The sequence below is a fragment of the Orbicella faveolata genome, unplaced genomic scaffold (assembly GCF_042242905.1).
Source record: "Orbicella faveolata isolate gen_17 unplaced genomic scaffold, um_ofav_v1 contig_25, whole genome shotgun sequence".
Classification (NCBI taxonomy): domain Eukaryota; kingdom Metazoa; phylum Cnidaria; class Anthozoa; order Scleractinia; family Merulinidae; genus Orbicella; species Orbicella faveolata.
In genome coordinates, this window is record NW_028301553.1 from 22,797,881 (window position 1) to 22,869,969 (window position 72,089).

The 72,089-nt window shown below is 39.6% G+C and overlaps 3 protein-coding genes and 2 long non-coding RNA genes across 5 annotated transcripts in view; 4 read left to right on the top strand and 1 right to left on the bottom strand.

Moving 5' to 3' along the window:
• LOC149109507 (uncharacterized) overlaps window positions 1-2,639 on the top strand; it is a 7,509-nt gene extending 4,870 nt beyond the window's left edge. Inside the window, exon 2 of the long non-coding RNA XR_016208691.1 lies at window positions 2,604-2,639. This is a non-coding gene — a long non-coding RNA (uncharacterized LOC149109507). The remainder of the gene's footprint in view (window positions 1-2,603) is intronic.
• Window positions 2,640-12,116: 9,477 nt separating this feature from the next.
• LOC149109509 (uncharacterized) lies at window positions 12,117-12,975 on the top strand. Its single transcript, XM_089294415.1, has 2 exons — window positions 12,117-12,677; window positions 12,753-12,975. The coding sequence occupies exons 1-2, from the start codon at window positions 12,239-12,241 to the stop codon at window positions 12,788-12,790; spliced, it is 477 nt and encodes a 158-aa protein (XP_089150541.1). The 5' UTR covers window positions 12,117-12,238; the 3' UTR covers window positions 12,791-12,975.
• A 4,189-nt stretch (window positions 12,976-17,164) lies between these two features.
• LOC149109510 (uncharacterized) lies at window positions 17,165-20,517 on the bottom strand. The gene is made up of 2 exons (XR_016208663.1): window positions 19,832-20,517; window positions 17,165-19,237 (listed from the first exon to the last, which is right to left on the bottom strand). It is a non-coding gene; the product is annotated as an uncharacterized LOC149109510 (long non-coding RNA).
• A 12,342-nt stretch (window positions 20,518-32,859) lies between these two features.
• LOC149109511 (cell adhesion molecule CEACAM5-like) lies at window positions 32,860-37,036 on the top strand. The gene is made up of 3 exons (XM_089293728.1): window positions 32,860-32,941; window positions 34,080-34,358; window positions 36,768-37,036. The coding sequence occupies exons 1-3, from the start codon at window positions 32,860-32,862 to the stop codon at window positions 37,034-37,036; spliced, it is 630 nt and encodes a 209-aa protein (XP_089149854.1).
• A 7,763-nt stretch (window positions 37,037-44,799) lies between these two features.
• Window positions 44,800-55,554, top strand: LOC149109512 (proto-oncogene tyrosine-protein kinase receptor Ret-like). Its single transcript, XM_089294456.1, has 10 exons — window positions 44,800-44,841; window positions 45,463-45,763; window positions 46,258-46,368; window positions 46,700-46,890; window positions 47,145-47,267; window positions 47,842-47,912; window positions 48,265-48,305; window positions 48,856-48,952; window positions 53,184-53,283; window positions 55,453-55,554. The coding sequence occupies exons 2-10, from the start codon at window positions 45,538-45,540 to the stop codon at window positions 55,519-55,521; spliced, it is 1,029 nt and encodes a 342-aa protein (XP_089150582.1). The 5' UTR covers window positions 44,800-44,841; window positions 45,463-45,537; the 3' UTR covers window positions 55,522-55,554.
• The last annotated feature ends 16,535 nt before the right edge of the window (window positions 55,555-72,089 follow it).

Here is a 72,089-nt window from a genome sequence, read left to right on the forward strand (position 1 = left end):
TCATTTTCAGCTTGTGATGCAGTAGGTTTTGTTCTCTGAATGTTCGAAGGGACATCAACCTTGGAAGCATCTTTAGAGGTTTCTTGTCTAATTTCTTTTTCCACAAACGTTTGTTGTGGGATCTCAGGCTGATTTCCTTTTTCTTTAGGAAACCATGACTATCCTTACCCGTATCTTCAGCTGTACTTAGATCTACTTAGACTTTTATTTCAGGTGTAAACAATGGCTGAGACCTCCTTGATGATCTAAGCGTAGATATCAAACACTTAGCTCCAAGCAAGCACTAACACCAAACATTGTCCGCAATGCAAGCAATGAGTGGATTGAGCGTGAGGGACTGTGCAGTAATTACCTGGAAGGGGAGGGAGGGGGGTGGTGGTGCTGTTAAATGGGTGAAATATGCCCAAAGACTAAGTCATACCCCCTCTCATTAAGCAAAAATTAATTTCCACCCCCCCCCCCCCCCCATCACATACATACATACATACATACATACATACATCACTTTATTTACCCTCGGATTTCAGAGTGTCTTATGCAGCTAATATCTCCGAGCATTCAACCACACCGGGAACTACGTCCCCTACTCTTTTCTTTTACGTCCCACAGAATTAATTAGGAAGAGTTGTGAGACGGGGCCTACGGTTTATCGTCCTTATCCGAGAAGACTAGAAAGTCTAACCATTTGCAGATGTCATTACAAAGGCAGCACTTTCTCCTCAATTATTTAAAGACCCTGAGTGTTGGTCCGGCCGGGGTTTGAACCTGCGACCTCTCGCACGCTAGTCCGGTGCTCTACCACTGAGCTAACCGGTCGGCGGTTTAATATAATGGCTTAACATAATGATAATATTAAAGCTAACCCTCCCTCCTTTAAAAAAGTCTCCTCCCATTGATTCCCTCATACCTCCTCCGGTACAAACATCACTTCAAATGACTCTTCGATGTATGACGAAGAGTCATTTGAAGAGTCACCAGAATAACTGAACTCTGAGTTTGGGAGAATCCTCATCTTCTACAGCATCTCTGGCACTAAAGTTCCCGCGTGCCTGAGTGAGAACTCGATCGATCAACTCAGCCTTGCTAACACTTATCTTAAAACCTTTTTGCTTTAGATACATTTTCAGCTGCTTTTTGGTAAGCTCTTTTACATCTTTTTCAATTGTCCAAGAAATAAACGGAAGAGTGTTCCTTTCTCTTACTCTTTTTTTGGCTTTTGCATCGAGGAAGTCAAAGTGCTGTACATAACTTGTACATGCTGTCTCGTCCACGTTGTACTGGGAACATACCTCTTGCAAAGACCTTTCTTCAAAAGAGCTCAATTTAATCATACTGTGTTTTACTTACCATACTTAAAATTTGTATTGCTATTAAAATTTCAACAGTTGGGTTTTTCATTCTGCTAAATTATGATGCCATGAGTGCTAACACTGGCATCTTTCTTTTTTATTGAATAACATTATAGTGCTGCTTTGGCAACTTTTTGTTAAAGTTTCCTGTTTTATTAAATCCCAGTGCAAATAAAGCAGTACTGTTTTAACATATATAACAGCGGCATTCCTTTCCTACTGCATGACAGATAGGAAAACAGCAGTTCATAGATCAGAACACCTTAGAGTTAATAAACTTGTCAGTTTTACTCCAATGCTAGTATTTATATTTGAACTCTAATAACTCTTCCTCTACTTTTCCACTTTGCAAAAAGGAATGAAAAAGTAACGCCCCTCCCCCCCTGTATATATTAAATTTTACATCCAGCCACCTTCTCTCTCTTTGTCATTTTCTCCTATGCCCCCACCCTAATTTTCCAACCCCCATCCAGTTAATTATTGCACAGTCCCTTATACCCCGAATTGAAAATAAACTCTCTACTGTCTTGTATTTCTCAAAGGCACACTGTGAAAATAAGTATTAACCAAATCTCTCGGCATTTCTGTTATGCGAGAGAATTTACGTCCGTTTGCCCCAAAACCTCCAAAAGTGATGTTTTTGGTGTTTTGGCTCATATGGAAACAAAATTTCAAATAGTGTTATTATATAGCTCTGTCTCTGAAGGACTGGGAACTACCAAATTCACGAATTTGATTGGCTGAAATCGATATTGAAAGCGGTCTAGATCTTGCCATCTAGACCGGCATCTAGACCGGTAATGTTTTGCAGCAACCTTGCAAACTAAAATGCAAAATCATTGTCGATTTTCTTCTAACAATACTTATATGTGGGAGTGCCAAAAAGCCTGATGAGAAAAAAAAGTAAAGGGGACGAGCAAACTTTGGCAAAATTAAATTCAGCTCGTCGTCGTTCGCAAGGAAAATGTCAGTTGGTACAAGCCAGTTACATTAAACGAATTAAATTGTTTTTGTTTGCCATATAATAAACATCTTTTTAATCGAGCTTAGTCGGTCTGTATAGGAGAATCTTGACCTCGTCGTGTATACAGACCTCACTGCGTTCGGTCTGTACTCACGACCTCGGTCAAGATTCCCCCATACAGACCTCCTGCTCGGTAAATATAATAGGAGCTAATTGTTAACTAATTAAATAATTAATAAAAATAACTTTACCCTTTGATAAGACGAACCCTCAGTACATTGTCCTGTTAGATCCAGCAGATATCACTCATATCTCAGGAAACCAAACAGTGAGTGAAAATGAGGAAGTGACACTCAACTGTTCAGCAAAAGGTATGCCAACACCAAGCATTACCTGGACAAGAGTTTCTGACAACAGTCCTGTGTCCTTTCCTTTAACTATCATTGGTAAACAGGACGATGGAGGCTACAGGTGTACTGCTGACAATGGTATTGGTAATCCAGCAAGCCAAGTTGCTTACGTTATTGTTGAAAGTGAGTAAACCGTTTTTTTTTAATTCACACAAAAATAAAAATAGCAGTTTACATAATTTCCTGTTTCTTTGAAAAAATTTACTTTTAGTGCATTGCTCTAGGGTACAAACTCATATTGAGTGCCGAATTGTTACAATAGAAGTTTGATGAAAACTCAGAGTTGCTAAGGATAAGAGGTGGTTTTAGTTGCCATCCGTCTTTTTCTGAACATTTCACTTTCATTCTGCCGCTTTTGACTCTTAAGTTGATGAAACATTGCTTATAATTGTGTTACAGGTACATGTGAATGTTTTTTCTTCCGGCATCGATTACGTGTGCATATTTAAGAAATCTGCATTTCAGTAGCTTCCTGGCCAAAACTGAAGTGAAGAACATCAAGAGAGACCTGAAGCTCAATAACTCGACGTAAATTTTCCTATACGGACCTACTTTAGCCCTTATACACCTATTTCAATTTAATAACATCTATTATTTTTTTCTCAAGCATCTGAGCGGACCGGAATCCTAAATCCTCGAATTTGATTGGCTAATCTTACGCACGTGACCGGTCCAGCTTTTTACTATACGGCCCACGGGCCGGATTTTTTACCCGCTGCCTAAATTTCGCTCCTAAAAGTTAGCGGTAATCGTCAATCTTTTGCCTTTTTTACACATCCATCGATGATTAGTTAACGCAAGTTTATCTCTGTTCACTTTAAAATGACAAGGAAAGTCACTGTAAGTAAATTCAACTGAGTGTTTTGAAAATGTGAAAGTTTGCTTTATAATTGTTTGTAGCTTGGCGCTGTAATGGCGCGTAATCCTGTGTTTCTCTCGCCGTAAAATTTGAGTCAATTTCAGTCGAGTTTACCTCTCTGATCGTTACTGTATTTAGAAGAATTTCTGTGGAATACACTTAGCGAATTTCCTCGCTTTCTGCTATTCAATTTACGGCAGAAAAGAGACGAAGTAATTTTAAAAGCAGCGACTGACAGAAATTGTTTTTGTAGTAAAACTTCAAACTTCGCAGGAAATTTCACACCGCAAAAACAACTTTGGAGAGCTTAACTGGTGAAATAAATGCAACTAACACAAAGTAATTCGAAAAAAATCTGTTTTTTAATACATCTTTCTTTGTTTACTATCTGAGTTACTCGCTCGTTGCCAAGATCTTTTTCAAATCGTTAGCAGACGGCGCGCAAGCCGATTCAATGGCAAGAGTTGCGTAAGCAGACCCATTTGTAATCTGTAAAACCAATTTACCGCAGGAAAAAAAAAATAAACATGTTATTTGCCGGCTTACGGTCGGTTCGTATGGTGAAAAACTGTGACCTCGGGCTTGAAAATGCTGCCCGAGGCCGCAGTTTTTCACCATACGGACCTCCCAGCCGGGAAATAACATATATTTATCATGTGACCCGTACGGCCCCACGCGCAATTTCCTAGGAAAACCATAAGAAAAAAGGTCCCGTATGAGGGCCGTACGCGTCGAAGTGATAGGGCCGGAAAAACCCGTACGGCCCTACTAGAAACGCGTACAGCAAAATCGATGGAAGTTAATGACAAAAACAATTTTTTTGCCGGAAAAGTTTGTTCTCTTCAAAATGAAGGATGAAAGTTAACATTCTGAGAGTGAATTCTACCATCCAGGCGAACTGTCCGATGCAGAACTACTCCGAAAGCTTTAAAAGAGAGTCAACACTCCTCACAAACGAAGAAGTTCACAACTTTCTCAGAAGCCAACAACAAGCAAACCTGTAGGCGTTCAAGAGAACAACTTTTCTGGATGAACTTTCCGATAATTAACCATTGGAATAAGCAAACAGTCTTGAGGCGAAACTTCTTTCAGTGGAGAGAATCAAAGAATTCATCGTGGGTCAAAAGCAAGAAAACCAGCAACGCGAAGAAAACAAAGTACGATATAAGCTTAAATCAGTTAAATGTTTTGTTCGAGTTAAAGAGTTTCTGGGAGCAGTTGGTTAAACCAGAGAAATAACAAACATACCTTGTGTACAGTAGGGTAAATTGCTCTGCAGTTTCTACATCAGTGTTGTTTAAAGAGACAAAACTGAGTACGAACACAAGTTCATCACCGTACAGTTCATCCACATAATGTGTAATTTCCATTACACCGCAAAGCCAGCAAAGTCAGTAAACCCAGGCACTGTTTGCGAGACCCAACATCGGTGTCATTAATATTCAGCTGCTGGTTCTTCCTTGTTCAAGAGAATCCAAGAGGTCGACAAATAGCTTGAAACGACGCCGACATTTTCTTGAGTCCTCAGATAAAGAAGATTTGTGAACAATTTCAGTGAAGCGTGAAGCGAACTTTTGTCCCTCGCTGAGTTTTTGATGGTTTTGACATATTGTTGACAGCTTTATGTCAACTTTCTGTTGGTTTTTTAGCATGAATTGTAATTGTGGACTTTACATGAGAAAATGAGTCGTGTTTTTCGATGAATTGTGAGTTTCTTGTTCGACGCGAAGAAATAACTGACAAGTACATACTATGTTTTACATATTTTGATTTCACTCTATCACTGGTTGTGGGTAGTTTAATCTCAGTTTAGAATAAATTACAGGAAAAAGAATGTTGGAACAGTTTCAATTGAATATTATCTGGAGTGAAACAAAACTGACGTCGTCATGTCTGGAACATAATATAGAGAACAGAATAAAAGGAGTAAAGAGGAGATTCCTAATATTTATTGACATTTATATAGATTCTTCTTAGGTAGCTTTATTACAAAGTGCCTTATTACATATTTCTGCTAAATATGTCAAAATCTTTGTCATGCACGTTTGAAAAGGACTTATGGAGTGACGCTATCACAGGCTGCCCGGCCCAGACGTTGAATACGATTAATACGTGACATTATGCTGTTGGCGATTGCGTTACAATTTTAGCCGTTTATCAGACAATGTATGAGAATGCTTCGAAAATTACTCTAAATACTACGTGTAGAAAATAATTTGAATAAAATGGCTTACTCTATGTTTGCATTGCGTTATTTTGGTGTCTCTGGGTTCCTGGAAGTGGTTTAGAGCCATTTAGGCGAGTTTTACTGTCTGCGGGTTTGCTTCCCCTACAGAGAAACGAAAAGCGGGCGACCCACTGGCCCGACGGCCCGCGCTCAAAGCTCCGTAAATTCCACAAAAATGGTCTAATCTCGTCAAAATTGCCTCATGGCAGCCGTCGATAACTCTTCTTCCCATTTGCTTTCTCCCAAGGTTCCAAAGTTTATCTTAATCGCCCGAGAATCGTTGATTTTCCAGCTCTTGCTTTCCATTTCTGCTCCGTCTCGATCCGTAAACGATTATTTTGGGCACAGGATTTGAATTTCTAGCTAACCGACCTCCCCATCGTGACAAAGTCGCCTCTAACCGTCGAGAGGCACGGGGCATTGGTCAGTTACTCATTGCCATCTCTCGCTGCAGTTAACAGTGCTTTTAGGCGCTAAATTTAGCTGAACATTGTGTGCTCCTTGTATTTTTGCAGTTAACAGTGCTTTTAGGCGCTAATTTCAGTTATACACCGCGGCACGGTGCAATTTGCATGATCAAAAAATGCCCCGTGCCTCTCGACGGTTGGAGTCATTCTCCTGGCCCTCTTGTTTGAACTGTTCTCCCTTTTAGTTGGGTTCAATAACCGAAATGAAAGTACACCTACTGTTAAACTTCAAATTAATAAAATTGAATTACATGACATTTCTACGGGATGGCATAAGTTACATGAACATAAGTTATACTTACATTATTTCTCTTTGTGTTTAGACTATCATCCAATAAACACAAAGCTGAAGACTTCTTTTTTTGGCAACTCAGTTGTTGTGAATACACCCTTCAACATCACTTGCAGTGCACAGGCCAACCCACCTGCAAAATATCGATTCTACAAAAACCAGGAGAATTTTGTTAATGAAACAACTGGAAGTGATGCCTCAGTTATTGCAACTTCAGTGAGTGAACGAAGAAAGCAGGTGAACTACAGGTGCACTCCATTTAATGATTTTGGTGATGGACCTAGGGATGGCTTAAGTCTGACAGTGTTATGTAAGTATGTAATAACTATAGCTATCCCATGCTTTATGTTTTTACCAAAATACCATAAGCAGCTCAGGAAAGTGATTTATTTAAACAAAGGAATTCACCGTTACTTGACGTCTAAAGTTCAGAACTGTTGGATAAACTGATTTGCGTGAGTATGCAGTTAGCTACAGTAATGTAGCAATGCAGCCTACAAACAAACGCTTTTGCTAAAGCGTTAAGTTTAAGGTGGCCGAACACAGTTTTCGGCGCGCTATTGCTGATGCAATTCAGCGCGCACACAAGGATTGCAAAAAACGAACATGCCGTCAATAGAGCGATCATTTTATTTACTCAACACCCGCACTATCTGTGCTATTTTTCTCTATAATTGAACACAGCGTATTGATGGCTTTAGTCTTTTACTACAAAGACATGTTAGAAAAGGTAACGATGCAAAGAACCCAGCAATTCTCAGCTTTTTCTTTGTTACCGACAGAATCCAGTTAAATGCAGCGCGTGCTTAGTAAGTCAAAAAATTGCGGTTGAATGAAAACTGCACCCTCGGAAATATGCCTATTTCTCAAAAACCACTCATTAGAATTTCACGAAATTTGGCACGAAAATAAGTAGTAATGGTGGCTTATATGGGCAGTAACCAATCAGGAGCCGAGAAAGACAATAGGCTATTGTTTGGAGAACAATGGGCTCTATTGTTCTCCAAATCCAAGATGGCGCTATTTATTTTCAGCCAATCAGGAGCCGAATTAAGAATTCAAGATGGCCGCGCCCACGAAAGTCGGCCATGTTGGAAAACAGCCCACCAGCCTCGACGGAGGAGTGGGATCGGTCTCACGGATTTCCATGGCGACACAAATCACGCCAGAGTCACGCAAAAAAATGTCATGCAACTTCAAAATCGATACTTACAGTGTCCTGTGATCCTAAACGACAGAGGTCTGTCCGGCAAGTGGCTAGACTGAGAGACTTGGGTCCGAGGTCTGCCTATAGGGAGGCTATTCCAAAGCATCATGGGACGATGACCTCATCGGGAACCAATCAGAATGAATTAAAGTACTCACAGTGGTTGGCTTCCCCAGTCCCCCTCTCTTAAGGAGAGCACTAAACCAGACATCACACAATGTCAATTGTCACGGACTTTAATAACAAATCTTTTGCGCTAACATTAAAAGATATGACTTCATTGCCATGTTGATCGAGTAAAAAGACCGGTTTCTATCGTCATCGCACAATGTTTCAAATGAACTTTAAAGTGCCTATGAAGTAAAAAATAATTGCTGCTGATTTGAAAGGCTTTTAAAAGTAAAGAAGAATGGCGTTTTACTTTTTGGAATATCTTTTTTCGTTTTAGAGATATTCACGTTTTTGTATTATAAGTGATGACGTCATAGGTGGTTCCACTAAAACAGTTCAACACTCAATCAAGAATAGTTCTAGAAATATTAAAGCAGTGTTCCTGAAACTTGGCACCAGAAATGTACATCACAAAAGAAACAAAATGACACCCGTCGTGCCGTCGCTATGACAACAGTTATGCCACTGGTCCTGTTTTAATTAAAAGTAACATTACCAGATTTTATCTTAAACAAGGACCATCCACTCCCAACAATCTAATGGGGAGAGTTTAGGAAATATGGGAATCATGTGTGTTCCGAACAAGTGCCTCTGTTCCTTTTCGAAGGGTTGCAAATTGGCATATTTGGTTTTTCACAGAAAGAGACTGGAGCCAAAAGTGTTGCCATGGCAACAAAAACAGAAGTTGTCATTCTGTTTCTTTTGTGATGCACATTGGTGGTGTCAAGTTTGAAGAACACTGCTCCAATATTTCTAGAGATATTCTTGATTCAGTGTTTTGCCGTTCAAGTGGAACCACCTATGACGTCATCACTTTCCTCATTTGCATAATCCAAAAACGGAAATATCTCTAGAATGAAAAAAGATATTCCAAAAAGGGAAACGCCATTCTTCTTCACTTTGAAAAGCCTTTCAAATAAGCAGCAATTATTTTTTACCTCATAGGCACTTTAATGTCCAAAACGTTTGCGCTAAAATTACAGAAAGCTGGTCATTGTGTCTCAAATCAGATAACACTATGAAAGAAATGCAACAGAAATAATTTGATCTAGCGTAAATGCAATCTTTGACGAGTAGCGAATAATAAGCGAAGACAAAAATTTATAGGCTAAAAGTTGAAAAGAACAAAATACCATTGAAATGCTTCAAATGAAAATGAATTGCTAATGGCAGTTTGCAATAAAATCTAAACTCCTTGATCTCGACTGTTCCCTTGAGAAAAGCATCATTCAAATGAATCTTGAACAAACAAAAGGCAATTTGGGCGACCATTGAAGAATTAACATAATTAGTCAGAGATGAAACATGGAATAAATTAAAACCGAAAAGCACATGTTTAGAAGCTGAAATCATGATAGACTGTATCTTAACCCTTGAGAATAAAATGAAAGGAATTTCAAACAAACGTTTCGCGCTTGAAGTAAAGATTTAACTTCATTTACAAACACTGCAAATCACTCCTAATTCAACAATTATAGTTGTCTAAGCGGGTTTCCAATAGCGCCAAAATAAATCACTTACATCAAATATAGTCCTTTCCTTCAAAGCGTCCCACAACTAGCAATCGCTCAACTCCATAGCCACGAAGCCAGGGAAGAATGTTACACTTAGAAAAGAAGACGTGTGCTGAACGTTGTCACAAGTAAAATGCATTCTATCAAGACCGATTGACTTATAAACGGGTATTCACAAAACAATAAACAATGTCGCGTGGTTAACAACCAATGGGAGGATGGGGGATAGGGGGTACGCGGTATCACGTGGTCAAGAATCAATGAGAAGACGGGAGATAATGGGTTATACCGCACAGTAATGTCATTAAATTGTTCTAAGCAAAACAGAGTCTTCACAACGTTTATTGAATAATAACTCAAAAGAAAGAATTGATTACAATTTTAACTCTTAAAGTCTTGACCGGTTACAAAGTGGTGGGAACTAAACTCGTTTCCAGTTTCACAGACTCTTGGTCCCTGGCCCCAAAACGCACGATATTCTGCCCTAGGTTTCTTTGCTTTTGGTCATGAAGTCTTTGCCTGATGCGTTCCTCATTCTTGGCATAATAACTTCTCCAATATTCGTTGATCCGCTCCCTGTCGTTTTTACAGTATTGTCTTCGGTAATTTCTAATGTGCTCCTTGTTCTGTTGACAATAGGCTCTCTGGCTGCTGGCGAGTCGTTCCTTCTTGTTTTCATACCATCTTTTACGACACCACCACCACCTCATCCACCACCACCACATCCACCACCACCACCACCTCATCCACCACCACCTCATCCACCACCACCTCATCCACCACCACCTCATCCACCACCACCTCATCCACCACCACCTCATCCACCACCACCACATTTACCACCACCACCACCACATTTACCACCACCACCAACAACTAAACCACCACCACCACATTTACCACCACCACATCCACCACCACAGCCACCACTGCCACCACCACCACCACATCCACCACCACGTCCACCTCCACCTACACCACCACCTCCTCCTCCTCCACCACCACCACCACATTAACCACCACCACCATATGCACCATCACAACCACCACATTCACCACCACCACCTCCTATACCACCACCACATTCACCACCACCGCCGTATCCACCACATTTACCACATTCACCACCACAGCCACATCCACCACCTACACCACCACCACCGCAGCCACCACCACCACATCCCACCACCACCTACACCACCACCACTACATTTACCACCACCACAGCCACATCCACCACCACCTACACCACCACAACATCCACCATCACCGCCACCACATTCACCACCACCACCGACACATCCACCACATTCACCACCACAGCCACATCCACCGCCTACACCACCACCACCACTACCACCAACACCACCACCAATAAAAAAACCATCACCGCGACATCCACCACCTACACCACCACCACCACCACATTCACCATCACCACCACCACCACATTCACCACCACCACCGCCGCCACCACCTCCTTAACTCCTCCTCCTCACTTCGTCCTCCTCCACCTCCTCCTCCTCCTCCACCACCACCACCACCTACACCACCACCACCTACACCACCACCACCTACACCACCACCACCTACACCACCACCACCACCACATCCACTACCACCTACACTACCACCACCACATTTACCACCGCCACATCCACCATCACCGCCACCACATTCATCACCACCACATTCACCACCACCACAGCCACATCCACCACATTCACCACCACCACAGCCACATCCACCACCTACACCACCACCACCACTACCACCAACACCAACACCACCACCACCGCCACATCCACCACATTCACATCCACCACATTCACCACCACCACATTTACCACCACCACCACCACAACCACTACCACTTACACCACCACCACCTCCACCACACTCGTCAACTCCATCATTAATCATGTATAAAACTAAGGCATTAACTGCCTCAATTCATTTTGAGTCAAACTAGCAAGGAGTCATGTCTCTTTATTGTCGATATTGTCATAGACTATTCTCTCGTGCAGACAGTAGAATTCGTCACGAAAAACATAGTTGTCAAAGCAGTGGATCAGAAAAGACACGAGATGTCCCAAATATCACATTTCCTACCGAAAAGCACCATGGGATCCCTAGTAGAATAGAAATGGGAGAAGCGTTTCGGTTCAAGACACCCTCCAGTATTTTGATCGTGGGCCCTTCTGGTTGTGGCAAGACTTGTTTTACCGAATCGTTACTCTTGGATCACTTGGAAGAATTGTTTGTAAACCCTCCCACTACGATTCATTATTGCTACGGGGTGTGGCAAGACGGATTTAGAGACATGGAAGAAAGCGTTGCTAGACTTATTCACCAAACACTCTCATCATCAAAATATCACTGTGTTGTACTTGTGCCAAGACATGTTTCCACCAGGGAAATACGCCAAGAGTATTTCCAGGAACGCCCACTACATCGTAGCCTTCAAAAATCCAAGAGATCAATTAAGGATGAAGAATTTACTGCTTCAAGCTTTTCCCACTTGCTGGCAAGACATGATGGACGCGTATCAAAAAGTGACCGAACGACCGTTTGGGTACACGGTCCTGGATTTACATCCCGCCAGTGATGACAGGAAACGCGTGTTTAGTCACCTTATGATGCACGAAGGATACCCGCGCTGGCATCGAAGAAAGAGAGAGGATGTCTGATCATTGCCCAAAATGGTATATTAAACATCAGTTTAATCGACTCGGCTCATTTGAAGCACGTTGTCTTGGGTGAAGGTCGACGAGAATCATGGATGATCGTTCAACAGACATTTTTGGTCCCGTAGAAGATAACAATGATGAAAACGTAGAAGAGGAAGAGGAGGTGGATGAAGAGGAGCCTGAAGAGGAACAGGAAGAAGAGGGGGATAGTAGCAGCTCCGAAGAGGAAGAGGAAGAGGAAGCGGACGACGATGAACCGGATCCGTGGAGTCCGTTACGTCAAAACGTCGGGGAAGATCTCAAAGAAATCTACCTGAAAAAAGTCCAGCAGTTCCTGGATAAGGGAAAATCCCAAAACTATGCCGAAAATGCTGCTTTTAATGCCCTATTACCTGTAAGTAGAAGAAGGCTACGAAGGACTTACTTAGAGCGTCTAAAATGGACTTACCGTATCGAACACAACGCAATACACCGCAAAGTCATGAAGGCTCTTCGACGCTTTATTGAGGAAGACGACATGAATTTTGACGAAGCGGCCGAGTCCGCAGTGGCAAAACGAAAATTCCTGCTAAACAGACTAATGCGGAAGAAGTTACTCCCCTACGATGATGACGAAGAGGAAGTAGAAGAAGAGACCTGAATTAGCCATGTGCCTCTTATAAGAGTGTGTGACTCCAGGGTTTTAGTCATTATTTGTAAGACGCTACACATGCAAGATGACTTGCTCCAATCAATTGTCAGGGAATGACCAGAAGGTCGTCTGTAAAAAGGCCTACCACAAAAAATATTATTCAAGGAACAGAGAGCGAATCCTGGCCCAACAAAAAAAAAATCGTGCAGAGTTCGTCGGAATTCTCAAAACCCGTCGTAAAAGATGGTATGAAAACAACAAAGAACGACTCGCCCGCAGCCAGAGAGCCTATTTTCAACAGAACAAGTAGCACATCAGAAATTACCGAAGACAATACTGTGAAAACAACAGGGAACGGATCAACGAATATTGGAGACGTTATTATGCCAAGAATAAGGAACGGATTAGGCAAAGACTTCATGACCAAAAGCAACGAAAACTAGGCCAGAATATTGTGCGTTTTGGGGCCATGGACCAAGACTCTGCGAAACTGGAAACGAGTCTAGTTCCCAACACTTTGTGCAATACCGACGGTCAAGACTTAAAATAATAATCAAATTCTCCCTTTGGAGTTATTATTATTCAATAAACGTTGTAAAGACTCAACAATTTAGCACTTCATTTCCACTTGAAGCATTTCAATGGTATCGTCCCATGATGCTTTGCCACACCCTATATAGGCTAGGCTCGGACCCAAGTCTCTTCTTCGCTTATTATTCGGCACTCGTCAAGGATTGCATTCACGCTAGATCAAATTATTTCTGTTCCATTTTTTGATAGTGTTATCTTATTTGAGACACAATGACCAGCTTTCTGTAATTTTAGCGCAAACGTTTTTGACATTAAAGTTCGTTTGAAACATTGTGTGATGACGATAGAAACTGGTCTTTTTACTCGATCAACATGGCAATGAAGTCATATCTTTTAATGTTAGCGCAAAAGATTTGCTATTAAAGTTCGTGATATTTTACATTGTGTGATGTTTGGTTTAGTGCTCTCCTTAAGAGAGGGGGACTGGGGAAGCCGACCACTGTAAGTATTCTGATTGGTTCCCGATGAGGTTATCGTCCCATGATGCTTTGCCACACCCTATATAGGCTAGACTCGGAACCAAGTCTCTCAGTCTAGCCACTTGCCGGACAGACCTCTGTCGTTTAGGATCACAGGACGCTGTAAGTATCGATTTTGAGGTTGCCTGACATTTTTTGCGTGACCCTGGCGCGATTTGTGTCGTCATGGAAATCCGTGAGACCGATCCCAGTCCTCCGTCGAGGCTGGTGGGCTGTTTTCCAACATGGCCGACTTTCACTGGAAAAGTTGAAAATTTCCATGCACATGTCAATTTCAATTTACAGTATGTAAATCTTGATTTACATTCTTTGTAAATTACAATTTACATGTTAGGGTTTTGTAAAATAAAATTACAGGAAATTTACAGCTTTTAGTACAGCATGTAAATGTTCTGTAAATAGTGATTTACATTGTCTTTGTCGACAATGATCACTTGAAGAACATGTAAAAACCTGTAAAATATTTTACGCACTTTTACAGTATCTGCCTTTGTAAAAAACATGTAAATTGCTTTGCTAAACCATGTGAGAAACGTGTAAATTATTCAACCGAATGCTGTAAAAAGTCTGGAAATGTTATGTTTGTAACCCTGTAAAAATCATGCAAATGAAAAAAGGGGGCCTGTAAGAAACATGTAAAAACCATGTAAATGAAAAAAAGGGGGCCTGTAAGAAACATGTAAAAACCATGTAAATGAAAAAAGGGGGTCTGTAAGAAACATGTAAAAACCATGTAAATGAAAAAAAGGGGGCCTGTAAGAAACATGTAAAAACCATGTAAATGAGAAAAAGGGGGCCTGTAAGAAACATGTAAAACCCTTTGTAAATGAAAAAAGGGGGCCTGTAAGAAACATGTAAAAACCATGTAAATGAGGAAAGGGGGCTTGTAAGAAACATGTAAAAACAATGTAAATGAAAGAAAGGGAGCCTGTAAGAAACATGTAAAAACCATGTAAATGGAAAACCTAGAGGAAGGGATGTCTGGGGTAACCAAGAAGATATAAATGGGACCTTTTGAAGGCGCGTAAAGTTAAAGTGTAACACCGCCGTAAAGCTCCGTAAACCTACCGTGAAGCCTCCATTAAGGTGCCTTTTACGTTGAAGCATTTGAACTTCTCTAAAGTCCAAGTGTGTGCAATAGTGTGCTTTAAATTGATGTTGGGTTAGAAGGTATGCACCAAACTAAATCGCTGCATTGATCGACACCGCCTTAAGCTGTCTTCTTGTGAACTTTCCGCGCACCCACAACGACAAAATAAAACTAGAATTGTTACTGCACTTGCAAGCGTCCCAAGCTTGCGTCTCTAGAAAAGAGAAAAATTAGTTCTCGGACACGTACGTATTCATTCATGAAGGTCCATGAAAGCGTCACGTGCTGTGTGAGTTCAAGACGGAAAGAGCCCTGGTGACCGAGTTTGAACTGACGCGGAGTTAGGTTAGGCAGGGAACCGACAGGGACACCCAACGACCGTTTTCTCTCGAATGCTTTTGAACGCTGTATTAGGCTATCTGGAGTACTTTCAAAGCTCTGTAGGTTAATTTTAGGTTGCGCTAAAAAAGATTTATTTGTTCGTTTATTCTAGAGGAACTTGAGTATTCTCGAACTTATTAGGGCTTTTTTGTCCATTTCCCGAAAACGTTAGGTCTTATCGCTTTTCCGAAAATGATAGCTGACTTCTTTTCGGTACCCAAAATGACATTTTTTTAACAATCCGCAAACAACAGACATTAAATTTCTCATATCACGAAAGTTCGAGGTCACAATTGTGCCCCTGAACCGTTGGGAATGAACGAAATATCATCGATTTAGAGACAGGTCTCAAAAACCGCTGAGCATGCGCACTCAGTTCCCGCCTTCAAATGTTTTAAAATGGCGGACGACGAATAAGATTTCGCCACGTAATTCAGCCTTTCATCAGGCTGCTCATACATTTATTCAAACTTCCATAATCGGTTGAATTACGCCTTCGACGTTTCGAGTTTGCCTTGGCATTGTGTTTAGTGAGATCGGCGGTCATTTTCTACAGAATATTCACCCTTACCTGGTTCCCCCTTGTGTTAACGTTCGCCACTGGTGGAAGAGAAACTGGACTCTGATTTTCTCGTTTGTTAAGACAGCCCAGTGTTTGTTAAGCTTGAGATTTGGACTACGTTAACGTTGTTTCTTCCGCAAGGAAATATCAAAAATGACTTTTTTTTCGTTTCCATGGTTTTGAGAAAACACTTCCCAAAGGTATTATATGGTTGTAAACCGAAAGGAGCAGCTCAATGAAGCTTTTTAACGATGAATAATGGCTGGATGAATGGCAATCTGACGGCAAGACTTCGTCCGAGCGGATGCAAAAAGTGACTCTGTGAGTAGAGACAAATTGTTTTCTCATTAGGCGTTCCTTTCGTGTTAAATACCACCATGATTGTAATTGCCGTCATTTAATCAATGCTCTATTGTAGTGTATTGCACGCCTCTCTTTGTTCATGTGAAAAAAAACAGGATTTGTTTAGAACGTCAAGATGGAGTTGTAGTCTTTCTTCTCAGCGCCACGGTTAGCTCTCGACTTTTTCCCGCCATTTCAAGGTGCATCCGCTTTGAAAAATTTAGCTTACCTAACTCAAAACAAGCAACTGGATTTCTTTTAGATCTTGTTGTACTTTTTGTGGAAATCAATAATATGCGCCAAGGGACAACGGGCCCTTCGAGGTGGTAAAGAAAAGGATTACTCGATCAGATCGCTGTTAATGAAATGAATTATGGGAAGGGTATTTTTCTGTTCTTTCGGCCAAATGAAAATTCACGGAAAAGTATTAAACGAGACAACTTGTTGCTTTCCGCAAAGTCCCGCTGGTGATACCTGTTCAGGGAGGCTGACTAAAGTACCCCTAACACCTCATTACAGTGTTCGAGAGCCTGGACCACAGCTATTTAGCTTTCTTTAAACCCGAGCATTTGCAACAAACACTTAAGCCTAAGTTAATTCAAGCAGACGTACAGGAGCGAATAGTTTGCAGCAAACATTATATTTCGCCGAAATAGGTAGGTACATAAGCTTATATTTAAGCTTACTTCTCAGAGTTAAAAATAATCGTACACTGTAGTAGGATACAAGGTTGGTAGCATAAGCACTGCACTGGCTTCTAATCAGGGCATTGTAATGGTTTCTTTTGTTTTTGAAGCTATAAAGAAAAATTATCTTGCACCATACAATACCTGCGTTTACTTTACGGAGCATCCCTAAAAAGGGCTTTCCAGCATCAGTATCAAAAGTTTGACATACAGAAAATGCTTTTCTAGTTGACACAACTCTACCTAAAAGACTCAACTTATTGATTTTTAATAAAAACAGAGAGCCAGATTTATAAAGCACTCCTGGGTCAATGTGTGATCCAAGTATTGTTGGAATATAAAACCTAAAAAACAATATTTAGGATTTAAAATGAAAAAAAATTACTTCATGAATCTGAATGTCAGGAAAAAATGTATCATTCAATGAAAATGTCTGAAAGAAAATGAAAGAATGAAAAAATACCAATCATTGTCAAATCTGGTTTCCCACAGGTATACAGGTATAGCATCAAAATAATTACATTAGACCTTTTAAATCATTCAGCAGAATGCTAACTTAAATGTCGCCAGATTACAACATGAAAGCATACACAATGTAGTTGAGGAGCTTGAACAAGTCAGTGCAAAGTTACTGGAGAAAACACAAAGTAACTAAAACCCTATTTTGACTGGCAAGTTGTGCATCACCAGTCTCTGCCCCAACCATTCCATTCCAGTGAAAAAAAAAAATTGTGACCAAAGATGTAAATTTAATTTCTCATTTGAAAATGAAAACACACAAATAAGTCAGTTCTTGCAAAATCCAAAAGAAGCTGCAGTTTGAGGATGGGATCATTATAAACCTCTCCCCCTAGAATCAACCATCACTCTGTAGTCAAGGCTCATTACAAATTTTGACTATATTTGAGCATGCATCAGTGCTAATAAACAACAAAAGGGCTGAAGTGCTAACCCATGTTTAATGAAGGTATCAAGATAATATTATCCTTGACTGTACTCAACTGTTAATACAGGTAGAAATTAAAGGAACTCAGTCATGGTATTTTGAGTTATTTCGGCCACATACAAAATTACCTTTAAATAGTAGGAAACCTGAAAATAACAGTTTAATAAGATAGAAAAACACCAAAGAGATAAAGGAACCATAAAGGAGCAAGGATGGCTAAGGATGGAGAAGATTAACATGGATTACAAACAACAAATTAATTTGAAAAATTGAGGCTAAACTTTCCAATATGTGCAAACCATGACTGAGCTCCTTTAAAATGTTGTGAACATTTGTAGCAGAACCAGAATTTGGCAAACATGTTCAGCAGTTTCACAGAGCACTGACCAAGCACTATACACAAGGGTGGTAAACACCTCTATGATCTGACTGAAATGGAAGCTTTGTGATCAGCATGCTGCTGGACTGTTTGGTCAGTTGCAAAATACATGTATCTACAGTAGTTCAGAGACAAAATGTTTACTTAGTATTTTATCACGGACATCTGGCATAACATCTGTGTGTGTGTGTGTGTGTGTGTGTGTGTGTGTGCTAGAAAAACTCTCCCATCTAAGGGCAAATGGCTCAAATCTCAAAATGAAAGGAGCCAGTCACAGTTCACTGATGTGTACATGGTTCTTGGGTTCAGCTGCCACCCACAGCCATTACTTAACTATGAAAAGACCTTGGTTGACAGACAAGAAGACAGAAGTACAAAAACAAAATTTTTTTAATAAGGGAGGCGATAAACGTGAGATCACATGTTGCCAATAATCATCAACTGGAATTAAATTAGTTAGTCTCAGCCAGCAATTTATTTTGTATTTCCACTTTGTGCCCAACTTAGAAAACAGAAAAAATCGTTGTGGATCATAACAAAATTATTGTCCAATCAATGATCGTAGACAGAAGATGAGTCTACTTTACATTAATACAAGGAGGTAATACCAATAAGAGTTATGATAGAAGTTTCAGTGTTACTGTATACTCTGAGAGCAGAAATGTACAGTGTTTCACCCAAAATTTGCAGAATAGAAAGTTCACGTTCTTCATCAAGGAAGACATTTTTTTGCATGCCAAGCACTATCTGGTCCACAAGTTCCGTAGCAAGTACCACTTGGCATATGTGCACTGCAGTTGTGGATGTACAAAGTCACAACAAAATGGAAGTAGTTGATTTGGGAGATGATATCACTAAGAGTCACTGTAATGTTCACATGACCATGGAGGGTGGCACAGTCCACCCTTGTCAAGGGGGTATTGACATTCAGCATCTCCTTGGTTTTGTATCCGTTGAAAGAGGAAATTATCACTGCCAAAACTTCCTTCAACATCTCCCTCTGCAATTCAAAGAGTTCAACTGGTCAAATGCTGAAAAAAGTTTTAAGGAATGAAAGTAATTCACATTTGTATAAAATGCAGTGTGCTTTAAGAATTTAGCAAGACATGGGCATGAAATGGTTTGTGCTGCTAAGGTATGGCACATAATTTTCAGAACCACCTTGAAGTTTTCACAGGGAAAGATTGAAATCCTACACTCTAATTTTAGAAGGTAGCTAATTTTGTAACTGTGTAGGAAAATGAAATTTTCAAAAGAGGAGGCTTTAGAAGCAATAAATTGCCTCAAAACTGTAACAAAATCATTCAACCTGTGGTAAATTGTTGAAATTAACTCAAGAAAAAATTCAAAAAAAATTGTCAAAATAATTATGGTTAATAATCTCCTGGTTCTTTCTGTTTTCGATTTCCTAAGTAATGAAGACATTGCATGGTCAGGTGCTATGGCCACTGGTATGGAGTTTTATTGAAAGGTGGAAACATTACAAACATGTATTGTGAAGTGGACATGATATAATGAAGTATTATTTTTGAAAGTTGTACAATGTAAGTTATTAATGACCTTCTTAACTGTATGTACATAGAATTCTGCTTACCAATTTCTTATTCTTGACTTTTACTTTATGAGCTGAGGTGTATGCCAATGACAGCTCAGCATGAAGAAAACAAAAACAGTGGAGATGAAGACGACGACGAACCAGAAGAAAGCTCAAATAGAGAATCAGAGAATCGAGAGGATGACAAGTTCGATGATCGATTTTTTGGAAAAAGATTGATGACATCAAGGCAAGCAAAATTTGCGGAGCGCTTCTGAATTTACATACCCTGGTCCCAGAGATTTTTCTTGATTTTTCTCCGCACGAGAGGGCTACGGGAGAGCCGCGAAGCGGTGAAAACACGAGTCGCGAAGCGACTCGTGTTCGCCGCTTCGCGAAAGGAAAAATCAAGAAAAACCTTTGGGACCAGGGTAGAATTTAAACGGAACCGAATCCATCAGAGATCCTTCCAGTATACACAAATCCCAAACAGAAACCAGTGCAAGGATGTAGCAGAATTTCGCGCCGAATTTGCTGTGCTCCTCTAAGCGCAGGCTAACATCGTCGTTGTCGGCAAACATCAACTGCAGTCCATTGATTTTATGCTCATCCTCGACAACCCAGTCTTCCTTCATAAATAACCATTAATAAAACTGCAAATATACTGACAAACTGGCCAAGCAAAAAGCACCAACTTGTGGTGAAAAGAGCACAACCAAGCGCAGTTCACTCAAACTACCGTTCAATGGCGGTGTCACAGTGATATGTGTATCCCCGTGATATGTGTATCCCCGCACACATATCACTAGTGATATGTGTATCCCCTGTGGGGATACACAAAACACTGATACGCGCCTGGGCATTCAACGAACAAAATGGCGACTCGGTTGCGAGGTTCCGACGAGCACTGTAAAGAGTAGAAGAAACTAGAAATGAATTCGCGCCCAACGGAGCAGATTAGGATTTCTTGAGTTTGGTTGAGTTCCAACCGACTCGATTGTATATCTGACTAAAACTTCGAACAGCGGATACGCACATCACTAATTATTTCATGGCGCAGTGATCTCAGTGTGTATCCCCTAAACACAGCCGTTAGATTGGCTATCTACTTGATCGGAGAAAATGGCCAATTATTGCCGAAACGTGCTGGCTGCTTACTCGCTACGACGTTTATACCCAGGTTGAGATTTGCGGAGTTTGCAACTCGAATGTCTAAATATCTAAACTGAAATCGCGTGCAGGGGATACACATATCACTAATTATTTCGTGGCGCAGTGATATGTGTATCCCCAGAAACACAACTGTTATAATATAGCGCATCAACCTTGTCAAAACTGCAGGCAATATTAGCACCCGACGTTTTTACACGGCTTGGGTTCACTGAAGTTTGAAACTCGATAATTCCACTAAAAACGCGTGCACGCGTGCACGGGATAATAAGGGATACACATATCACTGATTATTTCATGAACTAGTGATATGTGTATCCCCATGGACACAGCTGTTATATTGGCTTTCTACCCAAGAAGAAAAATGCCCATAACATTTGCATTGTCAAAACTTGCTTGCTAGAAATATTAACACCCGCCATTTATTCATAGCTTGGGATTTCTGGAGTTTCACTGACCTCGGTTGTACACCGTCGTCGACCGCATGCAGGGGATACACATATCACTAATTATTACATGGCGCAGTGATATGTGTATCCCCTGAAGACAGCCGTAATCTAGGCTAACTGCCGAAGAATAAACGTCGAATATTATGAAACGTGCTAGCAATATTCGCAGTATAGCAATGTATACAGCTTGAGACTTAACATATCTTACAAAAAGTTGAACTGAAAAGCGGGTGCAGGGGATACACGAGTGCCACTAATCATTTTATGGCGATCGGGTCGAAGCCGTGATATGTGTTTCACTCCACGAATAATTCAGATGCAAACAAGGCGATGAACAGTGGAGAATATGCGTTACTCGAGGGGTGAGAATGCACCGCGCAATTAATATCGTCCTAGAAATCCGGTGCCGTGAAACTCAAATTGAAATATATCTAGATCCATTTGGTGTTCAACTTTAAATTCATTATATCCTGCTCGCAGAAAACCAGTTAGGATCAAGAACACAATTCCAGCAGCAGATACGTAAACTTTTTCAACTACAAAAATTGAGATTTGTGTTTTAAGCCTGTTTGGGTTAGTCGTTCGTCCAGTAAGCGACCGGACGACGAGAGCGCTTTCAAGGAGGATATTGCTTTTTTAAAGTAGAGGGGAGGGGGTGGGGGATACACATATCACTGGTCGCCATTTTGGAGGGGATACACATATCACTAGTGATATGTGTGCGGGGATACACATATCACGGGGATACACATATCACTGTGACAGCGGCTCGATCGCGCTTCCAATCCCCGCAGTAAGTCAGCGGTCAAGTTCCTGCGCAGGCGTCCTTAGAAAAAGTCCTCAGCCAATCAGCGGTTTTTGAGACCTGTCCGATTTAGAGCGTTAAATATAGCAGCCTCTCCAAAAAGCAGGAATCAGCGGTCTTCATGTTAGGTACCAGGTTGTTTCGGTTCTCCCGCCATGTTGGGCAGTTCGTTGGAACTTGTATCGAACTCGAGCTCTGTTTTAGCGGACCAAAATCCACTCTACCTTCGTTTTGTCACCGTGCACGGTTTCAAGGCAAAGTTTTCCGTTACCCAGAAGCTGAAGATAGCGATTACAGGCAACAACAACAACAGGTAAGCAAGTTTTGCATAAATTGAACGAGTAGAGTAAAGTAACGTCAAGATACGTTTCGTTTTGCCTTTGGTTGTGAATGTGTCATTATCAACGAGAAGTTACATTGTTTGTGTAATCGACTTTGGTGATGTTTACCTGCCGTGCATAGAGAGCTTTATGATCCGTTATTATCTGTTCTCGATAAAAGAGGAAGAGCATGCGACATTTGTTATTGGCTAAAATGCACCTTATGATTCCTTCTGATGCATGCTCTTGTAAGGTTATGTTGCCCTCTGATGTGAATGCTAGTAAGCTAAAATGTAATGTGCCATTTTCAGCAGAGAAATTTCTCTTATGCCAGTGTCAGTATTCTGAAGTTACTCAGGTGTCTACAGTTGTACCTACATGCAAGTTACAATATGCTGTTATACATAACTGTACATGGACATTGCACTCACTGCTACTGATAGTAAGTTAAATGTTGTGGAATTTCCTTTCACAAAAAAAAAAAAAAAAAAACTAAGATACTTTATAAAGAGGTATACATGCACCTCAAACTGTCATGAAAACTACACAGGACTTGAAAAAAAAGGAGTAACTTGCCCAGGCAGGAAAATCTACTTGTCTTGGATGACACAGTATAGTCAATCGATTATTCGATAACAATCAATAGAGATTAGTCAATGATATCAGAAATCAATAAAAGGATTCATCATGAGTAATCAATTGTGATCAAATTTTCAATAAGCATTATCGATTTTGCTGATACTAGCTTATCGTTTAAGCAACATTTAATAAGAAAGAAATGAACAAAAGATATAAAGTGAAATATGAAATCGTGAATGCAATTGCAGAAAAAGATAACATTGTATCTTGTAAACAGAATATTTTGCTGGCATACATGTATCGGGACTATGTTTTGGGGGTCTTTGGTAGTGCCTTTGAAATCTACATAAAAAAAAGTTACAATCAAGCATTGTGTTGAGGGACACAGTTTTTCTACAGTTTATGTGAACTAACAAAGAGAGACCAACTTTCAATTGATTCTCTAATGACTGATAAATCTGGTAAAATCAAATTGATAACTTGAAACTTCTCTAGCATGTGAGTATGAATTTCTTTCAATTGATTGATGACACTGATAACACTTACATTAATTTCAATTTATTGATTTATATCAATTTATGGATCAATTGCAATCGATTGCCTTACCCTGGGATGACCAGACAGCATTTTAGAGCCCTGTTACAGCTGTACGTTTTACTTGTACGAAATTGGGCTCTTACCAAATACATGTAGGTTTCATGTGTCATGCATCTGTTCAGTAGTAGCAGGGCAGGAAAAAAAATTTTAAGTCACTTGCCCAGTTGGCCAGTCAATTTTAGTTTTCACTTGCCCCCTACTTAAATATTAGTTGCCAATGTGGTGGCCAGTAAGGAAATCAGAGGACAAATGCGAGCAAAGTACGCTCAGATTCCTAACTAATTCTTGCTTTCAACCTAATAATTAACTAATCTTTAGGTCTTAAGTTTTGAAATGGAATGACTGGAAATTATCATTTATCAAGCTGGCATTTTTAGTCAGACTCACAAGACTACTGAGGCTACACTGTAATTTCACTTGCCCACTGGGCCACTGAACTTCTATTTTCACTTGCCCAAGAGCAAAATTTACTTGGCTGAGGAAATCAGGCCTGGGTTTTTTCCTGCCTTGAGTAGATCACAGATAACATCAAAATGTGGTAAAAACAAAAAATATTCACATAAGCCATTGCCAGTGTGTCACAGAATCTGTGAATTTTTTAGCCAAGTGTGTCACTGATGTTCTTACTACATTTTGTTGTCTTCTATGATCTATTACTGAACAGATGCACAACAACATGGAATCTATTTGCTTTGTAATACATAACAAAGAAACAAAAACAAATGTTTATGACATCATCTGTACCTTTGTCCACCAATAGAGCATAAGTGGATGTATTAAAGAAACAATCAAATTGTGCCTGCAAATAACTTGACTTATTATTTAAACATTGTTTGATAGGAGTTTGATTTATTGTGCATGAATATTAGTGTAGGAGATAGTGAACGTTGAATATTTACTGCCACAGATTTTGAGTTTAGTTCTTCTACATCCTCTGACATTCAGTGCCTTCCAATCAGAGGTGCAAAGTTTTTGTCACACAGCAGCTACAGATGTAGATGTAAGATCTGTTTGATCGATGAATATTCAGGGCTCAAAATAATGGCCAGTCAACGGCCAATGTCTGGCCAGAATGGTGACTTGACCGGCCAAAAACTTCACTCGCCGGTCATGTTGACCAGTCATGTCATGTTGAGATGGTCACATTGTTCATTCTTGAATAAACAATGAAATCCCCAACTGTAAATCTGAGAGTTTTAATCTCTTTTTTATTATGACCTCTCACGAAAACATACACCAACGCATATCTGTTTGAACAGCTAAAGACCATTCGCTTGCTGTTTTTCATGCGTTCAAGATTGATAGGAATGCCATTCGAGCGACTGGGGTTAAATCCGTTCAGAAAAATATTAAGCCAATTTTTAAACGGTCTAGCAGTGACTGGAACAAACAAATTATATTTGTGGGTTTAATTAGTCTAACATTACGTGTACTTGATTTTTTCGTAAATATCTTGACCAGTCAGAAACGAGATGTGACTGAGCTAAAATTACTTTGGCCGGTCAACATGACCAGCTACAGTCCGATTTCAAAGGCTACAGTATAAATTGGAATGATAAGAAACAAAATAATAACTCCAGTGTAAAATTTGCTGATTGATATCATACACAGAATTTGCTGATTCATACAGAGACATAACTTATGTTATTTAACGAAATGTTTTATGTTACTTGTAGGATGAAGTAAAATTGAGAGTGGTCAATATATGCATACTCCTTGGCATTGATGCTTGATCAGGAAAAAAGCAGCAACTGAGAAGGCTACAGTACTTATGACTCTATAAGGAGTCCAAGGCCCATTTCTTGAAGGCCCCGCAAACTTTTCGGGCCCACAAAGATATCTTTAATTGAGCTGTGTCTAAAAACTAAGAGATGTATATGCCTGGAACTTCTTGTGTGAAGGAAACCTCTGTTCATATTGAGAATAAGCAAATAAAACAGCTCTGTAAGCATAAGATTTCAGATTTTGGTATGGCTTTCTGGGCGCGAAAACTTTTTGGGACCTTTGAGAAATGGGCCCCTGGTGCATTACAGTCTAACATGGTGACCTTCAACACTTTGATATGCTCTGGAAGCTTTCTGGCATAAATTCAACCACTTTAAACATTTTTAATGCTGTGAAGTATCACCTACCTGTGTTAGTGAATTAGCATTAAATTTAAATATTTTAGGTTGCTAGGTTGATACTTATTGTTCAATACAGCAGCCATAAGATTTCATCGTAAAAAGAAAAGGCTATGTTTACATACGTGTAGTACCAGAACAATAATTTATTAACTTATGTTGTGTTATGGGAACTACGAATTGTTTTTTGTTTTGTTTTTTTGTTTTTTAAGTAGTGTTTTATCACAAAAAAAGTAAAATTTTGGATTTTCACCAGTCTGAATATTGTTTACAGTGAATGTTTTGTCAGAGATGCAAAATGTTTGTACTGTTTGGATTCCGTACAGTTTTGGAAAAAGAAGGAAACTGTGACTTTGTAAACATAGCCTAAAAGATGCCAGAAGCCTTGTTTTATGTTATGCAATGTAGTATTCCTTTGGCATGAATGTTTTTATGATGAATTTAAAATGTCAATCTCTATCTTGTGGTTTTTTCTCCCATTTTCTGTTATTTCAAAAGAACAATTCACTCTGCGAAAAAAGTTGATCAATACTTGACACTTACATTGCAGTAATTTTCATAACGCAGTAAAGGTAAAGTCTGCATACGAGCCACGTGGCCCAACAGGCTGGAGCTTATCCTGCTTTCTGTAGCAGGAAGCGAGTAGGACTATTTCTACTCCCCCTGGATGAGACGCCAGTCCATTGCAGGCTTACCCCACCATTAAATTCGCTGATACCCACTTATACACCTGGGTGGAGAGGCACTGAAAGTAAAGTGTGTTGCCCGACAACACAACAGAATGTACCTGCCTAGGGCTTGAACCCGGACCGCGTGATCAGGAGTTGAGTGCACTACATGTAACTATGAGGCCATTGTGCCTCCCACATTTTTCATAATAATTATTAAAGCTAATTTAATCCTGCATTAATTACTTAGTAAGAAAAACAGTTTATTCATTCATTTTATGACAAAGGTATTATCATTGTTACATTTGACTTTGTCAATTAATATTTTAGTATAAATTTAAGACAGGTATCCATTTGCAAACAATTTTAATTTAATAATACACCTAAATTGCAAAATTTTTACTAGTTGTAGCTGCCAACAGTATAGAGCTGAATATGACATGGTTTCGCACAATCTTGAAAAGGTCTTGAATTTTAGTAGTCTTCTTGAAAAGTGCTTGAATTCGGTTAAAGGAGCTCAGTCGTGGTATTTTGAAATATTTTGGCCATGCACAAAATTACATTTAAGTCGTCTTGTTATGGATAGAAAGAAAAGAAAGCATGTTTTATTTGTTCCAATGTATACATTGTAAACCTTAATCATGGCATATACAAACTATTTGAATTTTACTGAGTTTGTACTGATTGGAGTAAATTTCTGATTCTGTATAAATTTGCATATTTTGTACTATTATAATTAAGGTCAACAGATTTGATTACAATAAAACAGTGCATTCTATGTATTTTTCTTCAAGTTATTATTTACAAGTTTTTTTATCATACAGGGTTTCTGCCTCCCTTTTTCGATTTCCATATTATTTACAGGCTCCCTTTTTCAATTTCCAGGTTATTTACAGGCTCCCTCTTTCGATTTCCATGTTATTTACAGGCTCCCTTTTTCAATTTCCAGGTAATTTACAGGCTCCCTTTTTCGATTTACATGTTATTTACAGGCTCCCTTTTTCAATTTACAGGTTATTTGCAGGCTCCCTTTTTCAATTTACAGGTTATTTACAGGCTCCCTTTTTCAACTTCCAGGATATTTGCAGCCTCCCTTTTTCAATTTACAGGTTATTTACAGGCTCCCCTTTTCAATTTACATGTTATTTACAGGCTCCCTTTTTCAATTTCCAGGTTATTTACAGGCTCCCTTTTTCGATTTACATGTTATTTACAGGCTCCCTTTTTCAATTTACAGGTTATTTGCAGGCTCCCTTTTTCAATTTACAGGTTATTTACAGGCTCCCTTTTTCAACTTCCAGGATATTTGCAGCCTCCCTTTTTCAATTTACAGGTTATTTACAGGCTCCCTTTTTCGATTTACATGTTATTTACAGGCTCCCTTTTTCGATTTACATGTTCTTTACAGGCTCCCTTTTTCGATTTACATGTTCTTTACAGGCTCCCTTTTTCGATTTACATGTTCTTTGTAGGCTCTCTTTTTTGATTTCCATGTTATTTACAGGTTCCCTTTTTCAATTTACACGTTATTTACAGGTTCCCTTTTCCGATTTACATGTTATTTACAGGCTCCCTTTTTTGATTTACACGTTATTTACAGGCTCCTGTTTTCGTTTTCCATGTTATTTACAGCCTCCCTTTTTCTATTTACATGTTGTTTACTGCCTCCCCTTTTTTATTTACATGTTATTTACAGTATTTTGGCAGCCTCCCTGTATTAAATTTACGTGTTATTTACGGGTTTCCAGGTTGAATCACAAGAAATTTACAGGCTATTTACAGTATTTGCAGGAACAGTTTACATGTTATTTACATGATCTTAGCCCTTGGCTTTGAAACATTTACAGTGTTTTCTTCATCATTTACATGTTTCACTTGAAATATTTACATGTTTTTTACATGAAACCACCAAAACATGTAAAAGGGGAAAAATCATGTAAAATTATTCTTTACAGTCTCTTTTTGATGATTTACATGTTAATTACATGTTATTTACATACTCTGTAAATTTTCATCTTTTCCAGTGTTTCGTGGGCACGGCCATCTTGAATTCTTAATTCGGCTCCTGATTGGCTGAAAATAAATAGCGCCATCTTGGATTTGGAGAACAATAGGGCCCATTGTTCTCCAAACAATAGCCTATTGTCTTTCTCGGCTCCTGATTGGTTACTGCCCATAAAAACCACCATTACTACTAAAACACTTTGGGAAATAAGTAACTGGAGTATTGAAAATAATTGAACTTTAACAAAGGAAATTCTAGATATTCCAGTGAACCTTCAACAACGGATAATTAAAGATCTTTCTGTTAAATTATTAGCAAAATGGTGTTAACTTGTGAGAATCGTTACAAGCCTGTTGCATGCAGATTATAAGGAAAATCTAATGACCAATTTTTCTGCAAATAAACAAAACCGATTTTAAAGGCCTGTTTATATTTATTCATGTTGCCATGGCAACGGCACATACGTCAGCTTAACCATTAAAAAACCGAAGTTTGTGTTGTTAACTAACTTGGTGCCATTTTTGACGACCGAGGGATCAAGGGTTTTAGAGAAAAAGGTGAATGAAACACAGGTATCAAAAACTGTGTTCAGCCACCTTAATATTATTTTAGTTGTCTGGCGACAGTTTCCAAAATTAACCAGCAGGGACCGCGCAGGAGGAGGGGCTGGGGACTTTACCTTGAGATAAATACAAAAATCTTCGTAAAAAACTACGCAGATTTTACTTCTGGACTGGATTACTTTCCTTGTCGAAAATCTAAAGTCCGAAATACATGTACTGATTAAGAATTTAGAATCGTGCAGCGGCGGCTTTCCCACAAAGATAACAATCAATCCTAGTACAGAAGACAAAGTGGCAACTGATAGTGGTAAACTGGATGTTAATGTCATGGCGAAAATGCAGGAAACGACGTAAATTTTAAATCATTCTTCGACACCATTTTACTAAAAGCTCAGTGGCAGGAACAATGCTGACACGGAAAACGCGAACACGAAGGAATTGAAATCGAGACTGGAGAACAACCAGTTCCCATGAAAATACTAAACTACTACAGGCAAATATGCTTTGCATCCACTGACGCGTTGGCTAATGTTCTTGACCACTTAATGTTTGTACATTTGTTGATCTCTTGTCTATTAAAAATTTAACGACGTGGAGTACATGCCTTATTTCTGTATAATGAGTTTAAGGACCGGATACAATTTCCCCCTTCCTTTAATAGGAATTGAAATCAAAGATTTTCTGGGGGGGAGCATGCCTTTAGAACCCACCTAGTTGGCTCGCGTTTAGGCATTCGTGTTTAAGCCCGTAGATAACGTATTGAAACCCTAATTTAAATGCCTGGTGGAGATGTCATAGCCACATGCATTGGCTTTACTACACTTCAACAAGCTTAGTTTACTCTAAATCGTTACTGTCGTAAGTTCTACTAGTGTAACAAAAATGTGTTTCGTTAACAACACAAGAAATGGGATTAAGGAGATTAAAATATATTTAACCATTATTCTTGGATGTAAGAATTTTCTATCAAGGTACGTATACTGCGGACAAAGCCATATTTTGCTCGCCAAAAAGATCCTGTGCTTGTACCCTCCGAGCAAAAAAATTAATTCTAAAATTCGGGCCGTCCCGACTGTGGTAGATATGAATCTCGTTATACTTTGCAGTCTGAAAGATTAATTTCACTATTTTGTCAAATCTTTTCGTTTTCCTGTTTTGGCTTTTCATTGTGAATAGATCCACCTTTCCAGCTCGTATTTCTAGCGCTTCTCCATTTATTGTATGTACATTGCGTTACATCCTGTCAGCAGTAGTGTTTTCGCACTTCCAGTCTATATGTTTATTTCGCTATTCTTGGCCTATGTTTAACTGCTTAATAACCGAGAGTGAGGTCGTTACGGGAAAATCTCAAACTGAGGCCTTGCCGTATTGACTGAGCGATAGCGAGGTCAATACGGTAGGCCGAGGTTTGAGATTTTCCCGTAACGACCGAACGGTCGAGGTTATTAAGTTGTTTATTATATGGCTCATGAATTAAGGAAAAGAAAAATATTATTCGAGCGGAAGTTGTCAATTTACATCCGGCGATGCGCGCGTTTACCGATTCATTCACCGTCTCAAACCCAGTGCAAAACTACACAGTCAGTGAACTTCACCACTGTATTACGTATTCCGTTAAAAACACACGTTTCTTTACGGGAAAAGTGATTGTCACAGCCTCAAAAAGGTAATTTAGTATCGTGGTGCTACAAGTTGATGGGGGAGTTTTTCCGACTTTTGTGGCGAAACGTCAACGCGGAATAACTCGATCTTCGCATCCACTTTCGACAATATATCTCCGCCTTCATTCCGGGATTTATGGATGAACTTTTCCAGTCTTGTGAACGTCTAAAACTTCCTGCAGTTATCAGAAACACTGCTACCGACAGAAACCGCCCGATGGTTTACATCTGATGATCCTGGAAGCTGATTTACACTTGCTTGTGTTAAAGCGAGGGAATCTATTTGATGAGAACTGAAACAGAGTTCAATATTTCGGTAATTGTTGTGACTAAGATGATAACTTATACGTTTCTTCGTGGTGTTCTGCTCAGGATGCATGACAGATCTGCCGATGGTGTTTTTCACTCAGCGATTTTAGCTTTACTTAAGACTCGGCAAACTTTGATTGTTTTCCACTAGTGTTCGCCAAGGTTACCGGCTGGTAAGTCAAAACGACTTCTATATTAGTTTTATTAAGGAATAATCGCTAAACTTTTAGCTACTTACTTTGTCTTACTGTTTTTAATCGGCTTTCATCGTTTCAATGCGCTTGAATTTTCACTTAGCGATTTTAGCTTTACTCAACACTCGGCAAACCTTGATTATTTTTCACTAGTGCCCGCCGAGGCTACCGGTAAGTCAAAAACGACTTCTATACAAATTTTATTAAGGAAAAATCCCTAAACTTTAAGCTACTCGGAATCAAATTTACTTTTCTCACTGTTTTTTATCGGCTTTCATCGTTTCAATGCGCTTGAATTTTCCGAGCCGGGCTCTTCCTAATTTGCATAATCCGTAATCGGCCCGTGGGCATTACGGCTGCATAATGACCGCTCAGATATCGCTCTTAGCCAATCAGAACGCGCCTTATATCGGCCACAAGCCAAAGCCGTATAATAATAGCTCTTATTAACCGAGCAGGAGGTCTGTATGGGAGAATCTTGACCGAGGTCGTAAGTATAGACCGAACGCAGTGAGGTCTGTACACACGACCGAGGTCAAGATTCTCTCATACAGACCAAGTTCGGTTAATAAGATGTTTATTATATGGCAAGCAAGAGAAATTTAATTCGTTTAATGTGACTGGTTTGTACTAGCCGACATTTTGCTTGCGAACGGCAATGAACTGAACTTAATTCTGCCGAAGTCTGCTCGTCCTCTCTACTTTTCTTTTCTTTTCTTATCAAACTTTTTGGCATTGCCATAAATAAATATTGTTAGAAGAAAAAAGTCAATATTTTTGCATTAAAGTTTGCCACCCATTTCACCGCAAAACATTACCGGTCTAGATGGGAAAATCTAGACCGCTTTCAATATCGATTTCAGCCAATCAAATTCGTGAACTCGGTAGCTCCCTGTTTTTGTGAGACACAGCCATATAATAATATGATATATTAGTCCTACGTTATCGATGTTTATTCTCTTATATTGGTCCGTTCTTAAGTTTTGGGCTGTTTTGATCAGGCGTCTTTCCATATTTTGGAAAATTTGAAAGTTTTTTGGTCTTACTCTGTGGTGTTATCTTTTCGATGTTTCTTCATATTTTTGAGCTTCCATAACACTTTATACTTTAAAACGTTCATATACCGTTACTCCTACCATCTTGTTTCTCCTGAAACCTTGGTACGCTTGTAAATTGCCAATCTTATAATTTATCTTTTCCGTTAGTGTTTCCTTTTATGTAATTATTACTATGATGTTTGACAAAAGTTTTTTCTGCTTGCCTTTTCCTTTTGATAAGACTGTTCTGACGGCTTGTAACCTGTAAAACTAGTCTACGTTTCTATCTTTAAGTCATTCAGAGAAAGTGTAGTTATCAAATTTGAATCGTCTCAAGATCTCCAAATAGCAATTTTGAAAGAAGCACATTGTTTAAAATAATTTGTGTGAGTCTTAATATTTTTGATATTACTGTTATTGTCTTTATCTGTGGCATAGATGCTCCAACCGTCATCAACATCTCTATCAATAACACAGTGAACGAAAGTGACTCAGTGACTCTAGCATGTAGAGCGGATGGTAATATCTGGTAACACCAGATATTACCTGGGCGAGAGTTTCTGACAACAGTTCTGTGTCCTTTCCTTTGAGCATCACTGGTAAACACGATGAAGGAGGCTACCAGTGTACTGCTGAAAATGGTGTGGGGAGTTCAGACAGTGTTGTTACATTCATTAGCGTTCAGTGTAGGTTTACAAAAATGCTGATTTAATATGAGATTTATAGAGCAAAAGTCATAAGACTTTAAGAGTTATATTGAAATAGTAGTGATGTTTTCAACAATTTAGCCTTTAAATACGTCCTGACCCTTTAGAAGACACAAGGTTCCCCAAAACTTCAAATTTCCACTGGTGCTTAATTTAATGACAGATTCACACAACGCTGTACTCTTCTCATGATCAAATAATAGGTATTTTAATTATCGTATTGTTTTGCAGTTCGCAGGATTATTTTATGACATGGCACTGACATTACTATCTTTCTGAAACTTTTGCATGCTTACAAAATACAGCAATAGATCAGATGACAGTAAGCTAGAGTGGTTTCCTTCTTTATGATAAACTATGAACAGGGCAAAACAAACATACAAAAAGAAAAAAAAACAAAAAAACAACAACAACAAAAAAACCGTCATCTGACATTAATTATTTTGGGGGAGTATTTATGCGATATTTTTCAGACTGCGTGTTTTAAACTGTTACCTTTACATGTGAGCCAATGTTTATCTTTATACAGTATCCAAGCTTTTAAAGAAGGACCCTATGGTTTCTAACAAAATCACTGCTTCAAGATTCATGTGCTCAATATCAACCTATTCTTTTAAAGGGATCAGAGGTGGTGCGCATCCTCCTTATAAATCCACTATTATTTATTTACAAGACCTCTGTAGACTAGGCATTCCAAATTATTGCATTGGTTTCGTACTTCTAATTATATTTCGTGCCAAAAAGCGCTCCTTGATCTATGTCACATACGTCTAGCTAGAAAACTAACGAGACGCGGTTGGACTCCGCGTATTCGAACTCTGTTATTCCTAACGTTAACCATCTGCTTTATGCACTGGTTTTTGTTTCCCTTGACGTAAAATTAAGCCTATTTCGAGGTCCATTGGTCGATTTGAAAGGTTAACATCATCATAACATCATGCAACCCTTTTCACATTTTCACAGAGCCGAAACGCTACAATCTAGTGTTTTGATTACACTGTAGTCTTGCGCACATTATAATTGACTTAAAATAAATAAAATTGAACTACATGACATTTCTACAGGATGGCATAAGTCACGTGTACATAAGTAACAATTACATTTTTTCTCTTTGAGTTTAGACTATAGTCCAATAGACACAAAGCTGAGGACTTCTTTGAGCCACAGGTCAGTTGTAGTTAATACATCCTTCAGCATCACGTGCATCTCAAAGGCCAACCCACCTGCAAAGTATCGATTCTACAAAGACCACGACAATTTTGTTAATGACACAACTGGCAGTGACGTCTCGGTGATCACAACGTCTTTCAATGAAAGGGTGAATCAGGTGAACTATCGTTGCACTCCGTTCAATGACTTTGGTGATGGACCTACAGAAGTTGTAACTGTTACAGTGTTATGTAAGTATACAAAATAATTGCTATCCTCTTTCTGTAGTTGACACTCGACAATCTTCTTATAATCCCGAGTATTACTGGATGATTCATTTCCTCACAAGATTTCTCCGTATAAAAGGTTAAAGAAATCAATATTGTTGACTGAACTAATGAGCGCTGTCGTAGTTGTGACAAAACAAACACAGGACCTTTATAATTAGAAATATCTTGCTTATACGCCTTTTTAATGAATTTCCTAATAAACCTCATTGCTGTTGCGTTCTAAAAGACAAATTACATTTTATTTTTGTGTTTGAGATGCAGAACTCTGGCATATTCTCAATAAGCCTACACTACTGCCTGTTTACTCATGTGCAGTATGGCGCATGAGTTAAGGATTGGGCTCCGTTTCTCCGTTTTGGTGTCAGATTTGTGCATGCAAATTTATGCGAGCATATATTTAACACGGTCTTTGGAGCTCCGTCCGCCATGTTGAATTCTTCAAGAAGGTGCGGTTTTTTCGCAAACGCTGTGCTTTTTCCCCAATTTGATACGATGTGAAAGGACATTTCAGTACTTTAGTTCGTTGCTAAGATTCTGAACTGGCATGTGAGCATGTATGAACAGCAAGAAACTGTTTCTGGAGAGGTAAGTCATTGTTTATGTCGATCGCCATCTGACAATATGACAAGTCTCAAATTTATTAGGGTTTTGGAGATTCAAGGACATATTTCGAAGAATCATTTACTAAGAACGTGCTCTGTATACTTAATCTTTTGGTCAAAAAATGCTTCCTGTTGGTGTAAATGGACGTGTTCAACAAAACAGGTAATAAGCCACGTTCGATATACCGTATATCAATATTCCAGCATGCCCGCGAGGATTTCAGGACAAAATTTTCAAGTTTCTTTTGTCCCTCAAATCCCAAAATATACTCGGTTACAAAAAAAGTATTTTAAAAGAAAAATACATGCTATAAATTGACGTTTCGGCGTTATCTTGTCGCCATTATCAAATGCAGATTAAAGTCGTTCAGTTCAGTTTTAGTTATATACTAGCTCAGGTGTTAAAAAGGAGTCCACCAAAAGTTCGAGTAACAAGTGGGCTAAAACTTTTTACCGAGATTACTGGAAACTTCTGTACGACTCTTTTAAATATCTCCTCAAAGGAAATCATTTCTAACAGCACCAAATGTAGAAAATAAATTTTGAAGTAATATATGAAATACTTGAAAGTACTGGTGAAATGAAACTGATCATGAAATTTTACCTGTTTTTTACCTGGTAATTCCTCTGAACTTTGAAATTTACTTGCTCGAGTTCCCATGAGAAAGTGTTTTTGGTGTTATTTCAGACAACTGTTTATATCTTTAGCTTTAGAAAATGCAAAAAGGACTGTAAAATACTTAAAGTTATTCTGGTACAATGTTTGTGTCCATTGAAAACTGAAATTGCTCGAGTCAAGAAGAATGTGACGAGCAATGTCAGGTAATAAAACACTTGTGTGTTTACGTTTTTTTCCTTTTTCTTTTTCTGCCTCTTTGTTAGTCTAATACACCTTGTATTTTGTATTAATTATTGAAACAGTACATTTTTAGCAACATGTGTAAGGATATATATAATGTAATAATATTTTAATTCTTTGAAATATGGCATTTCATGATATAAGTTACAAAAAACACCAGGTGCCTACTGAGGAGTACTGTTATTAAGTTTCAAGTATACTTTAAAATCAAATTACAAATGGCCCAGTACTGGAATACATTCCTAACAACCAACATAAACAAGTCTAACACTTGAACAGAAAATGCCTAAAGAGATTTAGTTCAGAATTGCTATGAAAAAAATATATTTTATCCAATTCGCAATTCTGATCGTTTGTTAATTCTCTATCTATAATTTTTCGACTCGGCTTGCTTTGTTATTCGCCCGACGATATCCTTGTAATAAAGATGGCATATTGCGTTACAGCATTTATCTTCTCTCCTGATGCACTTTTTTCAAATTAGCATTTCTCCCGTATTATTTCTAGTTGTCAGATGGCAAACGTTTTCAAATTGCTTGTCTGCTATGTACGCATTGCGTATCTATTTTATATAATTTGTATTCTCTTGCGCATGAGTATAGGCTACTTGCGCATTGCGCATCTATTTTATATAACTTGTATTCTCTTGCGCATGAGTATAGGCTACTTGGAACCTCTTGTTAAACTAAGAAAACACAGCTCCGTATATCTAATTAAAAATGTTTCGGATTATTGATCTTCAATCTGAATGATCGAGTTACAGTATATTTTTGCGTTCGAGTTGCACAGACCAAAACACGACTCTTGACTTTTCCAGTGAGACTCTACTACTATCTAACAAATATTCCAAAATGCATTAACATTGATTAATGAATGATGTCTTTTAAGGTTAATGTTTTCTTTTTGAAGATGCACCTGATGCAACAACCCTCACAACAGTTCCTAATAACACAACATTACTTCATGACAGTATTATGACTTTGAATTGCCAAACAGACGCCAGTCCTGGAGCTGAGTATCATTTCTACTTTAATGGCAGCTCTATCGGTAAAAGTGCCTCAGGTGTGTTTAATGTCACAGTTGAAGCAGATGGAGTGTACACTTGTGTTCCTGTAAACACAGTTGGCACAGGAGGCAATGCTGTCAGCGTCACTGTTGGTAAGTTAACATCCATGTAATACAATAAAGAATATCTACTGTTTTCTGATTAGAGTTCGAGGACAACTTGGAACACATTTATCTTTTACGGATGTTAACTTGTCAATTAGCAGTATTCAAAATGGAGGGTAGCTGCCAATTGACAGCAAAGCAGGCAATGAGCAAATGTGGGCAAAATGCAAATAAAGGGGGGTATCCATGGCAACCTCCCACGGGTCACCTTCCCCTGGCACCTGTCACACTGAATTCTCAGTGGAGAATAAGTATGCTTACCTAGACACAAGGGCCCACCATGAATCAAGAGGCGGGTGGGATGGGGCAAACCAAAGACAAAGCGACAAGGTAAGGCAGAGCAAAACCACGAGGGAGAAACTGCACAGCAATGGTACAACTACGCAAGCCCGTAGCGATCATCCGCTGGCTAGGAACAGATCTCCCAGTTAACTCTGATTATTGACAATGTCATTTGATTTGTCGATAAGCAATATTCAAAATGGAAGGTAGGTGCCAATTGACAGCGAAGCAGGCAATAAGCAAGTGTGGGCAAAATGCAAATAAACGGGGGGATCCATGGCAACCTCCCACGGGTCACCTCCAAAAATAAAAAAAACTCTAAGATAGATGTAAGTGCTTATAGAAAAGAGGATCGATGGGACGAGGCAGCCATGGGGGCCGACCCTCCAAACAATGAATCTTCAAGTACGTAACTGCGGGGAGGCACCCCTTCCAAGCAAGGGAAACGCTAACAGTGGGAGAGCAATAGGGGGAATAGCCAAGCAATTAACGCTCCCTGTTGAAAGGGAAAGCAGCCCTTCCTCCCCCCCCCCCCCCACCCCCCAAAAAGACCAGGCTCCCAAACGACGAGCAAATACGCTAATGGAAGTAACGAGACTCACCAAACTATTCAACCAATGATTTGGCTGCACGAGTTATAAGATCCGGTGGGGTTCTAATATATTGTTTGTAAGCACGGAACGCTCGGGTTGAAGGCTGATAAGCTGGGGACAGTGAACTCGGCAGACCGCGAAAAACCAAAATAAGCCAAAAGACAGGCGGCTTAAAACAAAACATCGTCAAATGAATTGAGATCGAGGGCAGAATAAATTATGCGAAGAATGTTACTGGAAACTGTTAGGCGTGGCCTGGAAGGTAGGGCAGCCTGAGAACGCTTGATTCCTCTAAGAACTCTTTGAAGCCGAAGGCAGTTTTCCAAGGGGTGAGGGAATCCTTGATTGACATGAAGAGACCGCACCGCAGATAGGTATACCTTTATAGAATAGTGTCCGAGGGAGTCGGTTAGGTACGTGGCAAAAAGGCAGAGAGTCCATTCCGAGGCTGGGCATGGAGAACCATAGGGGCTGAGATGTCCAATAATGACACAGAAAGTTACAAACGTTTCCTCGGCACAAGGATAGGTGCGGTGCATTGAAGAAGCAAGACCTTGGTACATGAACGAAAGGCAGCGAGCTTCTAAATGACTACGGAAAGATGGGCTAAGAGCTGAGGAGGGATGCGGATTGGAAACTTCTTGGCATGTGGCGCTTGAGAATGAAAGGCCTGAAAATTGAAGCGAGACAAGACGTCAGCTATGCCGTTATTTCTTCCTGGAACATGAATCGCAGCAAATGTAAAACTGAAGCAGGCTGCAGTTTGAGTAAGCTACGCAACAAATGCATAATGTTTGGGTCTGGAGACGTCAGCAAGTTAAGAATGTGAACAACAGCTTCGTTGTTGACGTGAGACAAGATACGCCTGCGGGACCAACCAGGACCCCAAACATGGGGCTGCCAAAACAACAGGAAAAAGTTCTTTGTAAGTAATGGACTGTGGAAATTGGAGAGTAGACCATCGAACATTGAAGCATTCGTTGTCCATAAAAGCACCATAACCAACAGCGCCAGATGCATCAGAAGTGACAGAATAGTCAGGCGAAGGCTCAAGGGTGGGGAAAAGGAAGACGGATATTCCATTGCACTGACCAAAAAATTTTACCCACCAGGCCAAGACGTATTGGATGAGAATCATTGCGGAAACAGGACAATAAATCAATCATCCGGAGAAGAAAGGTGCCACCTGACCAAACCACCATGTAGGCATGATGCAACCGACCAATCAATGATTGAAGATCTTTTTTAGTACAACATTTGCGGGTTGACCAATGGGAGAGAGTCTCTTGCAAAGCAAAAAACTTATCAGCTGGAAGGCATGCAATCTGAGCTGCTGTATCTAATTCAATTTCCAGGAACACCATGAAGGAGGCTAGACCCAAGCATTTCTGAGGGCACAAAGGAAGACCCAACCTGGCAACCACTGCTACGGCTACTTCAAGGTTGGAGGAACAGACCACTTAACTGAGTTTGCTGGAGCTGCCTAATGAAATCATCTAAATACTGCAACAATTCCTCAATGCCGTAGTTATTGACCAAAATCCACTCGACCAATTCTGCAACTGAGTTGAAAATAGCAGGAGCTGAGCGAAGCCCAAATGGTAAGGCGAGATCTATGTAATAAGCCTTGCGCCACTCCAGGCCCAATAGATGGAGGTCCGAAGGATGAATACCAATATTGCGGTATGCAGATTCAATGTCAAATTTAGCCATGAGGGCACCCAGCCTAAATTTAGAAACCATCTTAACAATATCATCCATTTTGATGTACTGGAGATGCCAGGATCTGGATCGATTCCATCGTTGACGCTGTGGCCTTGCGGCGAGGATAGGTCTACAATAAGGCGCCATTTGCGCGGCTGCCCTTTCTTAGGAATCACCCCAAAACTGCTTACGTGAAGGTTTTGCACTGGTGGGGCATCAAAGAACCCACTACACGGCCTAGCCTGATGTTGTTAGCTAAATACACGTCGATCACCCCAGAATGTTGGTAAGCGGACAGTTTATTTCTTCTAGCTAATTTCAAAGTCACAGATTTATCACAACTAAGTCTACAGCCTTCCTTGATACCCTGAAGGACAAAGTTTGCCTTTGCCCTACGGGATAGAGAGTCAATTTAGCTTCAAATAACTCAAAGTTTAGAGGAGAAACTTCCGTAACAGGATGAAAAAAGTAATAATAATAAATTCTAGTAGTAAAGTAGGCTAGAAATACGACAAATAGTATCAGAAAAGCTAACACAACAAAAGAACGACAACAATAATCAATTTAACTCAGTCTTTAACGGGGGAACAACAAGTGCAAGACAGTTAATGGCGTTTGCGACGCTTTGGCTCCTCAGGATCCGGCGAGCGAGCACGAGAACACTGCGAAGAAGTACAAGAAGTAGCACGATGACTGCCCCAGCACCTGCTACAGGCATGGCGAAACCGACACTGCAATGCAGTGGACAGCGTTCCAAGAATGGCAAATGACTTTACTAGAAACATTACCAGAGGCCTCTGCCTGAGACGAGACAACACTGGATGAGGCTGGGCGAGTGCGAACTTGAGCGCCGGCTGTATGGTAGCTGAAAAGCTAAATATGCATCTTAGACCAGTCGGTGACGTTTTCTGCAGCTGCGTGCTTCCTGAAGGCCCGGTCGTAGTCCAGCCACCAAAACCAGCTAAATTGACGATATGTTCGGAGTATTAAAAGCTTGAGCTTGTCAGATCTCTCCATCGGTGCGGGAAAGACGAGCAGAGAATGAGATAAGGAATGGAAAAGGCTTCCATCTACGAAGCGATGTCCGTAATAAGGCGCTTCCGGTTTTTAGGCGTGTGCGACAACACTAAGTGGCCATTGAACCAAAGTTGAGGCTCTTGCTCGGAAATGGTAACATTTTCTGCTAATAAATCTTCCGGATTCACGAAGTTTCCCGCAGTGATTTGACAAACAACCTTGAAAGGTACTGGCGAGTAGCCGGGGTCGACCACGAAAGGCTGTTGAAGAGGTAAGGCTGTCAGCGAAGGAACCGCCGTAGGACTTACAATTGGTTGAGAAGCAAAGGCAGAATTAACTGTAGCTAGTAGGCTGTAAAGCGCCGAAGAACAAGGTGCTATGGAAGACAAAGTAGCCGAGCAAAATACAGGAACGAAAGATGGGACAACAAGAGACGAAAACATTCCAGTCGATACGTTGGCTTGCGTAGCCACTCGTACTGGAGGAGTACTGGACGAAGAAGGCGACGGCAAAAACCCAGCAGGAACCGATGAAGACCAAGGTTGATGAAAGCCACAGGCGTCCAAGTGTGCCGCACGAGCAGCAAGGTAAGAACCTTGGGCGGCAATTGCGGGAAGGCCTTGAGAAACTGAATGAGCGCCAACCGCGGTAGATAACGACTTTTTGGCGATAGCTAAAATCGAAGTTTGGATGGCCTGAATCACAGAGGCTAAAATTTCTGGCGATATGGAAGCACTAACACAATTACCAGACGCTAGCACGGATGTCGAAACGGCATTAGTTGAGACAGAAACGGCGGACGCTGGAGACGAAGACATCCGGCACAGAGCCCTCCAAACTATTTCTCGTACGTTGCGGAAGCATGACGGTCGAAGAGACTGCAAAGGAGTGAAAGAAACACGGAGCGAAAACACCAGAGCACTCTTGAACTAGCGGCAAAGGAATAAATCGGCGAAAAATTGGTCTTAATCAAACCAAAGGCAAAGCGACAAGGCAAGGCAGAGCATAACCACGAGGGCGAAACTGCACAGCAATGGCACAACTACGCATGCCCGCAGCGATCATCCACTGGCCAAGAGCAGATCTCCCATTTAACTCTGATTATTGATAATCTCATTTAAAGAGGAAAGTTAAAGCACGTAAAGAGGAACGATGAGGCCTTTCATATTTTCCCAATATGTTCTATAGCTTTAGGGAATAATAACTCTTCAGTTGTTCCTGTAGACTCTATGGCGCCAAGTTACAGCTTCGAGCGCAACTTTGATGCGTCAAGCAGCGCTCCCTACTCTTTACATATCTCGTAAACTGAGAAACCGTTCCTTTCATTATTCGATATGTATTTTAATTGGTTTTGTTTTAAAAGCAAAACAAGTAATGGCGATGTTCAAAGCTTATGCGGCCGAGTGCACTGTATTCTGCACTCTCCTTGGAATTCTGTTCATTAGTCGGTCCTTCCCGTCATCCATCTGTGACCCATTGTTTCGTCCTTCTTTCCCTCCCACCCTGTCTAACTCCTTCCTTCCTTCTCTCTTTTTTCAGCGATTGAACGGTTTAGTTGTGTTGAATACTTAAACGTGATATTAGCCCTTCTTTTTCCGTTTAGTCCAAGGAGCTCAAACCATTTTAATAAAGTTAGCCGTTTCAAACAAGGGCTGTGACGATAACCCTTCAGACATCTGCGAACAGATAGGTGAAATGGTAAGTAAAATGTAAATCTCTTTTACTCACCAATTAACTACTACTTAGAGTTTCTTGTCAGATTTTCAAATTAGCTGCTACTTCGTTAGATATCGAATTTTTATTTAGACCTCCAGCTTAAACTCGAACTTTCTTGCAGCCATTTCTTTTTGCTTCAACTAACTGATCACTGATATACCTAAAACGTTTAAGTGTCTGCACTATACCGTAATGATTTGATTTAGCGCCCTCTATCAAATATAAAGCGACCCCTACCAATTCGCCCCATTACAGAAGTGGCATTAAAGACATTTAACAATTATTGGACGAGGTTGAGCAAAATATCGTGATTTGGCAAATAATTGATAAGTGATTACAAGGTTGTTGGAGTCGTAAATATCTCACAGCGTAAGATGAATGGAGTACTGTGTACGTCCAAATCAGCCATAGTTCTGGAATAATAAAACTATATGCCTTTCTGTTAGTGCCAAATGTGTTTACATTATTTAGGTCAATGGAGAGATCAAACGTGAAGGCGCTCTTGAAAATATATTCAAAACTGTAGAAGTGAAAAACTGCAAGTATGAAATCTTTTTTTTATGTCATTTTTGTTAACCGTTACGGGTTAAATGAGGATTGTCCCTTGAAGATTACTAAAAGAGGGAAAAATTTATAAAATGCGGTTAATGGAGGAGGGGAAGCCCAGGAAGCCCCAAACGTTTCGGTTTATCGCAGTTAAAGTTTATTTCTTAAGGAAATTTGATAGCTAACAGTTACTGATTGATATTGATTGATGGCCAGATTTTCAATCGCGATTTTCATTGATTGGTCATTAGTTCCTCTGTTTTGAGATGTAAGTTAGTTCAGATTAATAGCAGATCATTTGGATTACCGGCATAACATAAATTGAAAATTACTTATTGCCATTGTTCAGTTATATTATAGGGAAAGTTTTTTGTGAGGAATACGAAAGTTTTTTTTTGGACTAGAGGAATGTCTTTTTTATCCTTTTTTTTAAACGCATAGTTTTTTTTTTATCAACATAAAGTTGTTAAAGGATTATCACCCCAACAAGTTTGTGAACCTGACATTTAAGCGTTATCCCTTTTTCAGAGCAAGGACGAAGGGCTGACGCTAGAATAGTCGGCTTCACTCTTACGCTATGGCAGTAAATTTACCTTTATCAACTTCAAGTTAATAGACACATGTGTTCCTCTTGCCGAGGACGCAGCCCAACAGTTTCTGTAGAATGTATTACCTTTGTTCATTCAATTTTTCTAAAGCATAATTACGGCATGCAATGTAATAGACTCATTTCTGTTGTTATTAGGTGTGGCAGCGTGACTGCTTATTTATCCTTGGATTTCACTCAAAGTGTAAACATCCCCGACGTTCTCTCTGTTCTGAAAATAGCAGCAGAAGGCGACGGTTTTGGTAACTTCCAAATTGATCCGGGATCCATACAAGCAATTTCTGACGAACTGCTTGCTACGGATTCACCAATCAGTACACATGAACCAACAAGTACGCGAAAGAGCTAATTTCTTTTTCTCATCATTTTGCTTTTCAGCAGCTCAAGATTATACTCTGTTGCCGTTTGACAGGAAGTATGAGCCATGCTACTGGTCATTGTTCTTTGGAGTAGCTTTTATTCGCAGTGTTCTTGGAAAGATTTCTTAACCTTGGGCGAACATACACAACACTCGCTGCAAGACAGGTTTCTACGAGTAAAATATTTTAACTTTTATATCCTTTATTAAGCAGGAGTAAAAAATCTCTTTGCTTTTAAGTAATCTCGTCCGAACTGTGCGATGTTGTGAATCAAATGTATCTCAGAGAAGCTCATTTATGATTCAGTCTATATGATGTTGCCTTTGAAATGGACTTTCTCTTTCCTTTTTCATAGGCGATAAAAATTGCGAATGCTCGTGTAGAGATGCCTTGTTGGGGGCTATAATTGGAATTCTTGTTCTTATGATAATTCTGCTCATTATCTACGTGGTGTGGCTGCACAAGAAAGGTAATAAAGTAATTTATTTTTTGAGGAGCTAGTTTATTTATTACAGGTTTCTGTGTCTTCTCACTTAATGCTTAGAATATATGTGACAGTCTCTTCTTTTGTTTCTTAGGTACAGCGGGAACTAATGGGTAAAACTGTGTACCCTTCCGGATACGATATGACAACACATGTTGCCCTAATTAAAAAACCTCTCACTTTAGTCGTGAAAGGGTACCTGGTAAAACTTACTTATAATATGCTTGTGGCTTTTGGCACTGGATTGATCTCAGTCCAGTCATTCCTAATCAAATAATTCTAAACAATAATTATAATTGTTTATGTTTATCCAGACTTTTGTGTCAACAAACAGTATGCCGGCCTTTATTCTGGAGATGATTATTACGAGAGTAAAAGGTCATTGGTTTTGACTTAAAGCAGTATGACATCAGGTATCAGATTCTGGAAACTTAGCCAAACTGACTTTCGGTGTTATCTTTCTTACATTTTCAGGCAATATAAAGACAACAGAGGAGTATATGACGTAAGACAATTTATTTGTTGTTTCAGGGTTACTAGCTTTTTCGTTTTACATTATTGCATATGTTTGTTGTACATTCACAGTTAATAAAACCTAGAAATACTTCACACCATCCTCGCGGCAGGAGGACTGCACGACAAAGCTTAATACTGGGGAATTTCATACACTTTAAGAATCAGGTTCACATTTCATCTCTCTGCATGATGTACAAGCAAGTACATTTCTTCCTACGATTTCCTTTATAATAAGATACGAAAATCATTCTGACTTTAGTAGATAGCGCTTAACTTGCTGCATAAGATAGGATAGGATATAAGAAAGAAACGATGTGTGAAAAAGTTCTGAATCTGCACTCACTAAAGGTGAAATTTGACTTGACCCTCCTTCCAAAATTCCTTCGCTATGGCATAGAGAGAAACAATGAACAACTACTACCTGGAAGTTCCAGCGTCACACACTAAATTGCGAGAAACATCGACGGGCTGAATTCCCTCCTCCCCTCCCCCTTGTACATCCAAGGGTTGGGATCAAACTGTCTGTAAAATGTGCTTACTCAGTACCACTATATAAGAAGTTTAACTAGGCAGTTTAAAACAACTGTATTCATCATCTCTTATTCATCAGAATGAAATAGCATTGAGGGAAGTTGAGCCAAGTAGTCCCGTTTTCACTAACTCCACCCAGCCTCGCTCAGAATACATGGACTTAACAGAAGCAACCATAGACAACTCCGAAAAACGTGTTGCTCAAAGTGCTGATTACGCACCTCTTCATCCATCAACACGTTCTTGGGAAGTCGCAAGGCAACACGTGACTATAGAAGAGACAATTGGAAAAGGTGCTTTTGGTCGGGTTGCCAAGGGAACAGCAGTGGAACTTCGCGGCAGGCCTGGAGAGACGACAATTGCTGTTAAAATGCTTAAATGTAAATTTTGTTCTGCTGCTACTTCCAAGGGCCCCTAAACTAGAAAATTCTTCATTTATTTTCAAGTTTCCTACATTTTAGCTGACCGACATTTTAAACATACATTCAAGTCGGTGTCTTGATGGTTTGCTGGTGCTTAGTACTCGTCAACCGTCTCAACAAATATTTGCTGAAGAGCAGTGATCCGGCATACATTCACTGAAAACACTCAGCCTATACAGTTACTCCCTTACAGTTATGGTTTCTTTGAAAATTTATTTAAATCTACCAATTTTTGTTAGTTTAGTGTTTGATGTTGCTGTAATCATTCTTACTGTTGTTGTTGGAGTGTCAGTATTAAAACATATACAAGAGTTCCTGAGACGCAATATTGATGTTCATATCGTAGATTAAAACTCGCCACACGGGATAACATGGTGAGTGCTTGTTACAACTATGGAACATAGCAGTAGTATAAACTGTTTGCCCAATTCATTTTTTTTTTTCTTTTGCAGTTAATTCTCCGGAATCAGACAGGAGAGATTTGCTGAGAGAACTAGAGACAATGAAGCAGCTCAAACCACATCCTCGCGTCATCAAACTACTGGGATGTGTCACAGAAACTGGTAAAGTGTTGAATTTAAATTGAAATAGCCGTATCGTGCCCGTTAATTGGAGATTGACGGTATGTCCTGTCAAAAAACACCATCCATTAGATTTTCGACTAGATAAATTGACGTATTATCGCTTATGCGCTGTATTTTTGTCGAATTTCAGTTTATATGTTTCACGTAAAGCATCATTATTTTGTTGTTGATTTATACAACTCGAACAGTTTTTGTTTATTGTCATTTGCAAAGAATCTAGCAAGACGAAGTTAAGATAAAAGTGCCCTTTCCAGGTCAGCAGGAACTGAGTCCAAGGTTTGGAAGAGTTATTTATAAATGTATTTCCTAGAGCCACTACTGGTGTTGATCGAGTATGTACCTTATGGAGACCTGCTGGGATACCTGAGAAAGAGCCGTGGACTGAATGACACTTACTACAAAGACCCGGATATCAAACCACAAACAAGTCTGACGTCACAACAGCTGATGAAGTTTGCTTGGCAAATCGCTGATGGCATGAGTTACCTGTCTTCAAAATCTGTAAGTTAGATATTTTCTACAATTTTTAGGAGCACTTTCCAGCATTAGGGGAAAAATCTGTTCACAACAGGAATTGTGGAATTATGAAAAGAACGAAATGACTTTTTCAAGGGGGAATTTCAACTGCAAGAGCAAAGTTATTGACAGGTTACAGCAATGCCAGATTTTCTTCCGTAAAAATGCGTTATTTATTTGTTTTTGTTTATACGTCTGATTTTCAGAATTTTTGAATGATTTGATATCCGTTATAACAGATTATCCACCGAGACCTGGCAGCTCGAAATGTGTTGGTTGGTGAAAGAGAAACGTGTAAAGTAACAGACTTTGGAATGGCTAGAGATGTTCAGCAGAAGAACATTTACGAAAGAAAGACAACGGTAAGGATATAAAGAATGATAAAATATAAATAATAAAATAGCTGCTTGATCAGATCAACCTTCAAAAGTATCACACTTTATGTGCATTACATCGTTACCTCTTGTCTATTCCTAATTTTAAAGCGTAAACCACGAATATTCCGAATCTCCGCGTAGTTCCTTACAAATCGTCTGCTAGGTAAGGAGTTTTTGTCCCATTACGCAGTGCACTTCTTGCCAAAATAATGATAAGGCTTTCACTTTTTGATCTTGTGGCGACTGTCGGTCCGAGTCCGAATTTGTCAGGAGTCTTTATTGCCTTCTTCTTTTTGGTAAACCCGCAAAATGAAAAGAAAGAAAGGCTTAAAATTTGATTTACGGTTAGTGTGATACCCAGACTTCCTAGGTCGGCCAATTCGTTTAAAACATATAGTTATTGGATAAGCTACGAATGCTGCTGTTACACTACTAGACCATTGACCGAGAGAAAATTATACGCGCATGCAGAGAAGAAATCTGTCTACACACACACTATGCTTGCACGAAATTAACCTAAATCACATTGAATCGTTTCATAAAATTCATTAATCTTTAGGGCCGTCTTCCAGTCAAATGGACTGCTTATGAAGCGTTGTTGTATGGAACGTACACCACCAAAAGTGATGTGTAAGTAAATTCGGTGACGCCTCGTTATCGCGATGTTTGTCATTACGTTTATATAAAAAGTTGATGGTTGAAGTAATATTTCGGCTACTAGAATAAAGTGTTTCCTTTACGATAGAACTACGTTCATTTCCCTAAGTGGTCTTCTTTATCCTCTGATAAATTGCTCCCGTCTGTATCCTCCAGTTATTTACAGATCAAGTCTGGTTACAGGCTCCTTGGTGAGCAGAAGGTTAAGCAAGCAATTTTTGACATCCGCTGGCGCTGCTTTTGTCTTTCAAATGTTTGTGTTAAAGAAATAGGTCATCAAATTTTATTGTGATGTTCATTAATCATTTATTTCATTGTCCAACAGGTGGAGTTATGGAGTTGTCCTTTACGAGATTTTCACGATAGGTACATTTGACATCTCATGTAGTAAAAAGCCTCGACCAGTAGTTCTGTGAAAAAATGTTGGAGAAGAACTCTGTTTTCTTTGCAATGAACTGAATTACTGCAACACGAAAAGATGCCAACGAGAAAAAGAAAGCAGCGAAAGCGAGAGTACTAATCGTGCTGATGCAGCTGTCTTAAGTTCTCCTTTTCTGCATGTTCACAATTCCTTGCATGGAGGAAGGAATACACTCGAGGCGATAGCTGAATGTCTCACTGATATCCTAACCACATTTGGACGTCTCCTGTGAGCAATTACTGAACAGACACACGGCAACGTTGGATGTATCAATAAAGAAACAAAATATGGTTATTACACCATCTGTATTAGACGTCTGTGTTCCAACTGATCATAGACTAAGTAAGAAACAGCCAAATTTCGAATGTAATTTGACTGATTATATAATACCCTGTTTAAGATGAGGTTCCTTCAAACGCTGTCGAACGTCCCTGTGCTTTTATCAGTAGACTCGATACGTTGCTGCTGTTTTCTTTTGTTGTTTTTTTATTTCAGGTGGTTCACCGTATCCACGAATGAATGGCAAAAGAATTGCAAGCCTGCTTCAGGAAGAATACCGAATGCCTAAGCCACAACACGTGGATGATAAATTGTAAGTTTTGCGCTTGGAGAGATTAAACTGGCAATGATTACCTTTTTACTGGCGTCTGTGACATCTGTGCAAGCGATAGATCATTATAAAAAAAAATGCAAAAAGCGCGAAGCAAAATAAATTAAGAATATGTCAAAAATCGAAGTAAAAGCATTTGCATGACATAACAATTGTTTAACCCTTCCCGCGCTCAGCTCAAAAATATAATGGTCTATCTCTGAAATTTCAGCTTAACTTCGAACGCAGTAGTTGTAGATGGATTAATCGCACTCTACGCGCTTAAACTGATTTAGTAGCAGTGGTAATTGATATTTTGGAGACAATTTTCATGAGAAAAAATAATTTCATCCATTTTTACTCGTGAATTGCGCATGCGCAACACGAGATATCGTGAGTTATGGGAAAATGTGTCGCTGGCTTGATGGGCTGTAAACATTATGCAAATGAGGTACGCTCGCGGCTTACTTTTAAATTGCTGTTCATCTTTAATTAAAATAAGCTGTTTTAAAGGTCTAAATTAAAAGACATAAGTTAAAGAAATCTCGGCCACCGAAAATGCGAACATCGAGGATCGCAAAGTCGATGAGCAGCACAAGTTCTCAATGGATGCGGACTTCGTATGGATTTTGCAGAAACGGAAGTCGTTGAAGTACGGTTACAGTATGGTGAATGCGCATATAGCGAGCGAAATGATATAAACACAGAGCATTTGTTTATTGTATCGCTAAAAACAACGAAAAAAGAAAGGAAAAAAAAAAAAAACCAAACCGCCATCCACCCGGAATCGATCGCGGAACCTTTCAACCTGTAATCTTGTCCACTACCCTCTGTGCTACGTGAACATTACATAAATGTAGAGGAGAAAACAAGCAGTATGGCAATTAATTAAACCGCTGCTAATTCGGCGGGCTCGAGTCTGTACCAGGATTGTCTGGAGGTTAATTTGTCCTTCACCGAGCAACATGTCAGTGAGTATCTTTGGCATTCGTGGATTTTTCTGACGCTCGGCAGTGCCTTTTTTAAAACTTATAGGTCACATGTGTTCATTCGTCGGTAAATAGAGTCACAACGTTTGTTTTGAGGGAAGGTGTTCGTGACACGTTTTGCACCGGGGCTCTTCGCAAGCTACACACAACACAGGTAAGCCGAAACAAGATGTTTTGTTCGAGAAGCTTGGTTTCGAAGAAATCGTAGTGAATCAACGTAGTAGTTGAAGGATACATTGGCCGTCGCGATCACCGACTGGATCTGAAGAGAGTTTAACATTCCACATTAGGCCGTTTGTGTTGGAATCTTTTGAACATGGTGAAAGAGAAGTTGTTGAGACAGTTTGTCTTGTTATTTTTCCTTTGATTTACTTGATGGAAGACCAGGTGTCCAGCCTGAACGAGAAAGGAGTCAAAGCTATAGTTTTGTTGCCAGAAAGTTCTGACACAGAAATTAAGGATACTTTTGAACGTAAATACAACCTTGTGTTTATGAAGTCGTTGCGCTTTCAAGTGGGTTTTGAATACAGATCGCGGATTTAAAGCAGCTTCCTGGACTTTAGAAAACGAAAGTGGTAATGCACAGTATTACTGCGCAGTTTAATTCTAATTCTTGAACGACTTCTAAAGCCACGGCCGATAAAAACTCAAGCTTTCGCTTCAGCGTAAAGAATTAGTTTGAACATGTTGTCACGCATCGAAACACGTATGCGAAATTTTGAACATTTTTTTTTTTGCTTTTGGATATATATATATTTTTTGCCTCATCTTGAATGAAACTTTATTGTTATTGAACTTCCTGTCATTTTTCTTTCATTTGATTACCCTTCTTTGGGAATTTTAGGTTTTTAAAGTTAACAGTATTTTTGCACCGTGGATTTCTGCATATTTAATTTACGGCGACCTCCGCGGCCGTGTTTGTTTAGTTTATTCGCTTCGTTCAAATACATTTCTTTTAGTTTCATTCGGCTCCTATAAAGCTCCTGAGGAAAGAACTAAGTGGGCATTAATTGAGCACAGTTGAAATACGATTTATCTCAAAATAATTGGCTTGTTTTTGTTGTCTTTTTTATTTACAACTTTCATCTTTCTTTCACTGCGCAGCATTATTTGTCGCACGCGAAGAAATTATCTGATTTCTCGTTTTTAAATTGTACTTTAGATATGTCTTTTCGCTGTTATTTTCCGGTGTTTTCTTAAATGTTATCTGCTATAGTAAAAGAATCGAAATTTTGTTGTTTTCGGTTTCGTTTTGTCCTGCAGAGTCAATAATTAACACGTTTTTGCGTGTTCAATTTTCTCGGCTTTTGTCGCGCAGCAAAGAAAAAATATAATTTCTTGTTTTCTCATCAATTATAATACATCTCAAGTTGAGTTCTTTTTGTTGATATTTTTTAAAATTTTGGCCCGTCATTTGTCCAACTTTAAATAAACGATGTCTTAAAATCTGATGTTACACATGGCTGTGGTTACTGGGCATATGATTTATTTTTCTCCTTACGCTCGCTCTGAAATATTTCAAAAAAACTCCAGGGAATTAGGGGTAGGCTGTGAATCATTACGTCACACCTATGCTTTCGTGCCAAAATTATACAAATTTTAAATTTGAATCCAAACAAGCGGAACAAGTCGACTTCATTTTATAGAAGTAGAAGTCTACTTGTGACAAGTCTATCTGGAGACGTTCATGCGGGATGTTTTGGTCTATGTAAGCATTAACTTTGAATGGCTACCCTGGAACTGCAAACAATCATGCCCCGTCCACACTACGCCGGAGAAATTTGAAAAGGGTGTTAATCACTCTGAAAACACATCCAATTTTTTCCGTCCACAGTTCGTTGGAGAAATTTGAAAACGCAACAATCACCGGTCATTTTGGATTTGTGTTTGAGGAAATCGTGACGTCATCGTTTTGGAAAAGCTCCATTTTGAAAATGTTTTCCGTCCACATTAAAACACAAAGCCGGCAGCGTTTTCGTTTGAAGAGCGCTCGTTTTCGTGGCGAATTAGTGTGGACGGACGACCTAACCGTAGAAATATAGCTGCGTTTTCAAATTTCTCTGGCGTAGTGTGGACGAGGCCTCAGTATAATTGTTTATCAAGTATTACAAATCAAACCTGAAGGTCAAAATTGCTAAAAATACACACTGGTCGGTAAACACGCACTGAGTATCAGATAAGATCGAAATCACCGGTGATATCACAAATTGTTCTTGCGGACAGACTGGTTGGTGGTTTCCACTGGAATGCTAGTAGGCTTGTACCAAGAGTCTTCCTTCCCCTTGACCAGCGGTCCGTAAACGAGCGACCCTGGAGAGATCCGATGTGAAGTCCGAAAATATCGGACTTCCGGTTGAATTGCGCCTAGCTCATAAACACCTCAATCGAGTCGCTTGTGTTTTTCTTTAGCGTGCATGGCACCTGTTTTTTTCTGCTCTTGTTTCATGCAAAAAAAAACCAACAACAACAACAACAACAACAACAAAAAGAGCCCAAAAAACCGGATGCTCTCGCAGGCTAGTTTTTCTTCCAATCATTTTCATTGTTTTTAAAGCCAGTGAAACTTAAGGCTGCAATGGAACTAGATATTCTTCGCTGTGGATACTTCACCATCGGCATACCTACATTGGTTACATGAGTTGGAAGTCTGTTCCTCTCTTTTTGCTTAATTGTTGCAACTTGAAATGAAAATATCGCCTAGACTTTGCATTTCACGGAATTTTTACATTGGAAACTTCCATCGAAAATGTCATGAACCTGTCCTTGTACGTGTACGTCCTTATAAGCAGAACCTGAAAATGTCATTTTGCAACAAAACTCAAAACTCGTTTCTGTTTATCTCATTTGATAAAGGGAGAATGATTCATGTTTTCATTAAGACAGTATTGCCTTGATTTTTCAATATTTCCAATGTTCACTTTTCAACCACATTTACTGCCAACTATTTCTTGGTGAACCAGAAACAAAAATGAAATAATGTTTAAAAAACACGACCTCGTCCACCCTTGTTAAATGTAATAGCATGATTGTTTCAGTTGTAATACCTTCTTATCCAAATGTTACTTTGTTTCCTTGGTACCTTATTAGCGAACACTGAACTACTGCTCGTACTCTAAATATGAAAATCAACCACAATATTCCCTAAACCAGATAATACTAAACATAATCCAAAAAATATTTTAATTCTTTTGTTCAATTCACGAGTTTGCTCACAGGGCACTTTGATAAGTTCTTGTTTATCTTAGGCATGAGATAATGTTGAAATGCTGGCAAAATGACCCGGATGTAAGACCAACATTCACTGATTTGAAAACCCAGCTGAAAGATATGGAGAACCAACACAAGGTAAGACAAGTAGAAGGTAGCTATTAAACGATTACCTTCATGTTTTTCGTCAAGAAAGGTTAAAGTTACTGACGGGAAGTTAAAGGAACAAATATTTTTGGTGTGCCATCGAACAGGGCAGAGTCTCTGACCCCAAAACCTCGTTGAGTAATGTGTCCTTGGGTATAGCAGTCGCCGCTATAATGTTTACTACCTGACGTTTGCATTAACCACTAATATTACGGTCCTTCTTAAAACGCTAATGGTTCATTCAGCGTTTGGTTGATTGAAAGTTTCTCTCAACATACAAAATTGTGGTATAAGATTAGAGTTTGAGTTCAATGAGGATGGGCAACCGCAGTTTCTAGGCGATACTTCAATTACTTCCTATCAGTAGGCGTTCTCATGACTTAAGAGGCAATGTGTTGAAGAAGGACATAACACGTTCTTTCGACATTGTTGATCTTAGGAGTATACATGTAGGAGTCTAGTTAATCTTCCTTGGAGTTCTGGAGGCTGTTGGTGGCGAAGGTAGCTGCTTGAGACAGTTTTCCTCGCGAGTGTCATGATTGATCTGTCTATATTCATGCTGATTTTCCTTTTCGGAACGAGAGGAGGAGGACTTGAGAAAACTGTGAACGAAACTTTCTTCCTCGAATAATATATATTCTTGCTCAACAAGGTAGACAAATATGACGAGTAAACTACAGTTGTGTAGCCTTTTAGCCCTGCTGCAGGCTGTCGGTCAGTGGGGTGGCCGGGGACGATCGAAAAAGCAGGCGAACTGTTCAAAGGGTGGGCAGCGTTGTCCTCCGGATACGTCACTACCCAGTAAACAGTCTACTAGATGTAATTTGTTATGCCAATACCTATCCATTGGATAGCGATTTATCCGGTTGATAGCGTTATTCACTCTTTGAACAACTGGCTCAGTTCTGCAAGCTCAGTAAGAAATCCAGGACTTTCAGATTTGTTTTATCGAATCTTTGCTAAGTATCGGGACATTGTATGGTTTCCATAAACCTGTATGGCACACAGAAGATAAACTGCTTTGAGTTTCCTGATGTAAAGATGTCATAACCATCCCTTTTAAAAGAGTGATGCCTGTTCGTTTACGTGATGTCTAGGTCATACGCATAAGCAGGACCCACAATCATTCGCTGAATCTTTCGTTAACCATGCACCGAATGCAAATATGGCGGACCACTCGGTCGGCACCCGGGACGAGTCGCATGACAATGCTTCCCCAGAAAAGTCTTGCTTCGTCGTCGATCTGGTCTGTTTTATTTAGCTGTGGTACGAGCTGCTGTGTTTCTGAACGCCACGAGAAGGGATATAAATTTTCCACCGTTTGCCTCTTAAATTTAGGGAAAATAGTGGATGAATGCAATTCGTTGAGACGAAGGAAAGGAGTTCACGATCGTCGCAGGAACTAAAGTTTGTTCGCTACATTTCACATTAGAAGATCTTAGAAAAATCGTATCAATGACGAGCTTATGTACTGTCTCGTAGTGTTCCAACACGATTTACATGGCCAGTACCTTCCCCAAAGTAAAGAAAAGCTCCTCTTGAAATACATCCTATGTCTCAAAGGAAGTTGACTTCGCGTCCACTCGCACGGAATCGGACGCGCGAAACAAATACTACGGTGTAATAACCAAGCGAATGAACTTCAACTGCCCCCATCGTTGTTTCCAGTGAATGCTTTGAGCCAAATGAGAACGACTTGGAGCTAAATGCGGTCGCTTACACATTTTCTAAGATCTTCCAGCTTGAACGAACAAACTTTAACAGTTCCTTCGGCGATCGTGAACTACTTTCCTTCGTCTGTTTTCCCTGAGAGGCGACCGCGGAAACGAAAAAAAAAAAAAAACTTTCTCTGCTGTGGAAGATTTCAGTTCCTTCTGGTGTCATTCAGGAACACAACAACTTATAGGGAGGGCGAAACAAAAACAGACCAGATCGACGACGATTGTCAAAACAAAACATCAAAGCCTGACTATTCTCGCTTGCATGCGACTCGTCCCGGGCGCCAACCGAGCGGTCCGCCATATTTGCATTCGGTGTATTGTTGAGTAAAATGGCCTGTTGCATTTAAAGAGTTGTGATGTTCAACTTTTTGATGATTGTGTACTGTTGATGTGATAATTTTCACGCTTAATAACCAGAAATATTTTCTCCTCTCCGTAGCGGCTGATCAATATGAAAATGTACGATGACAGGCAGTTATATGCAAACGTCGAGGACTTGGTGGTGTGAACGGGCGAAAATAAATAACTTTGTTTTTGTTCAGTAGTGATTTAATAGAAAATACTCCTCCCAATAGTATTAACGCCACTAAGCTAAGATGCGAACCTGAGTGTTTGGTTAGTTTACCCCTTTACTCCGAAGCGAGGCACCATAACATCGTCATTTGTACGCCATAAAATTACTGTGACATGCCTTGTCAAATTTCACCCAAAAAGGACAGATAGTGTATGTGGAAAAGCGTCTCAGTTGATTAAGGCAAACAAATTCCGCTGGAGTTATGGATATTTTTTTTCTGCAAGAATGAAAACGAATACAGAGGCGGATCTAGGGGAAGGGTGTAGGGGGTGCGCAACGGTCCCCCTAAGATGACATGCGGCTTTTAAAGTTTGTTTACCTCACCAGTCAGTTACGCGATTTCTTAGTATTTCACTCCCTCCCAAGAAAGATCCTGGATCCGCCCCTGCAATAAACAGGCAACGTGAATGAGGAAATAAAAGAAGAAAAAATTAGACAAAATACAGGCAAGGTTTTTAGGAGATTTCTAGTCTTTTTTTACTAGAAAGGATAGCTCCTAGAATAACAGTCTTTTTTAATTCCTGATGTTATCGCACGCCGTCCCGTTAGTCAAGCTCTGTTTGTTCTTTGGAAAGAAGTATTTTCAATTTTTAGAAGGAAGTTACCACGCTGGATAAAAGCTCAGCATTTTTGCATTTGTTTTATTAAATTGCTACTGTTGATAAACAGTATAAAGACTTAATTGCCTGTGTTAGTTTCATTTATCGTTACTTTTGTAAACAAGTGATAGAAACAATTCCAAGCACTCGTGTGCTTAACATTTCCAAGCAAGGCTTCTTTTGTATAATTTATGGTAGGATAAATTAAACAAAAATCGTTCAAACAACTTAGAAACACATCGTACACGTATTGGAGACAGAACCCAACAGGAGATATTATTTCGTGAACTTTAATTCGCGATCACGACACTAGGTTATTCCATCGAAATAGAACTCACAATAGATTTTCTTTCAAACTTTACCTGTCGGCTGCTTATTTCAAAAGAACTTTAATTTTGAAATAAGTAAGGGAGGTTCCGGTATTCGTTTAGGAGCAGGAGGACCTTCAATAAGCCCCAAAATAAGCCCCAAATTATCTGCTTTGAGAAACGTTTATATTGAACCATTCACTTAACGCTTTGTAAAAGCAGAGAAAAAAGGGAGAACGTTAAGTGAGAAAAACATCAACGGATGTGTTGCATCAATCTTAAGGAGCAATTTGATGTGCGTTTCATGATAAAGGCACCCATATTTAGCCGACAGGCATTCAATATGTTCCTTGCACGAAGTGTTCTTGAGAGTACATATTATCTTCTCCGAAAACTAGCCATTTTCTCATATCTTTTATCAGCGATAGTTTTTCACTCTACAATAGAAATTGGTCTATATTCACTGTATAGAAATGTTGTTTATGTGCACGCGCTCTTGAGCGCGGGCTAATGACGCGAAAATCTTACGTAATAGGGATGCCCAATGCAATTTTAAAGAATAACATTAACGGGTGGACCATTTGACTTTGTTTGTTTGTTTGTTTGTCTGTTTTTTTTTTTTTGGGGGGGGGGGGGGGGGGGCGCAAGGGTGATGTTAGAAAAAAAATTCTGCCAGCATTACTGTACCATACTAGCCTCTCTAAAAGCGTTTCCTCGGGCTTCGTATCGTAAAATTGTACTTTACAAGTAACTTATTGAACACAATAGAAACAAATAAAGGAATAAGAATATTTCAACACAATAGGTACGTTCAAATAAATAATTCAAGCTGCTTCGTTCAGTATCCTCTTTATCCAATTGCATCTTGTTTGCTCAGTTCTTCTTCGAAGTTCTGTTTGCGAAAATTCTTGTTTTTTTTCAGGTGGTGTTTGCCTCGGCATAATAGTTTGTTTTGAAGGCTATAGTCATAGGTTTTTGTCAGTGTTTCGTAGTTTGAACTTGTAAATGGCTCACTTGTTATCTCGTGAGAGCCAGCCTGAATTTTACTTATTTGGCAGGCTTTCAAGCACTATAATTCGTGGACCGTTCCGAAAACGATCGACATCTTTGTATGTGAGATAAACGGTTAAGGAGTGATTATTTCGAAGATTTTCTTCACAAAACACAGCATTCTGTAAATTACGTTGTCCACGAAGAGCTGGTACAAACTTGGGGACAGCACGAACTATCGCAGTCTCATCCCCAGTTTTCGCGGTCTATGCTAGAAACACCTCGGACCATGACCCCTTTTTGACCACCAAAACGCTTGCATTTTATGACTCGGGCTTTCCTTCGGAAGCCTGAGTAAAAGGCCACTACCGAAAAACATTCACGCACATTCAGTGAGGCGAAGAAAGGCATGTTACACGTAAAAAAATATCAAGCATACATACGTCTTCTCGTTCATGAAAGGGTTAAAAAATTTACGCCTAAACCAAATCACCCACCACCATCCCCCTCAAAAGTCAAATGGTCCACCCCTTATAGCAGAAAGTTTCCGTTCTAGATTCCATACAAACAATCGCATTTTTAAATAGTCATTAAGGTATCAGCACCGGCAAAATCAGGCATTTTGAAAAATAAAATAAAACTAATCCTTACCCTTCGTGGGGGGTAAGGATATTTTCTGAAACCGCACATGCAATGTGACGGCGAATGCATTTATTTCAGTTTGTGAGAGTTGACAGAGACTGTCGCTGTAACGCAACTTATCGACAAAACCGTACGTTACATGTGTAGAGGGAGAATACTGGACGTAATTATTCTTGTTATATCTGTCTAAAAATTCGGTTTTTGATATAGAAATGTTGATTTTAGCAATAGACAGTAGTTTAATTAAAGTCACCTATTCCCTAACAGAAAGAGTGAAGGGGTCGAGCGCATTCTCGTAATCTTTGATTACTACTAATATTACGAATATTCGAGAACGAAAAAATGTACTGCGCAGCTTTCTGCGCATCCCTAGCTCTACTTGCAGGCTCAGGTAATATACAAGCTGCAATGGTTTCGCAATGGTCGGAAAGAGCGGCGGACTGTCATAAGGTACGCGAGGATGTCGCTCGGTTAATTTCTTTCTACTTGGGCCAGTATGATTTTTCCTCGGCTTTTCATTGTTAAGAAAACAAGTCATCCCCTGACTGCTGAGAAGCTCTCATGCTTATATATTCAGTGGTTTTCTTAAATGGACGCTATATGTAAAGTGGGTTTGAGGAAAAAATGTGTCTTCGCATCGAATTTCTTGTGTACCGCGGGTAAATAAAGGGTTCGAAAACCTTATCTAGGTTAAATTTGTCGGAAAAAAAATTGAATCTCCACGAAAACAATACACTAGCTTTCCATTAGTGACGTTAGAATATGCTGCTTACCGGGAAAATTACAAAAGCAAAGAAACTTTTGTTTGCAAGATCGACGAAATTCCCGCCGTTGTTTCAAACTTGAGAGACTGGCTCGCAGGCAGAACTCGCGCATGCTTATTACGTTTTTCCGCTCTGAACGTGAACATCACATATTGGATAATTTTGAGTTGCTTTTATTAAAAACCATAACACTGTTACAATGTTACAATCCATTGTACTTGAGTTTATGAATAAATTAAATGTTGATGTTTACTTAGCAGGTAGTATTTTTTTTTTCTTTTACTGCACTCTTAAGTAATGGTGTTTTTGCACTTACAGTTTCCTAATAATTCTTTCAATCTTCCTATCACTACCATCATCCACACGCAGTTTTCGACTGCCTTTTGTTATATTCGCAACACTTTGGAAAGTAATCATTGAATCACTTCGCCTAGTGTTTTAAAGTGTAACAGTACTTACAAACGTTTCGTACAGTCTTTTACTGTCGTGATGACTGATTCCGCTTACGAATCCCTGCATTTACCCGTCAGAATACTTTTGAATTGATTAATAGAGTTCCAACTTCCACCGATATTAAACCTTTTCCTTTCATTTATTTTTTAGGGCGAAATGTTTTCGTCGCTTTGCTATGCGGTTTTGTGACCGGCGCTGAGTCTGTGCCTTCATTCTTTCAGTCGCTGTGATTGGTTTATCGCGTCATCTTATAAATTTGATGAGAATAAACAACTTGATCACAAAGTACGATAAAATTTCTTACAGACAGACTTTTCCCCATAGTCAGTGATGAATAGTTCCACAGGTAGTTATTCGTTTCACGTTGTTCTCTTTATTTCAAGGTTTGAACTTTTTCTTGTTAGCTTCCCTTATTTAACATGGGAAAATTTTGTATTTATCTTTTTTGTTTTCATTTATTTATTCATTAGTTATTGATTGATTGATTCATTCATTCATTCATTTTTCGGTCATTCAGAGGATTCCGGGTATTTCGGGCATTCCGAATGTTCTGGTTCCGGTTTCGAATTCCAGTATTCCTAATTTTCTAACCTACGGGTATTTTCTCTTCAGTGCTATCCAGGCTATCATAGGACGCGGACGCGGTTTTCCCTTTCGCAAATGGTTGATGCTATTTTTAACGGCCGATGCCTTATAACACAACAGACAAAAATAGCCATTGTTTGAGAAATTGGTGGCGGTTTTTAGAAATATCAAAAAAACGCGTTTCAGATGCAGGTGAACTGTTTTCATCCTCTCACGTTTAGGATGAACGTTCCTCTTTTCGCAGAAACAATTTAAAGGCTTAAAGGTAATTTTTTTTTTTCAACAAAATTCGACTTTTAGTCATTTTATCTTCTAAAAACGAAATCAATTAAGATCATTCGTAGCGTAGCAAGGTAGATAATTTAAATTTGAATCGAAAGCGCTCATTTATTGATCAATACAATAAATATTCGCTACCAATTCGCCTATTTACCAAATGTTAAACAAAGTGATCACGTTGCATGTTACGTGATCAAAATAATATGATAAGGCAAGGCAGGACGTTGCTTTTTAATAGCCAGAAAAAAAAATTCAGTTTTGTGAAACAAATAGGACAAGAGATATAGCTGCCCAACAGTAATTCAACAATTCCTGTCGACTCAGGCCTTAAACTGCTTAAGATAGCACAACAACAAAAGTCCTGCCTCAAAGATACTGCTAGCCTGCGTAGCAAGCGTTTCTGTGGGGTTCGGGAGCAACGAATTATAGCGCGAAAAATGGAGCGAGTAAAAGAAGGGGGAGGGGAAGGGGAAGGAGGAAGGATTCATTCCCCTTCCCCAACCCTGTTCTCTTTTTGTGGCTCTCGCCCCATTTTCCGCGCAGGCAAAACGCCGAAAATCCCGGTCCTCGGTCTTTCTTTGCTCCCAAACCTCACCCTGCTGACTTCCTAATTTCATTGAAACAACGAAACTCCCAGTGGATACTACACTTGTTAAACTGGAGGTAACGAGCCTTTACACAAACATACCACAAAAGGAGGAAATACTCACTGTATGCAGAATAAACTCTCCTAATAAAGCTTTTGAAGAGAAAATCCAAAACTTCAGATCACGCCTACGCACGTGAGAGAAGCTATCCGGAGAATCTTATTTAAATGAATTACAGTTTGAAAACAGGCCGGCTAGCACTCTCTTACAAAAAGGAAGACAAACAAATCTTGCCTTTAGTAACACAATACCAACCAGCAGTGGCTTATTTAGAACATGACATCTAATAGAGCGACAAACATTGCATAGAGGAATTTACAAAGACCTGCTCCTCATATCTCATAAAAGATGGAGGACCGCTCAATTAAAGATATACTCGTGAAAGGCGAAAAAAAAAAAAAAAAAAAAGCTAAACGCGGTAGGGAGTCGTGTAGGCCTGTAATTCTTATTGTACAGATTTGATCAGATTTTTGAGGGAGTGTACGTCCGGATGTTCGTTCGCCGTTATAAGCAAGCATTCCCAGAGTTCCCCTTAGCCTAAGCGTGATTATCCACAAGGCAAACTTGGTAGAAAATCACGGGATTTTGACGAACCTTAAAGGGTGGTGATGGCAAAGATGGTTACAGATGGAATCGGCTTTTAAGATATATGGCATCGAGCTTGCATTGTTGTGTTATATGGAATCGACCGATAAAAATGGCGTCGACCTTTTACGAGAAGGAAAATTGCGTAGGTGATCAATTGACTGGGGTTCAGTGTTTTGTTAACTTTTCCTCGACACTCAAAGCGACTCAAACGAGCGAATATGCCGCTTACAATCTTGTAGTAGATGCTAATGTTGACGCAAATTGTCGAACATTGCAAACTCATCCTCGGAGACCCAGGGGCAGTTAGTTTGGGCGACGCGATCTTTTCGGGCAGGCGGAAGTTTCCATCAATAGCGGGAGAGGCCCTGTGCACTTAATCTTGCTGAACCAGCTCCAGAAGCGTTTGAATTCCTACCCGCTGATTGGTCCAGACAATATTTTTCTGGCCAATCAGCGGGTACGGAATTCAAACGCTTCTGGAACTGGTTGGGCAAGAAAAAGTGCACGGGGGCCCCCTCCATGCTGCACTTGTTGGCATGCGCGGAAATTATTTTCGCCCGAATCTTAGTATCTCCGCGTGTGCAATAGAGGTGTAGCATGGCAATAAAAATTCTTCTACGATTCGCATCCGCTCTTTATAGCAGCATCACACTCTTATTTGTCTATGTCGTGCGACTGAGTTGCACATCAGTAACTTGGCACAGTCACGTCACCTTAGTTCTTACCCCACTCCTTGGCATGGTCTACATAGCCTACAAACGCAGGCAAATGTGCCACACGGCTACCCAATTAAAGATCAGTTAACACAGTAACACGAAATTAAAAGAGCTTTACAGTTTCCGCTTTTACAGCAATTCTCGCTGTTGTTTAACACTCGTGGTTATGTTGCAGGAAATTCAGGGAAATGTCAAACGATCTGACAGCATGCATTATAGAACAAGAGGACGTAGTTATTTTAAACAAAGGTTATTTTTAGAACTCTGCGCATGCACACGTTCAGGCATTGAATAAATTATCGGCCGAATTAACAATGGCGGAATTTACTGCAAATAATGTCTGGTTCCTTTCAGTTGCTCTAATCCTTATTCCCCTAACAGGTAAGGATGGTATACCACAGTATGTTCTGTCACATTGCAGATAGCTAGGCTCAGTTATTACCCACAAATTGCATTAATTACCAGTTATTACTCACAATATAGTTTCTAACCATCAACGATGTAATGCTCACGGCTCACACAGCGCCTGAATTGTTATAGCCGATGATTATCCAACCACGATTTAAATTTAGTTCGCATTTAATAGTTTAGTCAACTGTAAAAGGAACGTAGATGTTTAAATGAATCTTGTGATAAAATATCTACTTCACTTCAATTTCATTATTATCAAGGCATCAGCGCAATTGCCTTGCTCCATCCACACTTCTGAATTTTGCATATTTCGTTTTACCGACTTGCTTCAAGCTAAAATCGGTAAGTAAACCAATCAAAAACGAATTGAAAAGCCTTGACATATCCATACATATCGCCGACTATGCCTTACGCGGTGAGAAGGAACTGATAATGAGATCTAGATGATCCATATTCGTTTGACACATATTCGTAATTTTGATTCAAAGGAGGCCTTCACGCTACACTAAGCGTTATGCATGATCAGATCTCAAACCTTTGACCCTTCAAGATAAAAACAACAGTTCATTTACGTCACACTATTAAGGTGGTTCGATACAGTTTTTTCTGTACTATACCTAGCATTTTCAATTGTCGTTTTCCCAACCTTCCCTTACTCTGATCGATGTGGAAACTAGACCAGTCTTTGGAAAAAGATTGAAGTTTCGTTGATGTTTTTGAAGGTAATCGATATTTCCATGGAAAAGATAAACCAAAAATTGAAAATCGATAAAACATAAATTTTGTAAGAACCAGATCTGTTATAGAAAATCTGATGCCAATTTCTAAAATTACAGTGTATGGCAAGGGGAATATGCCAGACCGAAAAAAAATTCTGTATGTTTGATTTCGAATAAATCGCGAAACTATTTCAAACCATGCTTTTTGTTTAATGAAATTAAATGGACTGAAGAATGGACACTATTTTAATGAAATTGCTCCAAAAGACACCAAAATGTTTCTTGAAGTTATGTTTTGAAACCGCGAATTCGAAAATTTTGTTGGTTTGTGTTCCCTTGATCTTGAGAACAAGACTTTTTCTCAACATCACTTCCATAACAGATCTAAAACAATTTTCGATTTTACACGCTTTTCCGAAAATCTTAAAAACTGCTTGATAGATTATTTTAAAAAATTAACTATGTATGCCTGATAATGTTAACAATTTTATTCCAAAGTTTCATTAGCATTGATACACTGGAACACTTTTAAATTTATCGATGAAGTACGCGCTCCAACCCACGAAAAAGCTGCGTTACAAAGTCCCGATCTAAAACAAATTATGCTAAAATATTCAGATCTATGTGTGTAACATTCCTTCGTGATCTAAAAAGATAAGGGGATAGGGGAGGGAGGTGGCTTCCCCGGGCCCCTCCCTTAGATCCCCCACTGGTTATGTCGTTATGTTAGCAGTGTGAACATCATGGCATAACGACATAATAGCGACATAACGATATGAACTTAACGACAAAAAGAAAAAGATGGTCTTTTCTTCATGTCTCTGATAAAACAAGTGTGAATATAATCGACACAACAACATAACAAAGAACCAATCAGAGCGGCGCAAGAATTGTCGAACCCAGTTTGCCACCAGCACTATTTTCAAAATGTCGGCGACTGAGCAAGAATTGCGGCAAGTGTCTCCTGCTCCATTGTTCACCTAGCCTTATGTCATTATGTCGACGTTCACATTTCTGACATTAGGCGATTATGTCATTACGTTATGTCGCTAGTGTAAACTAGGCTTAACTTTTTACCAGGCTTTTTTAATCGACATATTTGACATCATTTTAGAACTCATTCTGTGTTGCAGATTTTCCTCACGTGAACAGCTCAAGCGGCTTTACACGAATTTTATCTTCTACGATAACATTTACACAACGCACCTGCAGACATTTTACCCGGGACGACAGGACATTATGTCTAAAAATAGCTTTGGAGGGATTACCTCGAGAACAAGGTCTATATGGGGATTAACGCTCTTATCCAGTTTATTCTCTCTTGTAACAATAAAGCGCATGACTCGCTAGTGAACTCGTGACTCTCGTTTTTCCGAGAAAAACTGGCGTCTAGTACATAGGTATACCATTACGTAATACTAATGCGGCAGCATTTACACCAGCATAACGTCATTTCAAAGCTTACTGTCTTCTAAGTTCATCTTAACGCCTTCTACACTCATCTCAACGCAACTACGTTCGAAACAGTTCTCACGAATATTGCACGTTCAATAAAAATACACACTACACTTAGCTTCTAGTCTTGACCACCACCTAAAAAGGTTGTAATTTGTTTTCATAGCCTCTACTCCATCACGTATGAAACTAAGAAAAAGGTATGATGATATATTTTCCAAAGACTGAGATAGTTTTTAGACGTAGCCAACCCTAAAAGCGGCGTTCTTAATTAATTACAATAAGTTAACCATAGAGGACAAAAAGCATTTGTTTTCCTTAGGCCATAAACTAAACAACTGATCGATGTCGAAGGTCATCCAAAATTATAAAAAAAGTATGCAAAAGTTTACTATAAAGCCGTCGACTTTGAAGCAACCTGCTGTAGTTAGAGAATGATTGTAGGATAAAAAATCTCGTACCCTCTAACCGTGGGACCATAATTTGACCACGGTCCCAGTCTCGGCCGAGCGGTTGATATTTTAACTTTTCAATCAGCTAACGCGGTGGAAACGGAATATATGCTTAATTGGATTGCACAAAGAGAACTGCAGGCCTTCCTTTTCGTGAGTTCAGCGAGTAATATTGTGAGTACATGCCAAACTCGCCAAAGTTTCCTACGTTGTCTCTTGTGGTAAATAACACCGTAGGATAATTTATCAACATTCGCTCAAATCTTGTTTTTAAACACCCCAGGATGAGAAGGAATGACACCATTGAATGTTCGAGTGTCTTTATTCGGGGAATTACACATACGTTGATCGACTCCAGTGTCATCCCCTATTCTCCATACAAACTCTTATACATGTGTATTACGCTTGGGTGACCTGTGTGACCTCGGTCAACCTTTTAGCTGGAGTATGGCCACCAAGTTGGCTACGTCGTCGTCGTCGTATTGCCCCTGCGTCCGCAATCCATGCCGCTAGAAATGCTGACCATGAGAAAAGAGATGCAGGGTTTCTATGCATTTTGTTCTGTTCCTATGGTTATGGTGCTCCGCTACCATGGCATCCTGCTATATCGCCTTCTGTCGTTTAGACTTAAAAGGTTATTCGCATATTAAAGAGATATTCGTACAACGTCCATAAATCTGGAATTTTCCTGTACTCATGCGTTCAGTCCGACATGAGGTGGTGTCTGTCTCCACTCCCCGTCGTCTAAGCGTAAATTTGGCCGCTTATTGTCAGTCTTTTTTAACAGTGTAGCCTGTTTGTCATGCCTGCTTAACTCGGACTCACGCGGGTTATAATCGTGACTCGCAAAGTACTCTGATTCTTCACGACCTAGACTTTTCGAGGTACAAATGTGACAAGGGAAAGTGAAGGAAAATGCTTCTGGTGTAGTTAGGATCTGGAAAGATCTCATCAGCCAACTATAGAAACAGGTCCGCAGTGTGTACATATGTATATAAGTAGTGTGTACATGTGTATATTTGCATATAAGTTAAACTTAAATTGATTGTCACGAAAAATGTGAAAGACACTAAAATTTTCGGGTTAAAACAAGCGCCGATAAATTTTCTATAGTGGATTTGAAAAAAAAACCCTGAACTTAAGACTCATAAATTAACATAGGCTCGATTGCAAGCTGCTTTCAAGAAAAGAGTCCGCGCTACTCAGGGAGGAACGTAAACCGGACTCGAGCGAGCGGAGGAAATCGAGAACCTAAGACTGCCGCACATCAGCCGATTTTTTGTTCTAGAACTGCGGATTTTCTGTCGGGGTCAAATCGGGTTAAATTTGTCGGTCCATCAGCTTGGCGCACACTAGCTGATTTTTTTTGTCGCGACTAGCCGCTTTGAGGCTTGGGGCCGAGTCATCCAAAATCAAGATGGCGCCTAATTGCACTGACGTACTCTCATGACATTTCCTAATTGGTTGAGGCGACAAACTGTCTTGGTCCACCGCACACTAGCCGACAAGCCCCGATAAGACGTTTTGAGATCTAGCACTGTCAGATGTCGCCCGACAAGCCCCGATCTAATAATAATAATAATCTTGTCGCAGACTTGTCTGAATTCAACCATCGTCGGAAACCCAGGGGCTGCTAGCCGGAACAATGCGATATTTTCGGGCAAGCGATATTTTTGGGCGAAAGTTTACTCCAAGAGCAGACCCCTGGGCACTTGTTCTTGACGAATCACTTCCAGAAGTGTTCGAATTCCGTCTCGCTGATTGGCCAGAAAATTATTTTTTCTGGCCAATCAGTGAGGAGGTCCAGCCGGGCGGCTCTGTCGTCTTCGATTCGTACACGAAGTGGTTTCCTTCATCGATCTTGGTCCGGGAAGATTCTTGTGTGGAGATCCAGAAAAAAAGATGCAACGAAGCCGAGGAAATCACAACCTGTAATATGGGTGCCAGGGAACAATATTCGTCGATCAATTTTCCCGGCGGACTGATCGAAGGTTTATCATAAATTTATATCGCCAATGTACGCCATTTCTTCACTATAAATAGCTGGTTTTCACATGACGTCACTAAAATTCTTCCTGATATTTTACTTTAATGATATATAAGAGCAGCTGAAAACTAATATTCATAAAAAAGTTTGCGCTCCGAATGGGTTCTCGGTTTTGTTATACACTACCCTTGAATTTCTAAGCTTTTGCGTGACGCGACATTTACATGACGGCCTAGAGAGCAGTCATGACGGTTTAAAAAGTGACTTGTTTCGGGGAATTTGGCTATCTGAACAGTTCATGTCTTAGAAAAATGTATTATTTTAATTTTTTAGAGTTCCTCGAGGGATAAATTCACGCTTTTGTAGCAAAACTCAGTGACAAATGTTTCTGTTGGTTTCCGGCCGCCATATTGCCGGTTTTCATGTGAGGTCATCAATTTCCAAAATAAGAAATTACCAATCCTTGTGAAGTTTTAGTTTCATCAGATGTAAGACCCTCTAATAACTTGACGTTTTGCAACGTTTAAGCCCGACAAGGTTCCTCATTATGTAATGGGGCACGCCGGAATTTCCAAGTTTATGCGTTGCGTGACATTAAAATGGCGGCTCGATAAGGCTGTCGAGTGAGTGAAAAGATGAGTTATTGCTCAAGTTTTAACTAACTAAACAGTTCTTGCTCTAGACAAAGTATTAATTTCAATGTATCGGAGCTTTAGAGTAATAACGTTTCGTTTCAATGGCAAACTCAATGACAGATGTTTCTGTTACTTTACGGCCGCCATGTTTGTGTCCCTCTGAGGGGCACAAACATGGCGACACCATACAAAGCTCTATAAATTTGGGTGAAACACTTTTCCGAATAACGCGCGGATGGAAAACCGTACAGACTTGAAAGTTGGCGAGGTTATTTCTATATCAGTCATCTTTCATATCTCAGGTTCTTGACTTAATTTATTGAATAGTTACGATTTTTATTTTTGATGGCGTGACACTGCAAACCAGCCATTGGTGCCCATAAGGATGGGCACCAGCATGGCGTCTCCATACAAATCTCTATAAATTTGGGTAAAAAATTTCTCCGCATATCTTGCATAAGAAAAATTGCTGTGACCAGAAACTTGGCGAGAGTCTTTGCATATTCACCTTCTTTCATTTTCCAGATTGTGGACTTTATCTATTGAACGGTTTTGATTTTTATTTTGATCTATTTCGAATGGCGTGACACTGATAACCAGCAATTGTTGGTGGCGCGCCAAACTACTCGAGTACACAACTTAATATATTTTTCCTGGATCTTTCTTTCTTCAATCAATAATAAAATTTCCAAGATTCTTAATCTAAAATTCTAATCCTGATATTATATTGAACGACTTCTAAAACTTCCTCAAAAATTTCTGCAATGTGAAAAATCTCTTTTGCGAAGCCCTGTTGCACGAGCCACACAACTATGTCGACTGAAAGTGGGGACAATCGGCCAGCTGCACTGTACGCACCTTCTTGCTTTCGTACCAAACCAAAAATACTTATACCAATATCGTGTTGGGCGTAAATTCCAACAGGCTCTGAAATAAATCTTTTCTTTGTTTCCTGTGGTCGATTTGAAAGCGGAGCAACGGTTTATTATCGAGAAAAATGTGGTGAGAAGAGATGTTTTCGGCAATTACCGAAGGGTTACGGAAACAGTTTAACCTTCCAGCTGTTGCCTATAGAGTATTGAACTCCTTAAATGCTAAAGCTTATGAATTCCCTACTAATCATTTGCTTGTTTTTCGCCTCTTATATCATATTTTTGAAGACCAGGTGAAGCATCTCAGGTCACTGGAAATTTATAAGGCTGGTTATATAAGCCAGACATAACTAATCAGTGATCGATAACATCCATGATTAAATATTAATGAACGAGTATTTTGTGGAAAATAATTGCTCATTGATGCCATTTATTACTCATTGATGCCACTGATTATCCACTGATTACTCATTTGCTGCCTTTGTAATTGTAGTTTACCCAGACAAAATTCCGACAAAATTTCCAGAGATTGGTGTCGTAAAACTTATTAGCCAACACGGGGTTTTTGTTTATGTTTTGTTTGTACAGAGTTTATATATGCATAGTCCGAGTGCTCGTGACCCACTATGGCCATCCCGTTCACTTGGAGAGCTGGCAAATTTTATCTCTACTAGAATTATTCCAGAAGTAATTTGCTCAAAAGGCAAATGCAGATTAGTTAGGGTCGACTATATGTTAGGTGAAAGATACATTTTATACAGGATCACACACAAACGTAGAGTGCTTTTCCCTGTGGTAGAACACAACATGCAAGACCCAGGCGTTCTAGCATTGATAATCTCCGTTCTTGAATTCAGATCTGCGCGTTGTTTTGAGTGATACCACTCTCTGGTTTTGACCAGGGATAGCAGTTCTATTTCAGGTAACGTCAGTTCTCCCTTTTTTTTAGTGCAAAGAACGCTACTGTGACCGCGTTTCTTCTGGAATCACCCCAAGCTCGATTTAAGAAATTTCCTTTGCTGTTTTATAACTAATGTGTGTTTGCCAGGGTTCAAATAACGAATAGAAACAGATTGCTCTTCCTTAGCAGCTTGTTTATTTCCTCTTCTACGAAAGGAACAAAATCTTCATATTCAGCCGAAACTTTCCCGCGTTACATGTAAAACTAGTAAATTTGTGACAGAAGGAACTTCGCAATAGACCAATTTCGATATATTAAAATTCTGCCTAAAACGATAAACCTCAGCACGAGGCTCTGGGGAATAACTACAGAGTTTGTGGGGTTTATTTTCCAGAGCCTCGTGCTGAAATATCGAAATTGGTCTATTATTGCCGCAGACGAAGTGGCACTTGCCGAAACCGCCAAGTAATTTCATTAGTCTTGGAGTTGACTTGCTCACCGATGTAGGATATAATTACGGCCAAGTAGCGATCTCTACCCTCAACAATTCTCGTTGAAACGCTCCTCAGTTGTGTGAATCAATAGCATAGTGTATTAGTTTGACGTAAATAAGAATGTACTATTCCGTGACTCGACTTGACTATTTGATAACTAGATAAGTTCTTGAAAATTTGCGCGTTTTGAATAAAACAAAGTCGTTCCTCTTCGAATTTTCATCAGATATTTAACTTTAATCCATTTATCTCCAGCAGTGAATAAATAAAATACACATCTTATATTTTCGAAGAAACAGTGGTATCATGTTGCATACCTTTGGCGCGGAAAACAAAAGTATCAAGTAAGGTCCGTTCCAAACGCCGCTCCATTCATGCGCCGAACCTAACTGATGAGTTAAATACGGCAGAAGAGCGGCGTTTGAATCAGTTTGGTTCGGCAGGTTAGGTTTGGTGCGGCAAACAACACTAAATTCGGCAGACTGCCGCACTATGCGACGTTGGAGCGGCAGCTGATTCATACGGCGTTCTCCTCATGTGTTGAACCTAATGCATAAATTACTGTAATATATCTTTCATATAACGGGACTCGTGATTGGCTCAAAATTGAGTGGCGCGACCAGTCATGCAACAAGCTCGAAGTCGTGGCTAGAAATAAAGACAACAAAATATGCCTTCGATTTATGAGAAACGGGACTGTATGAGCGAGTTTCTTTAGCGCAAATTCATTTTTTGCTTTTTCTTCGTGATAATAGCCCAGCTTATGAGATTTCCCTTTAACAAGTCGAATTAAGCGGGAGAAAACCTGTCTAAATACAAACACTGAACCTTGAGTTTGAATTTGCTTCCCTAAATATTGCTATAACAGCAAAATGTTAGTCACAAGCTTTTCTATTTGGACAGAGTTCTTGAATTATATTTTAATTATATTTTCTCGTAGCCTGCGAACAGGCTCCCGGTGAGCCCGAACGAAGCTCATTCTTCTATTTCGCGCTCGCCTAATTATTTTTTTGTCTTCTCCAGGAGCCTGTTCGCAGGATAATTTCCTCGTCGAAAATTGTTACCACCGGATTCCGAAATTAACTTCGACGCAAGTACGCCGTCTGAACCAGCCGTCGGTCCAAAGTCGCTCTAAAGTCGAACTTAATCAAGTTTGGTTCGGCACATGAGTGGAGCGGCGTTTGGACGGGGCCGTACATACGTTGGCGTGAGAATTAGAATTCTCGCATTTGCTACTTTTACATATTATTGAATTTAAAATGAACGAAACTCAACAAAAAAAAAACAAAAAACAAAAAACAAAACACCACAATAAAATTCAGAGCCATCTTGAGAAACGGTAATAGACCGTTTTACAGTTGTCTGCTCAGTGACCTGGCCTTTGTATCGTAGCGAGGCTAGAGTTGACCTTGTTTTGATACAGACCTCACTGCTTTTGTTGTGTAAAACAAGTTGATCTGATGCTAACTAGGTGCATTTACATGACAAAAGCAATGAGGTCTGTATCAAAACAAGGTCAACTCTAGCCTCGCTGCCATACAAAGGCCAGGTCACTTAGCAGACAACTGTAAAATGGTCTATTGTAAATTATTTTTGGGCCTTGAAAGGGAATACAAACATGAAACATACACATTGCTAAGATTATGTCTCTTTTAAGAACTATTCCTAGTATATAACAAACTTCCATACATGGAGACGTTCGTGCGAAAATCTTTTCAATGTACATTAATTCTGTGGTACCATATTGAGTTCTTGCATCAGAAATGTAAAGAACAAATTAAATGAGCATTGTTAATAAAAATTGAAACTAATCACACAGTGAGGAAATCGTTTCGCCTTCACGTCGAATATAACTTGAACTTCGCTACGACTGCAAAAGCCTTATACATTGGTCAGCGGATTCGATCACAAAGAGTCTAGCTAACAGGAAGCGAAGGAAGGAGCGAGGTGAAATCTCATATTCATACCTACAACTTATTGTCACTGAAAACTATAGCAGCACAGT

What these genes read in the sequence shown, in the direction of transcription:
- LOC149109511 (XM_089293728.1), top strand. Translation starts at nt 32,860, where the DNA reads ATGAAGGAGGCTACCAGTGTACTGCTGAAAATGGTGTGGGGAGTTCAG. An exon ending in TTCATTAGCGTTCAGTGTAG is followed by an intron (nt 32,942 to 34,079) that starts GTTTACAAAAAT and finishes CTTTGAGTTTAG; the next exon opens with ACTATAGTCCAATAGACACA. An exon ending in TGTAACTGTTACAGTGTTAT is followed by an intron (nt 34,359 to 36,767) that starts GTAAGTATACAA and finishes TTCTTTTTGAAG; the next exon opens with ATGCACCTGATGCAACAACC.
- LOC149109512 (XM_089294456.1), top strand. Translation starts at nt 45,538, where the DNA reads ATGGACTTAACAGAAGCAACCATAGACAACTCCGAAAAACGTGTTGCT. An exon ending in TACACCACCAAAAGTGATGT is followed by an intron (nt 47,913 to 48,264) that starts GTAAGTAAATTC and finishes ATTGTCCAACAG; the next exon opens with GTGGAGTTATGGAGTTGTCC. An exon ending in ATATGGAGAACCAACACAAG is followed by an intron (nt 53,284 to 55,452) that starts GTAAGACAAGTA and finishes TCCTCTCCGTAG; the next exon opens with CGGCTGATCAATATGAAAAT.
- LOC149109509 (XM_089294415.1), top strand. Translation starts at nt 12,239, where the DNA reads ATGGATGATCGTTCAACAGACATTTTTGGTCCCGTAGAAGATAACAAT. An exon ending in GGAAGACGACATGAATTTTG is followed by an intron (nt 12,678 to 12,752) that starts ACGAAGCGGCCG and finishes AGTTACTCCCCT; the next exon opens with ACGATGATGACGAAGAGGAA.